The sequence below is a fragment of the Aquarana catesbeiana genome, linkage group LG12 (genome assembly GCF_042186555.1).
Source record: "Aquarana catesbeiana isolate 2022-GZ linkage group LG12, ASM4218655v1, whole genome shotgun sequence".
In the NCBI taxonomy this organism is placed as follows: Eukaryota; Metazoa; Chordata; class Amphibia; order Anura; family Ranidae; genus Aquarana; species Aquarana catesbeiana.
Window position 1 is genome coordinate 39,693,681 of NC_133335.1, and position 72,089 is coordinate 39,765,769.

General features: G+C 44.2%; 1 protein-coding gene across 2 annotated transcripts; it reads right to left on the minus strand.

Annotated features, from left to right (window-relative positions):
• Positions 1–2,644: 2,644 nt before the first annotated feature.
• CDC27 (cell division cycle 27) lies at positions 2,645–56,412 on the minus strand. 2 transcript variants are annotated; one of them, XM_073607632.1, is made up of 19 exons: positions 56,123–56,412; positions 40,510–40,585; positions 37,797–37,944; positions 36,161–36,286; positions 34,939–35,036; positions 31,353–31,510; positions 29,405–29,616; positions 28,487–28,598; positions 28,281–28,393; positions 25,802–25,901; positions 25,176–25,383; positions 20,440–20,609; positions 19,911–20,063; positions 19,357–19,565; positions 18,650–18,767; positions 16,319–16,447; positions 16,154–16,228; positions 10,931–11,111; positions 2,645–9,791 (listed from the first exon to the last, which is right to left on the minus strand). In XM_073607632.1, the coding sequence occupies exons 1-19, from the start codon at positions 56,147–56,149 to the stop codon at positions 9,706–9,708; spliced, it is 2,499 nt and encodes an 832-aa protein (XP_073463733.1). In that variant the 5' UTR covers positions 56,150–56,412; the 3' UTR covers positions 2,645–9,705. The 2 variants fall into 2 exon arrangements, with proteins under 2 accessions (XP_073463733.1, XP_073463732.1); XM_073607631.1 differs by having other exon boundaries at positions 20,440–20,612; positions 56,123–56,411.
• Between the last annotated feature and the right edge of the window lie 15,677 nt (positions 56,413–72,089).

The window sequence follows — 72,089 nt, forward strand, 5'->3', positions numbered from 1 at the left end:
CAGACACGGAGCTGCGGTTTGGCCCCCCCCATTCCCCATTGGCTCACTGACTGACAGCCAGTAGCACCACACTACCATCTCCGTCTCAGCCAATGAGGAGCAACTCCTGGGTAGTGGAGACACTCCTGCAATCTTGCTGGATAGAGATGGGGCTCAGGTAAGTATTAGGGGGCTGAGGGGGGAGCTGCACAGTTTTTTTATCTTAATGCATTAACATAAAAAAAAAAAAAATCTGAATTTACAACCCCTTTAAAAAAAATTTCCAGAGCAAACAACCGCTTTGAAAAGGTATTACAGAATTTGGAGAGTTGCTGTGCGGTCATCAGCTTCAATGATCTGTGCCCAGACCTGCTTCTTCTGTCTCATCCTGATCTCCGCTTAGCAACCTTGATTTATGATCTGACTCAGTTCCCTGCCTGCGAATTCTGTACCTCCTCTGGCCGCCTGATACCGACCTTGGCCTGGCTTCTGAATCCTTCCCCCTCTGCAGTTGTTGCCAACTTTGGTCCATTTGCCAACAGTTCTGACTCCTGCACATGCGCATTTCTGTGCTCCGTGCGACAGCATTCTGCACGAGTTCCAGTCCTGCATCTCAGCAGTACCCAGGCTGTCACCTGGCCAGGACCTACCACAGGCACCCGTGACACTCTTTGCCCTGTCACCAACTCCAGGGGGAGCGGGACAGGAGGTGTAGGGGAAGTCCTCTCATCAGCTCAGCCTCCATCGGGTATGCGATACCACCACCACATCGAAGGACTGGTAAGCTGCAATATAATACATTTTTATTGTTGGGTTTAATTCTACTTTAAGTGCCTATCCACTCTAAACATGAAATCAGATAGTCATAGTCAATGGCCAGTTCCAGTTCCAGGCTGCAGACAAAATCCCGGCTACTAACAATCTTTGCTTGTCTCTGTTGTGGCAGCAATGTTTTCATATAGCTGTAACTTTATATTCCCTTTTCTTTGCTCAGGTGAGGAGACATACAGTAGCACCCAAGAAAAATATAATTTAAAGGAGAGAAACAATATAATTAGTGTTAGCAGCAGGAGGAGGCGGCTGGGGACTGTCCCTATACAAACAATATCAGAACAATGCAGGCATTTTGTGACGGTTTGTTTTCAATATAATAAAACTCTTTCCAAGTTGCTGGTATTAAATGAAAACAGCCTAACCTCTATTAAAAAAAATGTTTTAAGATGTTGTTAGAGGATCAGCTAGCCATATACAGTACAATTGTTACAATTAACAGTACAATCACAAGTCACTCTTTACAGTTACAAACTATGAGCTTGTTGGACATCCCATTCCAAAATCATGGCCAATATATAATATAGAGCTGACCCCTTCTCCTCTTTGCTGCCGTAATGGTTTCGACTCGAAAGGATTCCAGAATGACCATGCCCCTGTGGACAAGGCTGGTTGCGAAAAGACAAGGTTTGAGGAGTTTGATGTTCAGGAACTGGAGCGGTCCGCTTAATTCTACTTAAACACTTTTGGGATGGATTGGAATGCAGATTGTGAGCCAAGATATTATCCAACATCGGTACCCGACCATGCCCTTATGGTGAAATGAGCACAAATTCCCACAGTTCCTTTCCAACGGTTTGTACAAAGCTTTCCCAGCAGAGGAAGGTTAGAATTGCAAATGGGAGGGGGCAACCTCGTATTAAAAAAGAGAAGTTTTGTTGTTTTTTTTCTCTATAAAATCATACTTATTTTAGGTGGATGCAGCATCTGTCCCCCACTGCTTCTAAGACCGAGAGATCAAACACCGCTGATCGCTCAGTTCTCAGTGACTTTCAGTCACCGCTGTCTGCTCTATCCCTTCCCTTGCCTACCGCGCTCACTGGAGCACTGGGCTGTGGTGCAAGCGGCTTGCTCAGGCTCTCAGAGCAGCTAAGTCAGGTGCCGGTCCAGGCTTCTGGGTGGATCCCAATCATATGGTCATGATCTTTCCCCAGCCTGGACTGGCTCGGTGACGTTAGCCAACAGTGGCCTTTAGTCCCTGTCAGCTAAAACCGGGTGACAGGACTGCAGAATGAACTGCACTCCTATGATCCACAGGAGAAATACAGCCAAATAAGCTTTGGCTGTACTTCTCCTTTAATGTCAATGGTTTTGGAATAGGATGTCCAACAAGATAATATAGGTGTGATGACCAGATGTTCACAAACGTTTAGCCATAAGTTGCATCAAAGGCAGTGGATCAGAGACAACCAGGACACTTTTTTTTTTAAAGATCTGAAATGACTTTAGGGTGGCAGATTTCTTAAAACATATCAGTGCAATATTGATCTGTTAATTTGCAAGTCATTTTTTGGCATTGGCCTCCAAAATTCATTGGAGATTTTAGTGCAGGGGACCAATGAAAGCTCCATAAATGTGATGGGGTGCAGAAAAAGGTTAGCACAATCATAGTTTCCCACTAAAGGATGGGAAATGTTGCGTTAATAGTGGTTCAATTCAGCCAACAGCAAATGTGCTTTATTAGTGATAGATCTTTCTGTGATAGAAAAGTCTTCAGCAAAAGCATAATTGGCCGCCCTGTCTTTCCCTCCAAGCAGTTTCATATAATCAATGCACTTACCAGCATGAACTGCTGTCTGCTGAATGTGTGAAGCCAGGAAGTTCCCAAAGGACATTTTTAAAAGAAGTTTTTATTTGGATTTTTTACATCCTTAAATGTTTTCACAAAATATATTAAACAGGAACTTCCCGACCCACATAATGGAACACTGTACATTTCCCAAAATAATAATAAAAAAATAAAACACAACCACACAATAAGAGCGAGTCTCACCCCCCAGCAGAAAGACCAGCACCAACCTAGCACATGTCCATCACAGTGGAGCTGGCCCAGCTGGTACCAAGGGCATGTAATCCATTATGCATCATACCAGAAATGAAGGCAGTTTGTCCTTCTGATTTAAAAGGTCACAAGGGTTAGAGGATACCTAAACATGATTAGAAATTAAGAACAGGTAATGTAACTTAGAGAACCGAGATCAGACCTCAGAGACCTAAAGCAAGTCTGCCAACCTTTTTAAACTTAAAAGTACACCTACTATAAGAAAGATAAGGAAGCTAAAATGGTGAATCCCAGTGGAAGGCTAATTGGTTGGCTGGATCAGAATGACAACCAGGCAGTATTTTCAGACAGGGTTTGGCAATATTTGAATGTGATAACAATTTATGTTTGATGCAATATTATCACGCAAGAAATAATGGGATCTTTGTACTTGCCAGAAAATCAGTTCTTGGAGTTCATTAAAGGAACAGAAGAATTCAGAAAGTATCGGGTTATACTGTCACCTACAGGAGGATCTGGACTCTGGCAAACAAAAGTTTGGGCACACTCTGACCCTTCCTGCTCTCAGCACTTCTCAGTTTTGTGGAGAAGCATAACTATGTAACCAAGAAAGGGCTTGCAGTAAGTACCATTTTCTTTCTTGTTCATTGAGGGACACAGTAATCTGAATGTCCATAAGCAGTTTAACAGAGGGGTGGACAACAGCAACAAAACATTAACAGGCCTAAGGACTGCCTGCAGCTCAAAGAACCATCTGAAGGATCTTACACCATCAGATGAGGCCTAAACATCCAAAATGGTAAAACCTGGAGCACATGTGAACAGATGACCACCTGAAATTTGGGAAACAGTTGCCCGATGCTAAAAAGCCCAAGAAACACATTCACAGATATAGTGGAGTGCACCTTTGCAGAAAAAGATGGAAGCTAATCCATAAGAACATAATTTTGTATGATGGCTTGTCTGAGCCACTGAAAAATGGTGGAACAAGAAGCAGGTTCACCAATACAGGGACAGACAGAATGTCAAAGAGGAAGGCTTTCTGATTGTAGCAGTGGCTGCGAGGTAATCTCAAACATCATACAGGCAATGGAGGGAAGTCTCTTTTTGATGAACTGGAGCTGGAAAAAGAGAAGAAGAATGATGTCCTGATTGATGTGGAAGCTGACACTACCTAAGGCAGGAAGAAAGTTCTAGACCTAAAAACCATCTTGTCCTCTAGGAAGGCCAGAAAGGGTTCTTTACAGGATAAGGGCACCAGCTCAGAGACATGGCTCTTCCTAGGAAACCAACAAAAAATCTGAGGCATGCTAGGAGGGATCATACTGGCCTACAATTTTTTTTTGAATGCCAGTGTTCAAATCCTTCCATATAATCCAACAGTCTCCAGTGTCCCTCAATGAATAAGAAAGAAATGGGGGTTGCTGTGGTGTGCCTAAGTCTGAAAATACCTGACTTGTGCTGACTCTGACCTATTGAATTACTGACCCAGAAGCAGTATGCAGCTTAGAAAGTCAGAAGTCCTTATCTGCATCTTTGTCCCCAATCAGTGACTCAAAGTATTGAAGATAGGTGGTCAGTGCGGCAGCCCATAGCTGGATCAAAAATTACTTGATGCCCCTGAACACCCACTCAACGTGAATGGGGGAATCCTCCCCACTGAGCTATTGTATTCTGACAGCAAGGAGACTTCCCTGCCATCAGAATACACTGATCAAGCAGGGAAAATCCAACAGGGCGGTTCTACTGAACTTGAGCAGTAGATCAACTTCTGTACAACATCCTTACCCACACATGGATTGAAATTCAGCCAGTCTTTGCTGAACCGGCTGAATTTCAGCCCATGTATGACTGACTTAAGACAAACAGCATTTAAGCCCTCGTTCACACTGAACACAGCTTTGAAATGAGGAGAGTTCATCTGAACTTGCACGATTTCAAAGCCGCATTTCAGTCCGACTTCAGGGGGTGACTTGAAAGACATCTGGGTGGGTTCATGCACAGATGTCTATTGAAATCGCCCCCGAAGTCACCAAAAGTAGTGCAGGAACTACTTTTGGAAATCAGTGCGACGCCGCAAAGTGGGCGTTGCACCAATTGGGGCGCTCCTATTGCCGGCAATAGGGTCCGATTTGACCTGTCAAATCACACCAATGTGAACAGGGCTTAAGGAGAGTTTAGCAATGGCAGCCTCTGTTTTTCTCATAAGACAGGCTTCCTCTAAATGTTCTGCCTAAAAGCAGAAGCAATATTCAACAGAGAATGCTCCTGCATGCACCCATCCAAAATGTAGATCCTAAGGGCCTTGATACTAATCCCACTCCAGGGTAATGACACCACCTTAGCGTCCTTAGAGGGTACACTCATTAGACAGGAGGGTGAGAGCTAGGCAGAGCTTAGATGCAAAGTCAGGATAGTCAAGCCCTCAGTAACAAAGTGACACTTGTTTCATATGTACACAGATTTAAAATGGCCACCAGGTTTGCTTTCAAAGTATTGGTTCATAAAACACAGCTGTGGCGAAGGCCTTACAAAGGAAGCCTCCGTTCTCTGACTGCCAGGTGTATGAAAACATATTCAGAAGGCACTAGGCTTGATTTAAAAGATGAGGGAGAAAAGATTTATATAGTTCTGGAGTATAAAGAGCATAGTAAACCTGACCCACCATGTGGAAAGAAGACATTTTCATAAGCAACTTTGGCGACTTTCATTACCCATCTCCTCCACCTGGGCTACATGCATGACCTGGTTGCTACCATCTGTCAGATCCTACACTTGGCCAAAATATACTGCAAAGGAGTCAAGTCATTTTTCTGTTCCCGCTGCAATGGCATGGTTAAAGTGGTGTGGCTTAGCAAGAAATGCAGGACTTTTAGTGTCTTTAGATGTGTTGCCTTCACTGGCAGCCTATGGAGCAATATATTGACCCTGCTAGTTCCTTTTGTAGGATTCTCAGGGACCTTTCGTAGAGGTCCAGAAGAAGCAGCAAATTTAATAAACCACCAGATATAAGGTGGAGGCCTTATAGTTCTTTAGTATGAATATTAAATGAAGGCTCCTAACTCTTATATCCATTGCTGCTTCTAGCATGACAGATGATTAGTTAACATACCTAAAGCCAAAATTTTTTTTTAAGTGGGTAAGGATTAGAGAGCAGCTGTCAGTTATGTTTTTTTTTCTTTTGTATTGCTGTCTGTGTCCCTGGTGCCCACTGCCAATGTGATGGAAATTTAACAATGTTACACTGTCACTATAACAGGAATTAGAGGTAGATTATTCCAATGGGGACACCTGCTCAATTGACAGCTACCCATTGAACAGGTTTCCCTCTAGTAATGGTCAGAAAGTAAAGATAAACCCCTCCTTAAATGAAATAAAAATTCAAAGGTTTTATCTATTAACTAAATTTTTCCAAAAAACAAAAAAAAAAAAAAAAAGTTTTGGCTTTAGAATGCACATTGAAGCCTTTGTATGATCAAATGCCTGTTTGTAATAATAGACTCAAAATCAGTAATCACTTCTTTCTAGCCAGACTGGTTGCTGTGGGTTATTCTAAAATATTCTTCCCACAATGATCTACACAAATAAAACTGTGCCCTATATAAACCACCTTCTCTTTCAAGTTTCCAGTAAATAGAAAAAGAACGGTTTCCGTATGGCAGATGTATGAGTAGCAAAGATAAGGGGTTCTTTATCAAAGTGTGTGAAATAAGAACAGTTTGCATCGTATTATAGCAACCACATTCAAACTTTAATTTCCAGCAAAGGATTGAATGTGTTTGCCAACGTGAATTCAATGTTATTATGTAAGTGGATATGATCATATATTCCAACTAATAAATAGAGCTGTAATATGATAAGACCTCATCCCTTACCAAGGCTCCTGTTAGGAAAGGAATATTATACTAAAAACAAAAAAAAGTTCATCTAAATGCTCTCAACATTCAGAAAACTGAAGCAGAATGACAGATAGGGGTCCATTAGTAGATTATGAACTGTTCTGATCTACAGTGGAGCAACTGTAATTACATCATATCCATCTAACTCTCCCTAAAAAGGAACCTGTTATGACAGAAACAGAGGGGGACAAAGCAGATTTGTCTGAAAATGCTAACTGCCTGGTTGTCATTTTAATCCTTTGGCTTCAAAACTTTGAGCCCCTGACCCAAAACAAGAATGTATGCACCAATCTCAGAACTACCAATAAGCTTACCTAGATCAGTGGCTGAAAAGCTAAAAGCCAGGGTGAAAGCATTTTGAGCTCAGCAACAGGATATTGTTCTGGCAAGAGATTCACATCCATCCGGTGCCGAATATACCAACTCTAGGCTGATGATGAAGATGGCACTTTTCAAAGCTTCATATGACTTTACCAGAAGTGAACTCTTTCCCTGGACAACTGTAGCTGCATCTGTAACAATGTGATCCTCCTGCCCTGTGTCAAACAAACTGATAATAAGTGCATCATTCAGCATCCTGAATATTCTTCACGCTTGTGAGAAATTCACCGCTGTGTACTTCTATGGTAAACGTAGATGGAGGCTGTCCACACATGCAACAACGTAGGTTTTACTTAGCAGCTACTTTGTTATTTTAAACTTTTAAACGGAATTGCTGAATTGCAGAGTAGGCACCAAAACCTGTCTGCTATGGCTTTCTCTGTGAGCCTCTGAAAAAGGTTTCACTTTCTTACCAAATCCATAAAGTGTAATTCCAGTCAAATGCTAACTAAGGCTAATCTACTTCCACCTCCATTCTAAGACTATTGTATCTACCCCTGTAAAAGAAATGATGTGTATACTTACCTATTCTGAAGCCGTCCCGGTCCAGTCATATGACCAGCTGCAGTGTAGAGGAGGGACAACCGACAGATGCCCCATAGTCAGCCTATGGGCAACGTCACCTCCCAGGCTCTGCAGTCGTCGTCACTGCCTCTTCTCTACACTGAAGCTGGTGCTGGGACCAGAGCAGAATAGGCAAGTATTGACATCTTTTCTTTTACAGGGTTATATAGAATAGTTTTAGCCTTAGTTAGAATTTGACCAGAATTCCAGTTTCATTTTAGTGACTTTACCCACCCCAAACTTGACCTGTCAAATGAGGACACCCTTACATGCCATTGAAGTTCTTACTGGCCAGGGAGGTGGTAGGAAGATGGGACTTTGTTCCAAAGTTAGGGAAGCCATGTCTGCCATAGCACAGTAAAACCAATTTCAGAGAGGTGCACTAAAGGGGCTTTGTGGGCGTATGTATGCATGCTCCTTACTTTTAAAACGCTTAAAATGGATGACCTGTTCACATTTGAAGGCAACAGTCATCTACATATACAAAAAAGTAAACCATTTTTTTGCAGCTAAAATAACGTGGCCTAATTTGTGCTCAGTTCCAGTGACTTAAAGTAACCATGTCAGGACAAAAAAAAAAAATATTGCAAAAAGGAAGGTATCTGCAGTAGAAGAAATTATACTCACCTCTCCAGTGTCTTTCTTTCCTTGTTCCAGTGCTGCAGCATCTTCTATTCTTTTTGGCGTTCCATCCCACAGGGCACCGTGGGGGACAAAGCCATGCAATACTCTCAAAAGCATCAAATGCTAAAGGATGCTGGTGGAAGATTCAGCACAAGAACAGAGGGAAGGTAAGCAGCAACACAGGGAGTATAACAGCTCTTCTATTGCATGTACCTTCCTTCAGGAAATGTATTTTATCCTGGCATGGAAAGTTTAACTGCTTGGCCTAAATGCACCAAAGCCATGATACATTCATAAAGCAAACCTGATATCCATACATTTCTGATTCTTAGTGGACTGGCTTAATGTAACTCACAAAATACCCAATGCATCCTAAAATTAGGGACTGTTCCTATTTTCCACACCAGATTCACATTTATTTTTTCTCAATCAAGACTGCAAAATAAGTGGACTGGTGTTCATGGCCAATAGGAATAGTCCCTGATGCAGAATACAAATATCTCCAATAGTGCAAAGGACAGGTGGAATTTGACTAGTTAAGAACGGACCTTGCACAAAGCATACAGATCTGGAGGTCTGGTCTCAGGGGAAGAGGGACATAAAAAAAATAGAATATATATAGTCAAAACAATTAACGTTAAAGGGTATCTGTCACAAAGCAGGGAGGCTTTAGATAGAAAGTCTAATCCTATCACTCCTGATCAGCAAACCACTTCCTGGGCAATGATGTGACTTGCAGGACTCTCAAAATGGTTCAGATTAATGTCTATGGAACTAGTACTTTGTTTTATGACAGATCCCCTTTAAGGTTCCATGTGAGAAGGACTTTGCTGTATGGGGTTGAAGCTGATAAGAGACTCTTGGATAAGCTCAAACTGACTATAATTTGCTTATATTTTGGAACCATTGACTGAATAAATATTATCCAGGCAAAATAATAATAATTCATCTAAAAACAGAGGGTGGATCCAATGGATTTGAAGATGTGGCAATTATGTATCCATCCATAGATAGTGGGAGTTTGGTCAAGTAAAAAGTCTTGTATCCGGTCTTGGTTCAGCTTCTTCTTCAGCCTGACCAGGCCACACTCAGGGTTGAACTCTTGCACTGCACACCCCTTGGCAACCCCAGGCACCTCAAAAGGCCAAGATAAAAAAAAAAAAAAAAAAAGCCAACCGAGTGCGACCCACATATTGCACAGTCTTTAATTTTCTGCAGGACTTTAAAATCAGAAGGAAGAAGGGAGAGGAATGGCTGATAGCGATGTCAGAGGCAACGATGTTGATGATGATGAGGATGATGATGATACAAAGTGCCGGCCTGCGACAGGCATCTGAGAAGGCAAGGGTGAGAGGCTGGGAGTGTGGAGTAAAATAACAGTCAGACACCCCAGCGCCACATGTCCGATGGGGAGCAAGGACAGAGTTAAAATTCGTCACTACTCTCAGCCGCGTGCAATTGTGTGTCATCTGCATCTGTCATGCTGCTTTCTTGCGATTCATCCGTCCCCACTTGACAGAAACAAAACAGAAACGTGTGTTAATCATTCTGTTCAAGCTAACCGCGTCAGATGTGTGAGAAAACTGTCAGCGCGCTCTTACAGAAAGGATATCAGAGCCCTACATGCCTTTCTTCAAATAGCCTGGCCATCAAGATAAAAAAAACACAAATGCCAATTAGCTTTCAGCTTGGCTCCCTCTGCAGGCCGCCGATAACAACTGTTGCAAATAATACAATAATGGACTGCTCTGTGTCATATTTATCCTTTAGCTTGCGACATTCCACATTTACACGGCAGCTTATAAGAGCTGAAATAATTGATCAATCATTCCCAGGAAATTAGGTATTTGATAAACAAATTGGGATTCACTATTTTCTTTGTATATCCGAACAATGAACTGAATAGAAGGGTAAAACATGCAAATCGTGAATCTTGGTTGCAGTGATTCATAGTTTAGGAGATTTGCAGTTCAAATATTCATGAAAGCTGAAGCCCAGGTAAACAGCTAAACACACCAATGAAATAATCATATGGGAGCCGTTTTCTCGGCTATACAATATAACTGGCATTTGTACTAAAGGCCACATTTACACCTGCGAACGGGTCCGATACCAATTACTGGCGAGAACCCCAACAGGGGTTCCCAGATATTAGCTGCAGAAGGCAGTCCCTTTGAAAGCAAGGGGAGGCTGCCGGCTTCCTCAGCCAATTGTGGCCACTCGCATACAATTGCTCATACATTCCAGGGCCAAATCACTTTCACTTGGATACCTTGTTGAATAACTTGCACTTGGATTGGATGCGAGTGGCTGTGTTTAGCTGTGGGAGCCAGCAGCCTCCAATTGCTTTCAAAGGGGCTGCCTCCCACAGCTAATCATCAGGAACCATCGCTGGGGTTTCCACATGTAAAATGGTGTTGGGCTCATTCACATGTGTGTATGTAGCCTAAATGTGTTCTACTATTAAACTTCTGTAATCCTCTGCACAGCAAAAGTCAAAGCGGTAGTGGGTGGAGAAGCGCATGAGCCAAACACAGCACTCACTGTCTACAAACATCGAGGCAGTATACTATCTACACACACACACACACACACTGAGCCCATCTCCAGCAGACTGCAGCTCTTGGTGGTTATCACAGAGGTGTCTCACCTGTTTCATAAGGGTAGCCCTCGCTGATTTGTTCTTCTTGAGTCACAGCTTCCTCGTCATCTGGCAGGTAGCGCTTGTCTATGGCCTCTTTAATCTGGTTATTGGCTCCTTTGGGATCCAGATCCATGGCCCAGGAAAAGTTCATTAGGGCCAGATGTGTCTGACCCAGTTTCTTGTATACCTGATAAGAACAGTGATAAGAGATGAATGATATTAACTGAAGATGCCTGTGTATCAAAGTAGGCTTACATATACCTAGTAGAACCCAAGTGACTAAGACATGGAGAATCTTGAAGAAGGGAGTGCTTTTAGATCATACGGACAGACACCCTATCAACACAGCAAAAGGATTAAAGTGACACTAAACAATATCCTTATTCTCCAAAAATAAATTGATAAACATCCAGTACTTAATGGCCCTGTAATCATTTTGGTGTTTTTTCTGCCTCCTTGTAAGATCCTCCATGGGATGCCCAAACTCTCCTTTTGCCCCCTCCTTTGTTTTGCACAAACAGTGCACATTAGTTGTGGTCACGTGCACTGCTCTAAGCAGTTCCTACGGTTCTGTTGCCCTTAAACATGTAGCCACACCCCTCCCATTTCCTGTTACCATCACCCAGGTGAGAAGTGCTGATTGGAGCCACAGCCATCTTGCCGTCACACCCAGAAGCCGCTGTTGCCTATGTTCCAGCCTGAAGCCTGACAGATTGTATGTCCACCAAAAACTCTGCTTCACCCAGCCGCTTGCCTACCAAGCTCTGCAGCCTCATGGTGATATATGGAGGTCTTTATAGGTTTATGACAAGCCTTGATTCACTTTGAACTTGAGTGCATTTTTATTGTCTTTTATTCTTAATAAAATTTCTACACCTACCTAGAAGGAGGCACCCTCGTGTTTGTTTTGAATACTGCATATCCCATAGTCCCTAGTAGGGTTGTCCCGATACCACTTTTTTAGGACCGAGTACAAGTACCGATACTTTTTTTCAAGTACTCGCCGATACCGATTACCGATACTTTTTTTTAATGTCACGTGACAGTGTTTTTTTTTTGTTTTTTTTTAGGGGGGGGGGGGGTATGGGGCAGGGGGGTGAACGGTTTCTGTGTGTTTTTTTTTTTATTTACATTCATTATTTTTTTACAATCTTTTTTTTTATTCTTTATTGCAATATGTGTGTTTTTTGTTTTTTTTTGATCAGCCCTGTTGGGGGCTTTGGTGAGATATCAGGGGTCTTAACAGACCTCTGATATCTCCCCTTTGAGACAGAGAAAGAGACCGAGGATAAAGATTCCCCAGTCCCTTTCTCTGCAGCCTCAGCTGCACTGAGAATGAATGGAGAGAAGACAGCGGCTCCTCTCCATTCATAAACTGACACATCGTAATCACAGGAGATTACAATGTTTCAGTTATGTGAATAGACAGAGTCAGCTGACTCTGTCCATTCACACAGCGGAGAGGGGGACAGTGGAGGAGGACAGTGTAACGGAGGGGGACAGAACAACGGAGGAGGACAGCGGAGGAGGACAGAACAACGGAGGGTGACAGCGGAACGCCGGAATGGAGGGGGACAGAGAAACAGAGGGGAACAGCATAGGGGGACAGAGGAATGGAGGGGGCATGGAGGAGGATGAGGTGACAGTCAGCGGTGATCGCGTGTGGGGGAGTTACAAGCACCGATCACCGCTGTATGTCACTAAAGCCGCGGGGGGAGAAGCTTGTAACTCCCCCACGCGCTGATCACCGCTGACTGTCATAGTATCGGCGGAAGCATCGGGAGCATTTGCCCGAGTACAAGTACTTGGGCAAATGCTCGGTATCGGGACAACCCTAGTCCCTAGCCCATCTTGGAAACAAGCAAAAGACTGCAGGACCAAAGAGCACATAGTCGCAGTCTAAGCCCCCTTTCACGCGGGGCAGATCCACTCAGCGGAGTCCGCCAGCTCAGCGGGAGATCGCTCAGTTGATCTCCGCTGAGCCGGCGGATGACAGGTCCATCTCTACTCACTGAGCGGGGAGGGACCTGTCAGAGCCCCGCTGATCTCTATGGGGAAATCGGATGAAAATGGACAGCATACGTCTGTCTTGAGTGGATCGGATCGCAGACGGGTGTCAGCTGGCACATTTCCGCTGACATCCGCATGCCCATAGGAGTCAATGGATGGCCCGTTCGGATACGCCTGAAAAACGGACATGCAGATCAGAGCGGGCTAATCGTGTAAAAGGAGCCTTACAGTAAGTCAGATCACAGCAGAAAAAAAAAAACAACAGGGAATATTAAGATTTGGAGAAGGCTGACAGAAGGCACTTTTTAGAGTTAAGAATACATACTTAAAAACATCAATTGGTAATGAAGTGGTCAGAAAAATGTTTGCCGCTTCATATCCTACATGCTGCTATAGTTTAGTACAACCAAGACATTTTCATGCACAAGTAACACTGGACTTAAGAAAATTGTTGTTAGACTTTGCAACCAACATATTTCCAAGTGTTATTATTCTAATGCCCTGTACACACGGTCAGATTTTCCAGCGGAAAAAGAGCGATCGGATTGTGATGTCGGAAATTCCGATCATGTGTGGGCTCCATCTGACTTTTTCCATCGGAATTTCCGACACACAAAGTTTGAGAGCAGGCTATAAAATTTTCCGACAACAAAATCCGTTGGGTTAAATTCTGATGGTGTGTAATCAAATCCGACGCACAAAGTGCCACGCATGCTCAGAATAAATTAAAAGACGAAAGCTATTGGCTACTGCTCCGTTTATAGTCCCGACGTACGTGTTTTACGTCACCGCGTTCAGAACGATCGGATTTTCCGACAACTTTGTGCGACTGTGTGTATGCAAGACAAGTTTGAGCCAACATCCGTCGGAAAAAATCCATGGATTTTGTTGTCGGAATGTCCGATCAAGTGTACAGGGCATTAGATTACACAAAGATTTACACAAACATATCCCAGGTAGATGATGCAAAAAAAGATGGCCTAACACCAACTAATGTTGACATTGAAAGTGCAAGGTCCACATTTCATAAAGTGTTATGACAAGCTCCTGAACTGTATATTACAACTGAATTCCAGAAATTCAGCTCCTTTGTAAAATGTGAAGGCACACTATGATTTAAGTCCAAGGAGCAGCATGACATCTCCTGAGCTTATCCGAATTACTGCACTCCTGGAAGATAGTTACCACTGTATTTCTAAGTGCCTGAAGCTTATGCTTCAGGTCCAAGCATCTTAAAATAGAGTCGGGGGCACCCATACATGGTAACTCCCATGTTCCCTCAAAGTGCCGATTACAAAGTTTTCGCTACTTGGAAGTCTATCAGTTTGCAACATGTGGAGTCCTTGTTTCACACAAGCTCTGGTCAGCTGAAGACTTTCGACAAGCTCTCACTTGAATACAAATATCCTCGTCATCAGATAGTTTTGTGATTACTAACTGGTAGGCCATGGCAAGGTGTGCACAGGACCGTTTGCAACAATGCCCGATAGACAGGGCGGTGAGGCAACGTACCTATACCTCACTTGTGCTCGTAATTTCTTCTGCAGACAACGTCCTCTCACCAAACCAACTCTCAAGGCATGGGCCAAAAACTTCCCTCATGCTGACATACCTGATGTGCTTCTTGAGGGCTACTGTACAATCCATAAGCTAGCAGTTAATGAAAGCTGGCAGGAGATGCAGTTTACACTGCTGCATAGGGCCTATATGCACTCGACTAATCCATTTTCTGCTATGTGCCCCTGGTGTAATATGAGCCGTCTGACTCTTAGGCATCGCCTCTGGAATTGCACTGTGACACATGTCTTTTGGGATCAAGTCCTGGGATATGCTCAAAAAGTCATATCTACGCAATTGCCTGCCGACCCTCTGCTTTGCCTATTCAGTTACGTCCCTCACAGGGACCAGAGTTAATCTTCAGAAATACATATTTTGCCTCAATGGGTCCATCTATGCTTATTAACGGCCCACATGGCTATTCTAAAAGGCATGGAAATCATCTTCACCCCCTTCTCTTTATACTGTGATGTGTGAACTTAGGTCATTTCTTTATCTGGAAAAGTTGGATATTAAGGTTTAGAACTATACCACCAGAAAGCGTTTAACCGCTGGTTAACCTTTAATGGAGAATGATTTCACCACCTTGGAGATAACCCAACTCATGGTTTCATTCCAGTTCACAGAATGGTACGCCGAGGCCAACTTATCAAATTCACTGTGTAAACTAAACCTCTTGCCTATGGAAGACTCCACTGGGTCTTTGGCCCCCTGACAACTCTGCGATCATTGATACTTTGGTAGCTTATTTTTGCTTAGTTTTCTTTTTTAGTTGCTTAATGTTTTTCTACTTCCTTTTATCTTTGTGGTCAAGCTTTACTCTGTAAACCTCTAGCTCAGTTACATCTGCACCGATTCCTCGGACCTGTTCTGGTCGTGTTGTGCAGACATTAAGGGCAGGTACTGTCAACGCATTCCCTGTTTGTTGCACAATCTAATGCTAGAATTGCTTGCCACCGTACCCTCCCATGGGGTATTTGGTCGCGAAGATGCTGAATGATATCTTTATGATCTTGTATTCCTGGAAAGCTTATGTCACAATGTTCGTTCTATTTGATTTTCTTTCCGCTCATTCTCTTTGTACATGTGATATAACTTAAAATGTATTAAAAAAAAAAAAATAGAATCAGTGCAGGTGCTATGCCTGCCCCATCACAGAAGCCTTTGTATTATGTGTGAACTCATTCACAAGATACAAAGGCTTCTCTGAATAGGCAGCAGAGGTGAGGGGCGGGCATAGCTGCTCTGTGTGCCTCCCTCCTTTCTCTCACCACCCTGTGTGTCAGTAAGCGTGGATTAGGTTTAACAAATATATTTTATGCTAATTCAGCTGGCAGAATGGCTAGAGGCACAGTTTTATATTGACTAAATTGTTGGTTTTGCTGTCTTGATTAAAAGTTTAAACTTCCTGACAACTTTAACTTATAAACACAAAGTGCAAGTGACATGTACAAAGTGGGGGAAAAAAACAAAAAAAAAAAACCCACATCTCACTTTACCGGAGCCAGAACAGAAATACATTTTGAATGACTGTTGGGTTATTGTAATTTAAACAACCTTAAAATTACAGAAGCCTGAGATACAGTAGTAATGTCACATATCTGGGGTTGTGCAGGAGCCTATTTCTGCATGTGAAAGTTACAGTACACACGGTTCACTTACCTTTCCTATCAAAAAATACACTAGGGATTCTTTAGGGACAATTTGTTTCAACTCCTCCAACTCCTGCAGTGCAGACTAGAATAAAAAAATATAAAATAAAAAACATTTGCAACAATATAAAGCACCAGACATTACCGATCATAAGATAAGATCACAGATCTGTACCTTATATTTCTCATTGGCAAATAAGATGGAGGCGCGATGGAACTTGCATAGGGGGTTTTTGGGGTCAATGGAAATGGCTTTGTTAAGAGTATCCAAAGCCTTATCTGATTTTTTAAGCGCGTGCTGCACCTATTAAAATTAAAAACACACAGTTAAGCAATTTTCTTGTAATCATTTTGGTGAGGTTATATAAAAATGTATATGTACAAAAAAAAAAAAAAAAAAAAAAAAAAAAAAAAAAAAAAAAGAAATCTGGTCTTATGGACATGTTTTAAAATAAAGCACCAACTTTCACAGACGTTCCTACGGTGAAGGAGTGGTTTTGGAGGCCTAAAGTGATATTAAAGTCTTGTTTTTTTTTTTGTGGTTTAAAAAGAACAAACATGTTATACTTACCTGCTCTGTGCAGTGGTTTTGCACAGAGCAGCCCAGATCCTCTATCTCAGGTCCCTCTCCTCCTCCTGCCCAGTGCCAGTACAGCAAGCAGCTTGCTATGGGGGCACCCGAGCTGAGACACTGCTCTGTGTTACCATTCAGACACGGAGCTGCAGCTAGGCCCCCCTCCTCTCCTTATTGGCTCACTGACTTTGACTGACAGCAACGAGAGCCAATGGCGGAGGAGGGAACGCTGAGGCTCTCGTGCAACATCGCTGGATAGAGATGGGGTCCAGGTAAGTATTAGGGGGGGCTGATGCACAAGGATAAAAAAAAACTTCTGCCTTTGAAACCACTTTCATACCATGGATGAGCTGATACACATTTCACAGGACAGGAGATCCTAGTTTACAGCCATGTGGTTTAGCTGGTTGGAGTTCAAAACCACTGCTGAGTGTAAATCTAAATTTTGAAAGCTAGGCCTAATTGTGGGTACCCCCATGCCTGAATGAGCCCTTGTACTGGCTGGATGAACTGACCATTTACCACTCCCCGTAATCTCTCATCTCCCCCCCCCACCTTTTCTTTTCCCGCTCTCTCCCCTTCTGTTCTTCCCTATTTTGTCTTCCTCTCACTTAAAATTATTATACTTTTTCATTAGGCAGATTTGCCTGAACTGCTCCTTGAGAGCAGCAACTTTTCAATAAAAGATTTATGCAACAAAAAAAATTAAATAAAAAGCACCGATGATAGAGATAGAGATGATAGAGAGATATATTTTTATAACCAGTAATCAAATTAATTTCCTGGGAAATAGTGTCTGTATACGTTTGAATGCATTTAGCACATTATGAGTCGAGAGATCGAGAGATCGAGAGATCGAGAGATCGAGAGAGAGAGAGATCGAGAGATCGAGAGATCGAGAGATCGAGAGATCGAGAGATCGAGAGAGAGAGAGAGAGAGAGAATATATATACACACACAAAAGACGACAAAGGGACACGTTCTCCAAATGCAATAAACTTTACTGTATCTCCAAATCATCAGGTATTGTCAAATCATGTAAATCAGCAACAGCAGCTACCGTATACAGTTGCGAGCATCCCTGCTGTGTGACACTGTGTGACACATTGCCAGACAGCTTGTGGAAGAGCAGGGATGCTCGCAACTGTATACGGTAGCTGCTGTTGCTGATTTACATGATTTGACAATACCTGTATACGGTAGCTGCTGTTGCTGATTTACATGATTTGACAATACCTGATGATTTGAAGATACAGTTAAGTTTATTGCATTTGGAGAACGTGTCCCTTTGTGGTCTTTTAAACGGTTATTGGTGGAAAACATGGAGTCCACCCTGACATTGTTCCAGCCAAAAAAAACAGGATAAAGAAAAGGCAGTAACCCACCCGAAGTTTTGAGAGAGATATCATATATATTTCACCTTAATGCATTCTATGCATTAAGGTGAAAAACCTCTTGTGATGCAGCAGCCCCCCTTTACTTACCTGAACCTGGGTCCCAATTGGGTAGATTGATAGCAGTGCAGCCATTGGCTCCCACTGCTGTCAATCAAATACAATGACGCGGGAGCCAGGGGGCAAGCTGAGTCCTGCTGTCTGTGTCAATAAAAACAGCAACGCACCTGCACGAGTGCCCCGAGGGAGAGTGGCTCTCCAACAGGGCACTCGAGAAGAGGAGCCAGGAGTGCCACTGAGGGACCCCAGAAGGGGAGGATCTGGACCACTCTGTGCAAAACCAACAGAGGAGGTAAGTATGACATGTTTGTTATTTAAAAAAACAAAAAAAACAAAAAAAAAAAATTTGTTGCTAGCTGTCCCTCCTCTCTCCTGAAGCTGACGCTGGGAGGCGATCGTGTGACTGAACCAGAGTGCCCTCAAAACAGGCAAGTATACTTACAGAAACGCTTCAACAATGGAAGGAGACAATACTTACCACTCCTATGTGACATAGCAATACTGAACTTTGAGGGTTGATATCTAGTGCTTTCTGGAAATGCATCTCTGCCAGGCTGAACTTCTCTTGCTTATAATATATCATTCCAAGACCATACCTGCGACAGAACAATAGGGATAAAGATTACAATCTCAAATAGACAAATGTTACAATGCAACTTAACATCTCGTGAAGATCCAGTGATATATGTAGTTAAAGGATAAGTTCACCTTTGGAACATGTTACAAATTCCACAGATTTTTAGGGTGAAACATGCAACATGTTCCAGCATCTGCAGCCTCTCCCCTTGCCCCTCTCCCCAGCAGAGCTGTGTGGGGCTGAGGGGTTGTAGTTTTTAATGAGCAGCAAGGGTACTGGTGAGCGATCTCACAGTCACAGGTGCAATGCTCTGCAGGCTCCTTGGAAAAAAATAAAAAATAAAGAACTGCAAATTTTTTACACCTGCAAAAAAAAAATGTGCATTTATAATTTTTTTGTTAAAGGGTAACTTGTCAGAGGCAAAAAAAAAAAAAAAAAAACACAACACACTACTGTTATCCACGATTTTAAAAATATTGCCATTAGCATTTTACCATTCATAGAAAAATAGAAGACAATTCAGAAAGCACAAAATACATATACATAAGCCAACTACAAGGGTCCAGAAAGTCAAAAGGAAGTGGACTTATTCTAAAGGTGTCACTCACCATGCATTGTAGTGTCTAGGGTTGACGCGGATGGCGTTACGAAAACAAGCAAGAGCTTTATCTAGCTCCTCTGTTAGTACGAATTCGTGGCCGAGGAGAGTGAAGGCATATGCATAACCGGGATCTACCTGGATAGCCCGCTGGAAAAACTTAATGGCAATGTCATGTTCTCTCTGCAGACTGAAGCAGTTCCCAGCAGCACACCAAGCCTGAAATTAAAAAAACTCTAAAATTACTGTCTATGCTGCAATCTTCCCGTCTTATAGCACCGCTCAATAGAGACACTAAATACATTCTCTTCAGCACCTACCCCAGGTAGGTTTATGTAAAAACTCTTGTAACAGATACTAGACAGTCAAACATGTAGAGAGATGAGAGAAACACAACTATGAACTTCTCATATATGCTTCTTTTTCCTCTAATATACCATTGAAGTCCAGAAGAGAGCAGGTAGAATTATCCCTGGGGTCCTCTAAGATTGGCCCATTACAGAACCTGCCTATTGATGATTGACTGCATTCTCACCCCCTTGCAACCCCTTACAAAGTCTGTACCTCTGGGGAGTTTTTGTCCATGTCGGTGAGGTCCTTCGAGAGCACTGACAGGGCTACATCCTTCTGCAAATGCCAGAGTGTGGTTGAGTAGATCTCCATGCCTTCTACTCGATAGCTTTCAATCCTGCGCACCTCTGAGAACACACGTTCTGCCTGCAAAAAAAAAAAGGGGGCAAACTCATTTAGGATGACACAAGAACAATCAAACAGTCTGAGGCAGGCGCACAGAGAAGATCTTAGAGGAGAATGGTTGTAATAAGTATAACCTATGCTGAAAGTGATGGGAGAGGGGGGCAGAAAATTATAAGTGCAAATATAGTGTACTTATCCTTCCAGAAAGCAGTTTATAAAAACTGCAATTTTAATTTTACATATAGTGGACTGCTACTATCAAGCTGGAAAAATGAACACATTGTATACAGTACAATTAGCATAATTTCCATTTATTTCTCACATCCAAAGTTGCCTGCAGTATGTAGATCATCTTATGTGACACTAATACTTGTTACAAAAAGGCCTCGATCCTTACCTGTAAATACTCTGCCATCTCAAAATAAGCTCTGCCGATCTGACACAGAACCCAACCAGTGTTATAGTGATGAGATGGGAGGTGGCTCAGGATATTGATGGCCTCTTTACAATTATATGAACACAAAGCCAAATAACCCTTTCCCATGTCCCTCAATAGGCTCATCAAACCTTCTGGAAAAAAAGAAATAAACATAAGTACTGTATTTAGCACTAATTAAAATATGTTACTCTAATTTCAGCAGAATTATTCACAATTGTCTTCTATGAACCAAGTGTACCAAATAACTAAGTTTCACAACACCTGATCCATAGCTCACGGTGTGCTGTATGGTACACTTACCCGCTGGAATAAAATAAAATCATTTCAGCAGCTAAGCTCCAGGTGCAAGTTCAGCTTAATAGTGCTGATAAAATATGCTGGATTACCACATCAGCAGTCGTGCTCCTAAAATGAGTCAAGAACTTCAAGGTTACACTTGAATATGACCTTTGGTTGCAGCCTCCATAACCACCCAACCATTTTTTTTCCTTCTGTAGGCTCTTCCACTTCAAAAGGTTTCTCCTCTCTCCCCTGTAGATATACCCCAGCCCCCCCCTTCTTCACAGGCCTCTCCCTCCATTATATATACCCCAGCCCCCCCCTTCTTCACAGGCCTCTCCCTCCATTATATATACCCCAGCTCCCACGCTACTTCATGGGGCTTTCCTCCATTCCAAATATACCTCAGGTCCCTCCCTACTTCACAGGCTGCTTCTTTTCTCCTCCAGGCTAGATATACTTCACGTCCTTCTCTACATTAGATGCCACGCTTCCATTTTAGATAGACCCTAGGTACCTCTCTACCTCATGGACCACTCTTCCATTCTAGATATACCCCAGGTCCAGCTTCTCTTCAGAGGCCTCTCTTCTATTCTAGATATACCCTAAATCGTTTGTTACCCCAACAATTCATATTTCCGATATGTGGCTGCTGTACCATGTACTTGTATGAGAAAGTATCCTGTTCTCTTTGTATTGCTTTTTTTTTTATGTGAAATCCCTGGTGTTCCTGCCAGTCACTCGGCTTTCCTATTAAAAACCGACCACACTGGTCAGTTCCCTAGCTATGCTGGGAACTCAGTGTACTCTCCTCCAATGATCAGACATGTCCTGACACGCAGCTGCAGCACAGCCATTTACTGGGAAACTCAGTGTGCTGCTGCTTCTCCTCCCCCTCCAGCTCTTATGCAGCTAAATGTGATCACTTAAAAAAAAACAAAAAAAAAAACCTTTTTTCCCCTCCTTTTTATCTACGCAAAAATGTTTTTCTGTTCATTTCGGTTTTAAACTAGATGGGTTGTTTTATAAGGCAATAGTTTACAAACATTTTAAGTCCCCCTCTACATTACAGGCCTCTCTTCCATTTTAAATATACCCCTGGACACTCCACGTCACAAGCCTCTCCATTTTAGATAGACTCAAGGTCCCTCTCTACTTGATGGACCACTTTTCCATTATAGATATGCCACGGGTGCTGCTCTACATTACAGACTTCTCTTGCATTTTAGATATACCCCAGGCGCCTCAATACTTTACAAGCCTTTCCTGCCATTCTCGCTATTCCAGTTTCTTCTGCTTCGTCGGCCACTTATATTCCAGAGGTCTTTTTTTTTTTTTTTTTTTTTACTTGCAGGCCTCCCTTTTATTCCTCATTATACTCAAGGTCAATTATGGCGAACCTTTGCACCCCAGATGTTTTGAAACTACATATCCTGTGATGCTGAACTACACTGCAGAGTGCATGAGCATCATGGGAAATGTAGTTCCAAAACATCTGGGGTGCCAAGGTTTGCCATCACTTTGTCTAGGTTAATCACCTCTCACAGAAATCTCTTCCATTCTTTTTTTTTTTTTTTAATTGTTTATTTGTAACATTTTTAGAAATCCTACACTGCGGTACATAGAGTAAGGCATTTCAACATATAAAAATAAAGGGCATTACATGTGCAAGTAAGTAAGTGAGACATAACAAGAGCATGGTATAGTCAGATAATAAAGTTTTCCATCTTGGATCAAACAACGCATATTTACTATACCATACAAAATAATAAAGGAAAGCAAAACATCAAAAAAAGTCTTAAAGTGGAGGGCCACCCTAAAATAAAAAATGGCATCAAAAATCGTAAAAAAAATACAAAAATTTAACTTACCTGAAACCCTTGTTGCTAGGCAGTCTTCCTAATCTGCCTCTTCCTACTCCACGGCGATTCCTCCTCTTCGGTGAGTGGCCCTGTTGCCTTCTGGGAACTGTGTGTGTCCCATGAAGCAACGGAGCCATTCACAAAGCGCCGCGCGACTCGCGCATGCGCAGTAGGAAACGGCAGTGAAGCCACAAGACTCCACTGCCTGTTTCCCTTCGTTAAAAAAAAAAAAATATATAGCAGACAGAACCCCGCTTTAAGGACAACATAGCTAATAGTTAGCACCTAGAAGATCAGGAAACGCAAATGTCACCAGAAACATAACAGGTGGTGCAAACAGAGTAAGGTATTCAAGATGCATTGTTTGAGGGAATACTCAGAATCATCCCAAATTTTCCATATCTTAAAAAAAAAAAAAAAAAAAGGAAGAAGAGGGTAATGAGTCATTGATCATTGCAGTCAGATGTTCCATCCTACAGATATCAGCCATTAAAGAAAGAAATTGATGGTATGTGTGTGTGTGTGGATACCTGAAAAGGGGAGGCCTAATAGAAAGTGTATGGGGTTTAGAGGTATGGAGGTGTTTAATAACTTCTGCAAGAGCTCTTGAATCTGAATCCAGAAGAACACTCCCAGATGTGGAAGTGCGTGCCCGTAGTTTCATTACATCTCCAGCATTGTCTAGGGGCCGTAGGGTTGCGGGCATGTAGTATATCTGGGGTTCTATACCAGGAGAGCAAAATCTTAATTGCAGTTTTTCTCTGCACTACACAGCGTGAGATTTTGGACGAGGATTCCCAAATTTTTACCCAATCTATTAAAGATATAGGTCGCTGTAATACAGTATATGGGTCCATTTCTTCATATAGTTATGAGTGGACGCCGCTAAAGGGGGGACTTCACGTTAGATTTTATATATGGATGAGATTAGTTTGGGTTCATATGGTCCATTGGCAAATAAAAGTTCAAAGTTGGTGGGTGATAATGAGGGGTATTTAGAGAGGAAAAAAAAATGTAATTGTATATACGAGTACAAAAGTGATGTAGGGAGCTGATGTTTCGTTTGGAGGTCTGCAAAAAAGACAGGAGTCTACGTGTCACTGGATATACAAGTTGTCACAATTGAAAGATTTCCGCTTGAGTCCATGGGAGCATCTGTACATAGGATAGACCATCAGGGATGTCCGGTTTAAAAAGAACATTCAAGAATGGAGGGCAGGAGGCGAAGAGGGAGAACCGCTCCGAGCATCTCTTCCAAATAGATAGGGTAAAGAGAATTGCAGCCAAGCATAGGGATCTTAGTTGAGGCATGTGTTTGAGGAGGGCCATAGCATGTAACATGGGCAGTAACCCCCATTTCAATCTCAGCCCATATATTTGGGGCCTTCCTAGATGTCCAGGAGGTCAATACTCGGAGATGGGATGCATAATAATATTTAATGATGTCCGGAGAGGCCAAACCTACTGCTACTGAGCTTGCGATCCTATGGGAGGCGTTGTTCCATACAAAGTGGAGACATTTCCTTTGGAGAGCTTTCAGTTGTGACATTGGGACTGAGACTGGAAGCATCTCAAATAAGTATAGCAGTTTGGAAAGAATCGACATCTTAAGAACGTTAATTCTTCCAAGAGATATAGGGAGAGAGGTCCATTAATTTAAAACACAAGTTATTTCTGTGAACATGGGGGGAAAGTTGGCTTGATATAGGGAGGGTGTGATATGGATGCCCAAGTATTTAAGTGTGTGAGTGCACCAACGATATTTGAAGTTGTGTTGGAGATGGGCGAGTTGGTCCTGTGGGATGTTAATGGGTAGAGCCTCAGTTTTTGAAGGATTCATTTTAAACCCCGATAAGGATCCAAAAAGGAGGCCAAGGTGCCATGTAGGAAAGGTAAAGATATATGAGAATGGATGAGAGTCAACAAAATATCATCGGCAAAAAGCGATAGCGTATATTTCCGCCGTCGCAGCGATACCCCCCGAATGTCTGGATAGGAGTTGATGGCCAATGCAAGGGGTTCCAAACTTAGAATAAAGAGCAAGGGCCACAGAGGACAGCCCTGCCTGGTGGCATTGCTTAGGGGGAACGTCTGCGACAAATAAGACAGCTGTACCTGGGATGAAGGATTTGAGTATAGAGCCTGCAAGGCCTGAATGAATGGGCCTGAGAACCCGTATCTAGAAAGGACTGCAAACATAAAATGGCCAACTTAGGTGGTCGAAGGCTTTTTGTGCGTCTAAACTTAAAACAAGTCCATCTCTACTTCACAGGTCTCTCTTAAAATCTAGATACATTCCTACAAGGTCTCTCCTCCCATTCCTCTCTCGATACATCAGGTCCCCCTATACTTTACAGTACTCTTCTTTTCAAAACATCCTATACTCCTCACCATATGCTCATCATCCTGTCCAGTACACCCAGAGCTTAACTGTAGAACACCTCTATTCCACCTGAGTGCATGTGTCCATTGTCCAACCACTCTCTAGATTTCTGTTTTACAAGTATCATCCCCATGACAAAACAGGACAGACTGGAAAGAAAGACCCATTACCTGCTGCTGCTTTTTGTATCGACAGGGCCTGTATTTGAGGCCCCACGTTGGACATCTTTCCCTCTGAGATAATGGATGAATCTAACTTGCTGATTTCCAAACTCTCATTTAGATTGGATTGTGTGACACCACTTTTATTGGTTTTGCTTTTGGTTTTCCGATTTGGGATTTTGGGAGGAAATTTCATTTTCAGCTTTTTACTGTTCTCCTGAAAGAGTAGCAAAGTATACAAGAGTACAGTTTATGTAATGAGTCACAATAATCCATCTTGCAAATCACTGATCTGCAAGGGTCATTCAACATACATGACAATTTAGTGCTGGGCAGACACTAGCGGTTTGAATCAATGATTTTTATATTCCTGGGACATCCCTGCACCATAATCCCCAAGTCTGTTCAATCCAGCATGTCTGCTGTTAAAAAGGTGTCACTTAAGAAGTCCAAAAGAAAAAAGCCCAAATTTTTTTTTTTTTTATACACAAGAAACACAAAAGATGAAATTGAATGATTCACACCACTGGAGTCCATCCATATCTAAAAAAGGTTGAACATAGACTTGAATACCCTAAGGCCCTTTTAATATTTGGCCATCAATTAAGTGGCAAGCAGTATAGTTTGTGCCTTACCTTGGTGGTAGAGCTGTCGCTGGTGAAGAGGCGGGAACTACGCCGAGGTAAAGCATTAGGAGGGGCAGCTATTGTTGGGCTCAGTACCTGCGGCGTGGTACTTAAAAGAAAAAAAACACAAAAAGCTAAACATAAGGTAAACTTGCAGATATATACAATAAAGCTGCATTATATATAATTTTTCAGTCATATTTTTAAAATGTAAAAGGGTAGATATGAAAAACTTATGTTTTTAATACTTGCAAACTGCTTGACTACTTTTGATTACAGCCTTGTAATATACATGGGGTTAATAAAATCCACTCAGATTACGTAAGACAAAATGACACACTAAAACACCTTTATTTCCCATTATGGAAACTTTTAAATTATAGCTAAAGCCAAAACATTTTATTCAGTTATGGATAGCGAAGGGAATGGTTAAAACCCTTTTTTCCATATTTCCACTGGGGAGATTATGCTTCACTTCCAGTCCTGTAGATCCAACAAGAATTGAGAGGGAATCTATCTAAAAAGAGAAGGAAATGTCCCCTTAGACAGCTGCCATCAAAAGCACCCTCATTGAAAGATTTCTCCTCTTTTCTGGTTCTGGTGACAACTCTGTTTTGGATTTTACTTTTAGTCTTTGTAATAATGGTCACCAGGTCAAATAAAGTGAATCTTTCCAGAAATTAAATCCAACAGTGCTTCTAACTCTTTACCACTATCAAAAAAAAAAAAAAAAAAAAAAATTTTGGCTTTGGAAAAACTTTAAAATTGAAGTATGATCTGCTTATATTTTCTTTCCTGGTTCCTTCTCTGGTTGCAAAAAACAGTTTTCACCAGCAGGTCAAATATTTAATAGCTGATCTCTTGAAAAGAAAACCGCAGGTCATGCACCTTTTAGTAAAAGGGAATTATGAGCAAATTATAAAACAACTCTAAAGCGGAAGCTACCTACATGATTTTTTTCCCCCTTTCAAAACATGCATGCTCCCTTTTAAATATTACAGGTAAAATACGCGTTCCTCCTATTATGGAGGTTTCCCCTTACGCCTATCCTGAAAACACATAGGCCCCTTTCACACAGGCGCTGCCATGTAGCGGATTTTGCTTGCTCAGTGGGGGATCGCTCCGCTGAGCAGGCGGATAACAGGTCCATGTCCGCATCGCTGTGCGAGAGTGGACACGGACACAATCCCACTCTCCTCTATGGGGAAATCGGATGGAAACGGACTGACTGTCCACTACCATCCGATCCGATGAACGGATGAAAAAATAGGACCACCATCCGTCCTGTTTTTTTGCAGGCAGGATAAGATGGCGGCAGGTGTCAGCATACATGACTGCCGCTCAATAAGGGACACTGGAGGGTCCGATCAGGTCTGCCTAAAAAAAAAAACTGACAGGCAGACCTGATCGTACAGCCCGTATGCAAGGGCCCTAAAGGAAGTGAGAAAACCTATACAAAATATGGGCAAATCCCCTCTTAGACAGTCATCACTAAACACATGTCCCCATTGGAAGATTCCCCCTCACCTTCTGTTCGGCAACAGCTGTATCTCCCATCAGTTTCAATTCTGAAAACAGACACCAGTACAAACAGAGGGGAAATCTCTCTAGCAAGAACACAGATGGTAATAAAAACCTGGTGGGTGTTTTCACTCATTTTTGGCTTTAAAGGGATTGGAAACCCTCAAGGTTTTTCACCTTAATGCATTAAGATGAAAAACCTTCTGTAGTGCAGCAGCCTCCCCTTTTGCTTACCTGAACCCGATCTTTCCAGCGACAAGAACGAGCACAGCATCTCCAGTCGCTATCTCGAGCCCTCACTGGATAAATTGATAGCAGCAGGAGCCATTGGCCCCCACTGTTGCCAATCAAATCCAGTGACAAGGGAGCCGGGGCCGAGTCCTGCTGTCTGTGTCAATGGATGCAGCAGCAGGACTCGGTAGCGCCCCCGCATGAGTGCCCCCATGGAATGGGGCTCTCCGTGGGGGCACTCGATGTGGGGAGGAACCAGGAGCACCGCTGGGGGACCCCAGAAAAAGAAGGATCTGTGCAAAACCCTTGTACAGAGGAGGCACGTATGACGTGTTCAATATAAAAAAAAACGAACCTTTACAACCTCTTTAAAATACATTTAAAGCCCAACTCCAGACAGGATTTTTCCTTTTTCAAGGGTAACATAGGGGAGCCCAAGATCAGTAGACAAATTTTCAATATATTCATATTGTAGGTTATTGTATTCAATATGGCCAACTTTCAACAACCATAAGCAAAGAACCTATTGCAGTTTCAATTGGTTACAACCATATAAACAAATGCTGATAATTGTACAACTTTACTGGGCTAGACCATGTCTCTTTCTCTTTATGTTCAAGGATCAGAAAAAAAATTTAGAATTCTGAGATGAGGAAAAACGCCACGCCATGATCATACTATTTATGGAGAGGCTTTGCCTTAATAAAACATCCGAGTTAGAGCAATTTCTATATACCTGGTCTGAGGTCCAGAACCCTGAGTCTGTAGCAGCACTGGGGTCACGTCCCGACTGTTGCCACTCTGTGAGAACACTGACTTTGTTCCTGCTTGGCTGATTCTGGCCACAGACTAGACAGAGAACATCGAAGGTTCACAGTGAGTATTGAATCACCCAATTAACATCACATGTAATGCAGAAAAATGTTTGAGGGAATTGCAAACCTTCTTAGCAGGGGTACCAGAGGATGGCACATCGAGGACACAGGAGGAGTTGTATGTCTGTAAATATGACCCATCTCCCGGGCTGGGTGTTTCTAGTGGCAAAATTCCAAAACTGGCAGAAAATATAAAAAGGAACAGAGCAGAACTAGTCAGCCAACAAAACGTATATTTTTCCTACAGCTGGCATAGATTACCAAATTTGCCTTTATAATCAGCCTTCTTTAATCCCCTGAAGAGAAGGAAGACTAGCAGTATCAGACAATCAAGCTCCACTGCTGTGAACCTGAATATAGTAGGGCAGAGTATAAAAATGACCTTATCAGGTTGCTGCTGTTCCTTCACTGTCCAGTCATCATGCTGGGGCAAGAAGGCAACACCACTGTATTCCTTAAAGCCCAACTCCGGGCAAATAAATGATCCCTTGCATAGGGCCGTGCCCACACTGCAAAGGTTAAATTGCTTGTTTATGCCTAGGGGAAAATAAAAGAATTGCTTACCTGATCCTCCGTTCCTTTCCGCAGCATCTGCACCCCCATGCTCCACCAGGTTCATTTTAAAGGTTACTCTACCTAAAACAGATGTTCCAGGTTTTGGGTGATCCTGAAGAAATCAAGGACTCTGGCAGCAAGCTCTCCATACTTAGGTTGCCAAATATGCATGCCTTCAAAGCCCCCATCCTCCTTGATAGATTTTTCACTTATATAATGAACGATGGGAACATCCAAGTGAGAAAGAACTCCGAAAACTCCAAAACAGACAGGAACAGAACAGGAACTATTGCAAAAGATCTCCTCAGTGGAGTGGCCAACAAATCTAAATAGTCAAACGACTGTCCACCAGACTCCATTAATTATTCAGGAAGCAAAGGACAACTACTACTGCTCCAGGCCAAGAGTTACAAAGTTAAGATCATCTTACCTGGGTGTGAGCGGGCTCAGTGCTGCCGGACCTCCCAATAGACTGCGCCCGCTTTTTGGTTTGTTCTGAATCTGTTTGGACAATATAGAGGGGCCGGTTCCCAAGGGCAAAGCATCAGGAGAGATCACTGCTGGGTCTATGTAAGACATGGAGGAGTCCGTGTTGAAGGAGTACTTTAAGTTGGAGGATTCCAGGTTCAATCTATTTAATTCCTGCCAAAATATATAAAAATAAGGGAGGTTGTATTTAAGGTCACTCTGAGGCCCTCAGCGGTCACCAAGGTTGTCATTCTGCCAAAGGCAAAATCCTGGAGATGATGTGCATTGGGGGAAGCAATACATAGCTACCTTCTCCCAGCTCCAAAAGCATATGTGTCCTGCTCTGACTGGCAAGGTGGTGGGCCACTGCACAGGGTGACAACACTACAGCTAATTCACTGTAGATGAAACAGCATTTCTACACTGTAGGGAAAAGTTGGTCAACTCACAGGATCACAATGTATTAAATTCATTAAGGAACTGGCTTTGAAAAAATAATGGCTGGCAATTTACTGTTGATGCTACTTTTACATAGAATTGGTTTATAGTTGTAAAGCTGGTAGAAGGGTCCTTAGCCACGAGTTTGACTTCAATAAGCAGAGGAAAACCCCTAGGGATAAGTTAAAGTGGGCCTCCAAGTAAAACTTTGTTTTTGAAATGGTGGGGAATAGGTAGAACGTTCGTTGGGTTGTTTAGTGATACGCCTCCTTATTTGGGTAGATATCGCCTCAATTCCCATCCCATTGACAGTATTGGGGGGGGATTCAATAAAACTGCTGCGCCTCTTTCCTGACCTTAATCCCTCGTTAAGGTATTGTGCCAAATTCATGAAGCATATGCCTCACTTTTGGCTTTGACAGCAACTTGTGCACCAAATTCCTAAATGCTCCACCTTTTACATTGTGTTGCACTAAAAGTGCCAAAATCAAAACCTTACAGTTCGTATCCTATGAAAATGGAGTTAATTAAAAAGAGAAATATGGGATTTGCTTTTTTTTTGGAATCATACTTACCTAGATGGATGCAACATTGGTCCGATGCTGCATCTGTTCCTCACTGGCTCGAACACTGAAAACTGAGTGATCAAACACCACTAATCGCTCAGTTCTCAGAGCTCTGTGAGCAGAGAGCTGCTTACTGGAGTGCTGGGCTGTGGAGGGGCGGGAGCGGCTGGCTCAGGTACTCAGCGGCCCTCTGAGAGGCTGAGTCGGGTGCCGGTCCAGGCATGTGGGCGGATCCTGACCATATGATCGCGATCCTTCCCGGGCATGGACCGGCTCTGTGACGTCAGCCAACAGCAGGCTTCAGCCGGTAGTCGTCTGAAAACAGGTCACAGGAGTGCAGAACACACTGCACTCCTGTGATCAACAGAAGTACAGCTAAACGAGCTTTGGCTGTACTTCTCCTTTAAGACCAACTCACTTTTGGTATACAGAGATAAACTGGCTCAGACAGATTTGGCCAAAGTGTCTGGTGTGCAGAACTTCTAGACAGGCACAGGAACTTGCAGCTCAAGACACTTTCACAAAATTTCCCTGAACCAGTCTTTTATGCATTTCAGGAATTCTCTCTGGGACAGCAGTTTTCTCCAACAGGCGCAAAAATGCAAAAACTCAGTTACAAAATGAGCCTTTTTATAGCTGTCCGTGTCCCTGAAGATTTTCTCCTCACTTACATTGTATCCCCACTCTACCCAAAACTTTGAAAAGATTTGGCTGCAGTCACACTTTTAAGGACTAAATCTGGACGATGGTGGCACTATACAGACAGGCTCCACCTGCCTGAAACTGATTTAGTAGTAATTTTACCAGGATAACCTCTTAAACAGCAAATTCCCAGTGTTAATAACTGCATTATGTCAGTGATTACAGTATTCCCAACCACAAACTACACACCACTAGCCTACTTACTATAGTGTCTTGGGGAGTCTCCATTAATACTGTGTCAGATTGCCTGTGAGATACGACATTGTGATTGTTCACCATTACTGTGCAAGAGTTATTCAGGCAGCTACTGAAGTTCTGGAGGGAGGTCAGTTTAAAGGTCTGCTCGGGGTCTGGCTTTTCACCTGCACAATACAATAAAAGGAGATAAAGTGAACCCTTCGAAGAGCAATCTTTTAATGATTTTTTTTCAAGTTACACTTGAAAATATAAAAGCCACACACTAGATAGATAGATAGATAGATAGATAGATAGATAGATAGATTTTTTTTTCTCCAAAGCCCAACACATTTTATGTTTTGGTTACAGTGTGGGAGTATTTAAAGGAGAAGTTCACCTTTACAAAAAATAATAAACTCACTTTTTTGAAGGTAAAAAATAAAATAAAAAAAATAATATGCATTTATTTTTTGTGAGGGACCTGTAAAGCATTGCACACACGATCAGTGGGGTGGGAGTTTGGGTAGCTGGGTGTAACATGTTACAAAAGGTGAACTTATCCTTCAAATCCTTCTCTGCTTTTTCCCACTGGGAAGAGTTACTTTATTTATCCCTCCCGCAGGACAAAAGGTGATGAAATCTGATTTACAGTTGTCACTGAAACAGAAATAGTGGGAAATTGTTCAGCAGGGACATATTTCAGTAACATTTATCTGGGGGACAATTTACTTATTTGCGGTGCATTAACTAATGCATGTGCTTTGATATGCGTTATGTTGCGCAATAATGTGCATTGCATTAGGGCAGCCAGTTAAAATTAATGGGCTGCCAACACACCATAATTTGCTAAAAACGCTGTCACTTTTTTCTAACGCAGGTGCATTAAAAATGAATGACAACAGAACACATTAATGCAAGTTGTGTTACCATGATATAGAAGTGTAAATGGGGCCCAAGAAATTTCTCCTCCCTTACTTCCCAACATAATTCCATTTGTAAGGTTGTACTTTTTTGAATATTACATGTATAAAGCGTGTGTGTGCGTGCGTTATGCATAACAGGTCTTTTATAATTTTTTTTTTTTTTTTTTAAATAAAAACACACGCTATTTGAGATCAGACATATCTGTGCCAGTCTGCACAGCTTGGATGGCATAATTCACTCTGCCTACCTGTCAGCAGCCATTTCTATTAACAGATTCCTCTATCCATACAATCAAGGTGGATGGAGGAATGCCCTCCACCAGAACATTGTCTTCTCACAGCGGGACCCAGCACTGTTAGAATTCACTGATCAGCAGCTACAGCCGCTTATTAACACAAGTTTTCCAGCTTTTCCCTTCAATAACAGTCAATTGGATGAAACATACGTCAGGCTAGGCATGGAGCAGCGGTGACGTTGTGGCACCCGCACTGGGTGTTGGACGAACTTTTGTTTCCAATAAGCCCATTTTAACATCTCTGCTGCAAGTAGAACCGTGAAATAAACTCTTGTGTGCTTTTAAATGAATGTTGCGCAATGAGTTTGTTTTCCTCTTCCATATAGTATACTGTCTGATCGAGTTTTGGAGTTCCCTAAAGGATAATTTCTGTGGGGAGTTACATCATTGGAGTCCACCAAGTACAGCTGAGGCAGTAGATACCCAAAGTGAGGGGTGATTGCTCACTGATGCACATATAGACCCTGGAAGGTCTTAGGATCTGGTAAGCAGATATATTTGCCCTATCCACCCTGTGGGGAGCACTGGGTGTTTGCACCGACCTAAATTGGAAGGACACTCTTTTCATTTTCACTTTGAGGATCTGCAATTGGTTTTGGACTTTACATTTTATACATCTATTCTAAAGATGGACTTTTGTTTGCTTGATCGTAGATATGGCACTTTATCACATACACATGACAGCACAACATGTTGATTTTTATAGTTTTTTGGATATGGCGTTTACATATTTGTGAGTGCTGCCGTTTTTTGTCACTATTTAAGTCAACTTTATTAGTTATTTACACTAAGCGCAATTTTCTTTGGCATACAGTAGTCAAATGATTGACTTCTGTTGAGGGAAAATGGTCACACACTGGGGATGATCTACTAAAATGAGAGTGCACAAAATCTGGAGCAGTTGTGCATGGTAGCCAATCAGCATCTAACTTCAGCTTGTTCAATTTAAGCTTTGACAAGACGACAACAAAAAACAAAACTGGAAGCAGATCGGTTTCTATGCAGAGCTGCATCAGATTTTTGGACACTAGTTTTAGTAAACCAACTCCATGTTTGAAATTCGCTCGGTCTCTGGGGAACCAGCCAAATTTCAATCGGTCTATGGCCAGCTATAGACGATTCGAACCATGTGTGGACAGGCCGATCGATCAACATGGGTACAACCAGCCTGCCGGATTTTACATGCGATTATAACAGAGTTCTCCCAGCAGGGACGACAACCCATGGTTGCAGGAAAGAAATTGGAACCATCTATGCCCTGCCTAAAACCTGGTATACAGGTTAAACCGCCAAAAAATGGTCAGCGCCAGTCTGAGCCGCTGTACAATGTGAAGTTAGTACAGTGATCTTCCCTGCAGAGCTGTTGTGTTCTGACAGGGGGACGACTCCCCTCCCCCACCAGAAGACTCTGATCAGCTCCCTCTGCCACTGGCTGAGAGCGCTGATCGGGCGTCGGTCAGCTGCTGGCATTTCAGCATGCTTGTCTGACAGAAGTCGGCCGGGCAGATTTTTTTTGAACCAGCCAATATCTCCCAAATTGGCTCGTATGTACAGGGCTTAAGTCATAAAGCTCTGCTATAAGACAGTAGGAGCTGCATAGCTACTTTTGTTTGCAGCCTGCCCAATGTATGCTGCAAGTGCGCATTATAAAATATTTCAATTATATTTTCTATTTATCAGATTAGGATGTCAATGTTTAACCGAAATTACCAGGCTTAAAATGCCGGGATAGCGTACATAGACAGACGTTCTAGCGAGTGGCGCACTCTGTGATCACCGAGTCCTTGGGTCTCGGCTGATCAAAGATCGGGTAAAGGGCCAATCAAAGCGGGCCCTTTACACCACGTGATCAGCTGTTAGCCGATGACAGCTAATCACGGAAGTAAACAGAAGGCGGTTATCAGCTTTTTTTTCCTTCACGCTGTCAGCCTGAAGAAAACAAGAAAGCCGTTAACCGGCTTCTGTTAGAGGGACATCAGTCCCCTTAGTGCTCACCAGTGCTGCTAATCAGTGCCCTGCAGTGCTGCTAATCAGTACCTCTTATCAGGGATGCCTATCTGGGCCGCCTCATCAGCACCCATCAGTGAAGGAGAAAATTTTCCTGTTTGCAAAATTTTATAACAAAATATGAAAGAATTTTTTTTTTAAATTTTCGGTCTTTTTTTATTTGCTTAGCAGAAGATAAAAAAACCCAGTGGTGATCAAATAACACCAAATGAAAGCTCTATTTGTGTGAAAAAAAAAATGATAAAAATAATCATGTCATTCAAAATGCGACAGCGCTGAAAGCTAAAAATTGGCCTTCTCGGGAAATGGGTACAAGTGCCCTGTAAGCAAGTGTTTAAACATACAATACAATCCTTCTACTTGTTGATATGTGCAAGTAAGACTTACCTATTTCACATAACGATTCAAAAGGGGACCACAGAAAGGGATTTAAACTAAGGCTCTTTTGGTAACATTCTGATGCTTTGGCCAAACGATCTGTTTTGCTGGAGAGGAAGAACAGTAAAAACAAAGTGTATTCATGTATTCAGTATGTGTGCAAGCTTTATTCTTGTGTAAATCATCCAAGGATGGACAGATATCTTCCCCTGTCTGTGGTACTCAGGAAGATCTAGATGTAATGCATGGGTTCATTACAAGGAATAACAAACTCTCCTGTAATAATTAAAGTGGTTCTAAAGTCAGAAATTTTTTTACCTTAATGAATTCTCTGCATTAAGGAAAAAACCTGTGTACAGCTCTCAATCCAGTGTTGTGCCCAAGAGCAGCGTCTCCCTTCTTTCTCCCTCCTCACAGGACAGACATACCAGTGGTAACCATTGGCTCCTGCTGCTATCAATAAAATCCTGTGACAAGCCAGGCCAAGCGCAGCTTAGGATCGAGCCCGCAGCTGTGCCACAATAGGAAGTGGATTCCTATGGTGACAGCATCGAGATAAGGCGGAGCCGAGAAGAGGAGGATCAGGGCTGCTCTTTGCAAAACCATTGTACAAGGCATGTGAGCATAACGTGTTTTTTTTTTTTTTATCATTTACAGTAACTTTAAAAAGAAAGAAAAGACTTATTATCCTGAAGTTGCAACTGACCCACTCACCTTCACAGTACTCTTGCACTGCTCCTTTTGTTGCAGCCACTGCAAAATACGCGGTGTTTCTTGGTATGGGGGAGATGTCACCGGAGAGAGGGGATGACATGAACTCAAAGTAAGCTCCTAACCAGTCAACATGAAGCTTTTAGAAATCATTTTAAAGCTCCACCCAAAAGGGGAAGCTCCGCTTGTTTGCTTCCTCTGCTGCCACATTTTGCAGCTTTTTGGGACGGAGTGAATACTGGTTTTTGACAGGTTCCCGTCCCCACGGCGAAGACCTCTGGAATTTGCCCCCCCCCCCCCCCCGGTGGGCCATTCACAAAGCGCAACATGCATGTGCATTAGGGAGCCAGCTGTGAAGCCGTAAGGCTGACTGTTTCCCTTACAAGGAATGGCAGCGGCAGCACCCGAGAGCCGACTGAAAAATCAGCTGGGGTGCCAACATTGCAGGATCCCTGGACAGGTAAGTGTCCTAATATTAAAAGTCAGTAGTTATAAAATATATAAAATGGTCCTAGCTTACCAATATACATGGCCGAGCAACGACAGTGTAAAGCAGGCTGAGTCTCCAAACTCTGTAACTATCTCCTCCTGGCTCTTTTGTTTATTTAGCACACCGCCTGACAGGATCTGTTCACCCTCTGCCAGCCTGCAAGGGGAGAGGAGACAAAGATGAACAGGCTAACAAGACAAGCGGATCCAAAGGGACATTCCAGTGAATTGGAGAGGATAGAAGGATGGACAGAAAAATACCAAGTAGTGACAGTAATTCAGCAGGTACAGAGGAGGAGGAAGATTGAAAAAAAAAAAAAAAGCCTATATACTGAGCAAAAACAGACAGAAATAAAAATATGAAGTCCGCAAGAAAAACAAGAACAAAATTTGCTTACTTCGTCCTTGGCGTCTGATGCTTCCCCAGAGGTGCGGGTGATGTCACGGCTGCCTCCAGGGAAAGCTGGGAGCTCAAAATCTTAAAATGTGAAGCAAGCAGCTTTCCTGGGAGGCACGCTGACATCAACTGCTCCTCCCGGAAGGATCAGAAGTCAGGGACGACTTTTTTTGGTAAAAGCTTTAGGGCTTGTTCACTCAATATACACTGTACTGTGTTTTTGTGCACATCACTGCACCATGTATGCTGTGAACAGGACATATACAAAATATTTTCCATTGTTCACCCTATACATGTGTACAGAAGAATTCAGTTCATCACATAGATATAGTGTGAACAAGTCCTTACGTTTAACTTTTTAAACACCATTTCGGTTTAGGGTGGGGTACTAACAGTAAAGTAGACCCTTAATTTTGCATGGAAGTTCTGCTTTAGAGCGGTAGTAAACTTTGTTTAAACTTGTACCTAAAAAAGGTAAGTCTTACCTGTAGGTACCATTAATATCTACTAAACTTGTAGAGTTACATAGACATTCATATGGGCGCCAGCCATGACTTCTGTGGCGCATGGGCAGTATGCTCTGCATTCAGGGCACGCCGAGTGTGCCCTGAATGCAGAGAGCAACGTGTTGGCGACTCCTGTGCGCATCACAGATAGTGACGGGACACTAAAGCAAAGCATATATTTCAGACATTTCGGATCATGAGGTCCAAATTCTAACCATACAAATAGCAGTTTTCAAACAACTGTAATCATGCTTAACAATCAAATGCATTAACAGAACCTTTGCTTTGGCCATGCACTTTAATGGTCCCCTGCCCCCAACAACACATCTTCACCTTTCCTCCTTTTCCCAAGGTTGAACAGACTCTCCATGTGACTTCACTGGGCCAATCACTAAGCACCAGCACGTGAAGTGAGTCACATGTTTTCCATATCCAGAAGTACTGCATCATCATTTTCTTTACTCCTAATGGCTGAATGAACTAGCAGGGAGTGACAGAAAGGCAAGTATGTGCTGGAGAGAGGAATCATAGTAAACCTGCTGCTTATTTCTGCATGGATAAAGCACAGGTGTGATTTCGGGCAACTTAGCACCAACAGTTTATTTTTTAAAGCGACACCTACATTGCAAAGGCTGGTAGTGGTTATGTTGGGCCCATTCCATTTTTTGTTCTATGAAACTAAGCTGGCTAAAATATTGCTTTGAGTATAGCCAACAAAATTAAAAGAAAAAAAGGCACTCAGCTGGGCAGAAAATCCTACTTACTTGCTAAGGTCCACGCAGCATTTCGCAAGAAGATATTTGCATTGTGGGGTGGCACAGCTGTGGGTTTTCAGGAGCCGGTAAGCCTTGTAAGCTTTTCCTGAGCGGTAGTAACATGTAGCTAGTAGAAACAGTGCCTCTTCTGAATGTACTGCAAAAAAAATAATTATTCAATCATGGAATAATCAATTTCCACATCAAAACGCTTTACCCTCCATCAGCAGAGGCCTTGCATCAAATGCCATGCCATTAGTCATATGACCGGTGGAAGCCTGATCATGAAGTCACCCTTTTCTTTAATATAGTAACACTCAACATTTTTAGTCCCTTAAAATCCTCCCGCAGACACTAAACAGTCAAGTGTGCAGCCATGTCCCAACAACCCTTAGCAAAAGGAGGAAGAAGAAAGCATTGGAGGCTTGCTTGTTTAGCTCAGCCAAACATACCAGTACGGATTCATCAGGAAAACCATAGAAGTGGTCAATTCTGACTTATTTTTCAAGCAAGCTCAGGGGTTGAGAAAATAATCCAAGTCAGGTCCCTGGCTGGCGCGGTCAGCTCTTCTCCTCCAAGTGCCCCTTTAGCAAGCTGGGTGCTAAGAAGGCACCCATGCCTGCTCCTGATGCAGGCAATGTGCGTCTACTGACACATAATGCCAGTAACCCCCACCCCCTCCTGACAGGCGTTTGACTGACAGGAGGCCTTTGGCTCCTGCTGCCTCAGTATCTCCTATGAAACCAGGAAGAGACAGGAATCGGTGCTGCAGCCGGGACTGCGCTGGATTGGTGAGAGGAGTCATATAAGCGTTTAGGGACAGAAAGCAGAAGGATATGTAGTGGGGAGTTTGTTACCTAAGTGCAGAGAATGCATTAAAATAAATATAGGTTTGTTTTTTCAGAATACTCACCTAGGTGGATGCAGCATGGGTCCGAAGCCGCATCTGTCCCCTGCCGGCTTAAACATCGCTGATCGCTCGGTTCTCAGGGCTCCATGAGCAGAGAGCTAGTAATTGTCAGTCACTGCTGTCTGCTCTGACCCCCCCCCCATTCACTGGAGCGTTGGGCTGTGGAAAGGGCGGGAGCAGCCAGCTCAGACTCTCAGCGGCTCGCTGAGAGGTGAGCCAGGTGCCGGTCCAGGCTTGGGCAGGATCGCAAAAATTAGGTCGAGATCCGCACACATGCCTGGAACGACTTTGCCTCACAGCAAGCTTTGGCTATACTTCTCCTTTAAGGTTAAAAACTGTTTTCATTTTAGAACCACTTTAAAGTGAATCTATCATGGTTCAACAGTGCCAAAACCTTAGTGGGAAGCAGAGGCTCCATCATTTGAAAGTTGAATGAAAGTATATGGGGCTTAATGTAAGCAGAGAGAGAAGTTGAGGCCCCATGTACATTCTGGACCTGGGACCTAGAGGGCATTTAAAGGGATCAATCTGAGGACTAGCATAGGTGATAAGTGAAACCATGAGATTCCTAAACTTCAGCAAAGTGCTGACTTTTTGGCTTAGGTCAGGGTCACTTTACCAATAACTAAAACAATCAAAGTTTGTGAAACCTACCATTTTAAGTCAGCCATACGTAGATGGCTCGAATCTTAGCCGGTTCAACAGGGACCGGCCGAGATGCCAAACATCTATAGGCAGCCCGACTGTACCCAAGTTGATCTATCGGTCAACGACAATAGCCACTAGCAATAATCCACTGTATTCTCCTGGCCGGGATGGCTCCCGGTGCAGCTGCGCTTTGCCGGCGCTACCTATTGATTTCAATGGGCAGAGGCGCTTAGGGAGCGGTGTACAGCGCGCCAAAGATGCTGCTTGCAGGACCTTTTTTCCTGTCCTGCAAGCGCACCGCTCCAGTGTGAAAGCACTCGGACTTTCACACTGGAGAGACAGGAGAGTCTCTTTACAGGCACTATAGCACCTGTAAAGCGCCTCAGTGTGAAAGCAGTCTCAGTTAACAGTAGGACTATGCAACACACCAATGTTGCAAAGTGAAAACAAAAGAAAACTGAAAAGCTATAGTATGTAAATATAACTTCCTGGGTGTTAGTAACAAACTGTAGTTATGCAGCGCGATAGTCCTGGCATAGCTTAGCATTGATATCACATAGGTTAAATGATTTTTAGGATAGCGGTAATGGGGGAGCCCAATAAAGAATTGCAAACTTTCAGCTTGTCATATCAGCAACACATTCATTAAAGTGATTGTAAGGTCTCCTTTTTTGTTTCCAATAAAAATAACAAACACGTTATACTTACCTGCTCGGTTGGATTAGATTTGCACAGAGCAGCCTGGCTCCTTCTTTTCTCGGGTCCCTCTTCTGTGATGCTGACCCCTCTTTCCTGTTCAGTGCCCCCACAGCAAGCAGCTTGCTATGGGGGCACCCGAGCCGAGTTAGTTACAGCTCCCTGTGTCCATTCAGACACAGAGCCCCTCCCCGGCCTGCCCCCTCTACCAATTGGCTAGCTGACTTTGACAGCAGCGGCAGCCAATGCTGCTGTGTCTCAGCCAATCAGGGAGGGAGAATCTCGGAAGGCTGAGACACTCGTAGACATCCCTGGACAGAGGGACCTCGGGTAAGTATTAGGGGGGCCGCTGCACACAGAAGGCTTTTTATCAATGCATTAAGAAAAAAAAAACCTTCTACCTTTATAACCTTTTAACTCTTTCACTTGATTCCATGTATGCAAGTCTACAAGGATGAAATCACATACCTTCTGCATAAAGTCTTTCTGCCAAGAACACGGCATCTCGGTATGCGTAGTGATTCAGTGCTTGCCATATAGCAGCCTGGAGAAACAAAAGAAATTGAAAGTCAGTTTAGTTATTGTGCGGAAATCCAGGTGGTCACAACCATTTCCTTTATTGCATAGCTCCATTCCATGTAAGAATGCATATCTCATAACGGAGGGACTGCTGTGGAAGGGGACAATCACTGTAGTAGTCGGTGCTATTACAGTGATTGCTATGTTCTAGGTCCTGTCCCGAATTGCTTTCCTTCTGTATAGTGACCACAAGCTCTGCTGCCATCCACAAAATTACTTTAATGAATAAGGCTTTCACTGATTGGATCAGGTAGAAGGTGATGATAACATCACAATCTCCACCTCATCCAGAGAACAGCTTGCGCCCATTAAAAAATACAAGGCATTTTTTGAATGGCAGAGATCCAAGTGAGTGCCCCAGTGTTCACTATGCAGAAGGGAAGTTGCTCAGCACAGGACCTGGAAGATTGCAGCGATTACCATAGTAATGCCGACTCCTGCAGTGGTTGTCAGCTTCCACAGCGGTTCCTTGGGTAAAGAATATGTGCACCTACATTGGTCCAAGCTGGACCAATGTAAATATATGTAAGAATACCTTGAGTTCAGCTTTAAAGCCCAACTGCATATTCCAGAAAACATTATAATTCAGGGTTCTAAAATGAATCACATGAAAAAAATCATTTTTATAGTCGCTGAAAATCTCCAGCTGCTTTATGAATTCCTGTTGCCGAAGCACTGAACTGTGTGTAAAGACTCATTGCTGTGGTCCAACGTGGCCCCCACCGCATCCGAGCTAGAGCTGTCTAATTAGCGAAGCTCGGGTTAGGTGTCGATTAAAGATCTCCGAGAGAACTGACTCTGCATCCGCTCAATAAGTGCGATTACATTTAGAACCCTGAATTTAAATGATTTCCATTTCTGAAATACAACTGAGTATTATATTCATTTGGGTTATTTGGGGGTAAAGTGCACCTAGGAGAATCACAGTGAAGAAAGAGGTAGTAATCAAAGTTAGTCTTTGCCACTATACATGGTTGGCACACATAATGATAGTATTCCGTATATGGATTACCTCTTTTCCACAATAGTTGCCTTTATTTTTCCTCACACCTACATGCCAGCCAAGCTGTGCAGCAAAAGTGAAAGGCTTTGAGACGACCTGGAAATGAAAGGGGTTTTCTCTCTCTTTTCAAAAGTGCACTTAACAATTGATCAGAGGCATCACTTTAAGAATAGGAATGACTGCTGACTTCACGATTGAAGCTAACCACAGACTTCAGATTTTGGTCAGATTCAAACATATAATCTGACCAATAAGGGCCCACAGCCACTGCGTCCCAATAGACATGAATGGGACTGCCTGCACGTGGATGCAGGGAACCCCTGTGTACGGGTGTCTGTTCATCTGCACACTTAAACAAGGCCATGTGATCGAGGCCTACACCCTCTCCCACAGCCAAACACACAGGTAAGGTAACCCAAGTATTAGTATTTATTACTGTAATTGGTCTGGTAAACGTGCACACCATGGTTCCAGCACTGAGCACTATGTCACTAGTGTGTCCCAGAGACAACAAGGTACAGGTTTTGGACACACCCATAAGCGCCGGATGCTGATGTTTCTTTGGCTAATGTAACTCTGCAAGACAAGACAATGAATATCACGGTCACTAGTGGCAGTACTATTAGGCCCCTTTCACACAGGATGGACTCTGTTCTGATTAGCGGAGGATCTGCTCACAGATCCCCAGCTGACAAAGCAGAGTTGATGGATGACCGCTCTGTGTCCCCTCAGTTTTATGCAGACAGACCCCGCTCGGCTCAATCGGTGGTAGGTTGTAAACGGACTCCATTGTCCAATTACACCAGACTACCCTCTGGTCCAATTTGCATAAACGGAAGAGAAGAGATCCCCTTCCTTTTTTTCTTTTTTGAGCAGACCGAATCGAACCTGGGAGGTAGGCAGGTGTAAACGGAACGGGCAAATCTATTTGCAACCGCCTGTCCTTAGGAGGTGAATGGACCAGCTAATCGATCCACCTGAAAAACTGATGTGTGAAAGGGGGCCTTTTCTTTTGAGACAGAATAGCTTTACTGGAATGACTTGTATCAGTTTGCACAGAAGCAAGGCAGAAAAAAAAAATTTTTTTTCTCCTTATATAAGCATCTAATCTGCAAGGTCTCATTTCTTCATATCAACCAAGCCAGGCAAAGTACAATGATAGCATGCACAATGCAGTGTCCCATTGACCAATCATATTTCACATTACTAGTGTCATAAAACAGTAAATGCAACGTCCTAATTGCTCCCTACACAATAAACCTGCATTAATAAATGCCCAGATCCTCTAATGTCACCTTTAGGCCCCTTTCACACGATAAGCCTGCTCGGATCCGCCTGTCCGTTTTTCAGGTGGTTCCGAGCGGGCCAGGCACGTGTCAGCGGAGATGTGTCCGCTGACACCCGCTTGCCATCCGATTAAGAGAGACGTATGGCGATACATTCAACCATCCGTCTGGAGAATCGGATGAGATCTGATGAAAACAGACACGCTCTGACAGGTCCCTCCCTGCTCAGTGAGCGAAGACGGACCTGTCATCCGCCAGCTCAGCGGAGGTCAACGGAGCAATCCCCCGCTGAGCTGGCGGACTCCGCTGAGCAGATCTGCCCCGCGTGAAAGGGGCCTTAGCGACTCGTGTAAATATTAAACATAAGGCATAAAACAAATCAACATTTAACAACTACTATACTATGTAACATATCAAATTGATTATGGTTTAGGTTCAGTTCACACTATTGCATGCACTTTTGATGCCATTTTCAGTGTGATTATGTAGTGCGACTTTTGGATGTGATTAGCAAATTCTATGGAACAAAATCACACCAAAGTAGCACCGAAACCTATTCCAAAATCGCACTGCAGAGTTGCACTGATGCAAATGGCACCATTGAAAATAATGCGGTTCCCCTTGTCATGGGATTCTGTGCAACTCAAGCCACATCAGAAAGTGCACCAGTGTGAACCAGCACTTAAATGCAACATTTAGACCTCATACACACAGACTTATTAGCTTAAATCCCCGGCGCAGTGGATTTGCACAGAGCAGCCAGGATCCTCCTCTTCAGCGCTCCTGGCCCCTTCATCCTGTTAAGTCCCCCCACAACAAGCAGCTTGCTATGGGGGCACCAGAGTCGAGCCACAGCTCCCTGTGTTCAGAAACAGAGCCGCTGCCCACCCCCTTTCTCTCCTGATTGGCTGACTGACTTTGTTTGAAAGCAGAGGGAGCCAATGGCGCACTGCTGTCTCAGCCAATAAGAAGGGGAGTCCCGGGCAGCAGAGATACTCCAACATCGCTGGATCTAGATGGACCTCAGGTAGGTATTAGAATGCATTAAGATCAAAAATCTTCTGCCTTTAAAATCGCTTTAAGTCTGCTTATATTCTGCCTTCCTTCGTTCCTCCTTTTCCTCTCAACATGCCAACTGGATTTCATTATTTAACTTCAGATCTAGTGATAACCTTTCCATTTTTATTACATACCTCATTTTAGACCAAATTATATTACCACTGTATGCAATGAAGGCAGATCGTGACGTGTGAGAGGAGTCAGCAGGGGGCACCCTGCCTCAGTACACCTTTCAAGAGTCCTCAGCACTGATGCAAACAGTGGGCTGGCTCTTGGGAATAGTTCTGCAAATATCAAAAAGCCTTGATTGGTGGGTGTCAGTTTGGAGGAATGGGCATTCCTAGGTGGGCTGCATTTGTACACTGACTGTACTAGGCAACCTCCACCCATGATTCTAAGCCTTCACAACTGAAAAAAAAAAAAAAAAAAAAAAAAAAAAAAAAAAAACCAGGGACAGCCAGGGTGGGGAGGAAAGAACTAGGTGAGCCTTTTTCAACCAGGGTGCCGTGAGGTTGCCTTGGCCAAATGCCTAGAAATTGACCAAAAACAGTATACAATCTGGCGGGCAGATGAAGGCTGCCTTTTAGTTGGGTTTTCATTGTGCAACATTACAACCTTCTAGGTGCCGTCCTCCTACCAACCAATGATATCATCAGTTGATAAGAAGGATGTCAGTCGCCTGTAGAGCATCTTTATTTGACCCTCCATTACCTCTCTCCATCAGCATTGGGGTCACATTAGTGTCCTGAGTGATGGGAGAATAATTAAGGAAGAAAGAAACATTATAATACTTGTCAGTACCAGTTTGCAAAAGTGTATTTGCTTTGGAAGAATAAATCACCTCTAACGTTGGGTGTCCTATGTGTGAATATTGCTGCATTATGTAAAACTATTAAAACGGTTTTTACATTTAGGAATGGGGTGCCTCAAGACTGTCCATCATTTTGAAGGGTGCCTTGACTATATAAAGATTGACAAACACTGAACTAGATAATGCTGGCTGTCTGGCAGCCAGGAACCAGTCTCCGACTTGCTGCAGCTTCTAAAGTACACTGTAAGAAGCTCACAGTATGCAGTGAAATCAGAGAAAACAATTTCAGTACAGAGACTGTACAAGACTGAAGGGAAATTCAGCTATATAAAAACATTGCAGAAGTTGCTTGGGAGAAATGATTGTGAATTTCTAGATGTGCCAGGAATATTGGGGGAGGTCATTATTTCCTGAATACATTCAGCTGCTGTCATTATTGGCCCTCCATGGAAGGCACTGTGCAGCTGTCTGCTGACGATTGTCTACAATTATTGCACTGATTTGCAGTGTGACAAGTCTCAGAAATCGCTGTACGTCACCAAATCCTAGTTATATAACCTACCTCATAATGATGCACTTTATAAAATGGCTCAATTAAGAATAATTAGAGAGGTTCATCATTTTTGCTAGGTTCAGTTCCTGAGCCAGTACACCAGCTGAAGAGAATGTGGTACCCTCCTGATACCACCATACACCTTTATATGGGACGTGAGAGCAGCCATATTATTAGACAGGTCAGCCAAGGACACTGTACAGCAGGTGTGTGTATAGTAGGGTTGTACTGATAATACTTTTTTAAGACCGAGTACAAGTATGAACGCCGATACTTATTTCAATGTCACATGACAGTGGCACTAATATGCAGCACTGATGAGGCATGGACTGTCAGTTTTATTTATTTTTTACAATTTAATTACAATTAATTTTTTTACAATATTTAATTTTTTTGTTCATTTTACCATGTTTTCCTTTTTTTGGGGGGGGGGTGTACAGTGTCTTTTTTTTTTTTTACACAATTTTACTTTTAAATATTTATTACAATTTTTCTAAACAGACCCCTGACATCTCCCCTTTGAGACAGGGAAAGGGACTGAGGACACAGATTCCCCAGTCCCTTTGTCAGCAGCCTCAGCTGCACTGAAGATGAATGGATAGGAGACACAGGGCTCCTCTCCATTCATAAATTGAAGCATTGTAAACATAGCTTACGATGCTCAGTTATGTATGGACAGCCATTGATCACTGACTCTGCATTCGAAAAAAGAAAGAAGCCGGTAAATGACAGATTTACCGGCTCCTTCTTCTGCTCTCCATCCTGACAGATCCAGGATGAGGAGGGGGAGAGGAGGATGTGGGGGACCAGAAGAGGACCCGGGGGACATTCAGAGATGACCGATGGGGGCAGTTACAAGCACCGATCTCCCTGACAGCCACGGGAGGGAGAGAAGGAGAAGCGGCTGTCAGAAAATCTATACAGGGAGATCGGTTGTTGTAGCTGCCCCCCCACCGCTGCACCGATCATCTGTAAGGCTGCCCACCCCGCTACACTGAGGATGCCGGGTGTACTGGCCTCCGGACAGGTATTGGGTCAAGCATCGGAGCATTTGCACAAGTACAAGTACTCGTGCAAATGCTCGGTATTGGCGCAACCCTAGTGCATAATCTGCTTTCCCAATAGAACATCCCAGGCCAGCTTACTAGTAATTTTCTAGGTAGGAAGACCTTTGAGAAGCACCCCAACCTAAACTGACCTTTATTCTTCACCCAATTCAGAGCAAGCCCTTGTGTTCATGGTGATACAATAAAAGCTGTACTCTGTGGGGGTTGGAGGTGGGGCTTTTTATAACAAATACTGACATTTTTAGAACATGTATTCACACAGGAATGTCACTATATCAGTCCATTCTGTCTTTTTTGGGCTAACCATTAGACACACTTAAGCAGCCCTCCAGGCATAACACCTCTGACCTGCCATCCCCTAAAGTCCACTCCTGGCACTTTTTTTTAACCCTATACATACCTTTTACTTTTTCCTAAGTGGAACTTCAATCAACATTGATTATTTTGAATCCTTATGCTGCTACCATTAGTAGAGAGATTGGAAGGTATACTGTACTTGTTTTAAACTTTTCTCAGTTCTTCAGTTTCTTGCCTAGACAAATGATGTCATACATCCCGGGAGTCCTTGGGAGTGGAGGAGAGGAGAAGGGGGTTTTCTCCGCTAAGTGCACCCTCCTGCTTGTATGCTTGAGCTAAGGGCAGACGGATCCCAGGATGTAAATGCTACATGAATCATTTGCTCTAACTCAAGATGGGCATAGCCAAAAATGCTAGTGGGGTGTTTTTTCAAAGCGATTTCTCAGCAAAATAAAGCATAGAAACATAATGCTGTAAAAGCAGAGAGCCACCCGTTTTTTAGTTTATTAAAAGTCAGCAGCTACAAAAAGTGTAGCTGCTGACTTTTATTAAACAGACACTTTTCTGTCCCACGGTCCAGCGATGCGGGTGCCCGGAGCCTCGCTCCTCTCCCCCCTCCTCTCCGCTGTCATAGCAACTGTGGGCATCCGTCCGTGACTGCTTACGGCCTCGCGCGCACTGCGCTCTGCTATTGACCAAGCAATCTTCTGGGACCTGCGACGTGTCCCAGAAGATTGCTGGCAGGGAGGGGCGAAAGGAGGAGTCGCCTAGGCGGCCGTGAAGAGGGAGGAGGAAGTGGGACAGGAAGTCCCACTAAAAAGAAGGCACCCACTCTCCCCCTCCCCCCCCAAAAAAAATTACATGGCAAATGTGGCATGTAAGGGGGTGAGGAGTGCTTAAAGAGGAAGTTCCCCTTTTGGGTGGAACTCCACTTTAAATATTAAAAATAAATTAAATCACTTGAAGAGCGCGCTATAGCCGAAAGAAGGCTACAGCGCGGGCTTTATTTTGCCGGGAGGGGGCACATGGGCGTCCTCCTGTGCTTGCGCTGTGGTGATGACAGCTGATCACATGATATAAACAGAAACCGATAATCGGCTTGTTTCCTCACGCTAACAGGAGAAAAACAAGCCGATTACCGGCTCATGTAAAAGGGACATTGGTCCCACACACGAACAGCCACCAGTGCCCATCAGTACCTGCTAAGCAGTGCCCACCAGTGCCACCTATCAGTGCTGCCAATCAGTACCACCTACCAGAGCCCTTCAGTGCCGCCCATCACTGAAGGAGAAAAATTTCCTGTTTGCAAAATTTTATAACAAACTATGAAAAGGTGTTTTTTTGTTTTTTTCTTTTAATTTTCAGTCTATTTTTTTGTTTGCTTAGCAAAAAAAAAAAAAAACCAGTAGTGATTAAATACCAGTAAAAGAAAGCTCTATATGTTTGAAGAAAATAAAAATGTAATATGGGTAAAGTGTTGCATGCCAGGGCAATTGTCATTCAAAATACGACAGGAAGGGGGAATAAGTGCCCAGTAAGCAAATGGTTAAATAAAGTTTTTGGTTTGTGGTGCTCAGATGCAGTGAAAATCCACTTTAAAAAGGGGTTGTAAACCCTTGTGTTTTTTGCATAGGATGCATTAAGGTGAAAAAAAAACACCTGGCAGTGACCGGCCCCCCAGCCCCCCGTTTTACTTACCTGACCCCCGTATTTCCGTCGGCGGAGACGCGCTTTCCCTCTCTCTACGGGGTCCCGACTCTTGATTGGATAGATTGATAGCAGCGCACCCATTGGCTCCCGCTGCTGTTAATCAAATCCAATGACGTGGGTGCCGGGCCGAGTCCGGCATTCGTGTCTATGGACGCAAATGCTGGACTAGGTAAAGACTATTTTTACAGAAGAAAGGGGACGTGAATAAATATTAAAAAAAAAAAGCTGTAGTTCTATTGAGAGCCCTTAAAGCTGGCCATATACCAGCAAATTTTAAAAACTATTGGTACATTCAATGCCTTGAATGTCAGTAGAAAGTTCTTCAACATCTTGCTTCCTTTTAAATACTGTATTCACTTTTGGATTGAATAGACTTTCCCAACAAACACCACATTCACCATTAGAACTTCGTTTGAGAAAAAATTTCCAAACTGCTCCTTCAAAATGTTCTCTTCATGAAATTCTACTGGTGTACGGCCCAGCTCTCTCTATACAGTAACATGGATATTTCAATTGGCCGATGATCTCACTGTAGTATTGGTATTGTAACCTGACCATTTCAGTAAACGATAAAGAATAAAGCCAGCACCATACTTGGCACCTGGATCTCTCAACTTCTTCTCAACATGTCCATGCAAGGACTCTTATTTGTTCTTTTGAAAAAAAACAAAAAAAACAGTATACCATTCACGCATGTCAACTACACAAATGGATATCTCCACATTCATTTTAAAAGATTCCTTTAAGTCCAGCACCCTTATATACTGCTGACCTATCATGGTAAAGTGGCACTTTGCTATCATGGTAATAGTCACCTATATCCAGAAAGCAGATACTGTACTGTACATGGTGGTGAAGGTGTCCAGTTATTTTCAAGGAGTGATGTTCAGGAGTGAAAACCTTTGGAATACATCAGAGGGGTTCAAATTTCTATTTTCCCAGCTGCTCTTGTCCTTGTCTAGTCTTGGTTCAAAAGCCCTTTTTATTCCATTCCCCTTCCTTTAATTATTGCATCTGTAAAAGCTTTTGTCCCTACACTCGTAGGTAACCCAACAACCCCGCCCCAGAACACCTGGCACTGATCAAACCAATTATTTTTATGTCATTTTATATTAATCCATCTATTTACCTCTCATTAACAAAATTGTTGCTTTAGCCTAGGTTCACACTAACAGCGAGATTGAAATTTCATACCCGCATGTCAGTCCGACTTCGGAGGCAATTTCAGAGTCATCTGGGCGGGTTCCTGCACAGAGGTCTATACAAATCGCACCCCGAAGTCGCCAAAAGTAGTACAGGAACTACTTTTGGGAATAGGTGCGGCGCTGTACCAATTTGGGTGGTACCATTGCCGGCAATAGCCGCCGATTTGGCATGCAATTTGACATGTCGAATAGTATGAATGTGAACCAAAGCTTAAAGCGGCAGTAAACCGCTAAAGAAAGAAAAAAAACCCTGCAAGACAATGGCATATGTGCACATTATGAAATACCTTAGAACAAAGCTTCCGCAGCCCACCCCCCCAGTCAGCGCTGAGGGGCTGACATGTTGCCTCGCCATTTCTTTTGGGGTCGTTGGCTCCAGCGCTGAGAGTGGCCGGAGCCGCAATGATGTCACTCCAGCGCATACATGTGGGAGTCCTCTGTTTCGGCACGATACGCCAGACCTGCACGGCGCAAATGCGCCGCTGACGTCAGCTGATGCATGCAGGGTGAATATCTCCTAAACTGTGTAGGTTTAGGAGATAATCATTTTACCTACAGGTAAGCCTTATTATAGGCTTACCTGTAGGTAAAAACGTCCAAGCGGAGTATACAACCGCTTTAATGTTTTGTCCAACTAGTTTCAGTTTTGATCCATAGAGTCCATAGTTTCATCTGTTATCAGTCATGCCATTCACAGCACACTAATAATGCATTGTTCTCTCCAATCTTCCCTGTTGTGTCTTCCTCTGCTCACAACCATGGTTCTCTCATTTCCACTGTCAAACTCCTCTCCCATCAGCGCTCAAATAACGTTTTCCTTCTCGGTCATCCTCCAAAACTCCTTATTAGTTCTCCACCTATCAACCAGCCATCTCAACCTGTGCTGCTAACTATACTAACCAGCATATTTCAATTGTAGAACCTCACCCATCCATCCCTCTACTGTTGCCAAGCTTCTACCGCTGGCCTCCGCCTCCAACGCTGGCCCTCTGGCCAGACGGCCTCGGCCTCCAACGCCGGTCCGCCTCCAACGCTGGCCCTCCGGCCTCCAACTCCAGCCCCCAACACTGGCCCTCCGGCTGGCCTCCGCCTCCAACACTGGCCGGCCTCCGCCTCCAACACCGGCCCTCCGGCCGGCCTCCGCCTCCAACACCGGCCCTCCGGCCGGCCTCCGCCTCCAACACCGGCCCTCCGGCCGGCCTCCGCCTCCAACACCGGCCCTCCGGCCGGCCTCCGCCTCCAACACCGGCCCTCCGGCCGGCCTCCGCCTCCAACACCGGCCCTCCGGCCGGCCTCCGCCTCCAACACCGGCCCTCCGGCCGGCCTCCGCCTCCAACACCGGCCCTCCGGCCGGCCTCCGCCTCCAACCCCCGGCCCTCCGGCCGGCCTCCGCCTCCAACACCGGCCCTCCGGCCGGCCTCCGCCTCCAACACCGGCCATCCGGCCGGCCTCCGCCTCCAACACCGGCCATCCGGCCGGCCTCCGCCTCCAACACCGGCCAGCCTCCGCCTCCAACACCGGCCCTCTGGCCGGCCTCTGCCTCCAACCCCGGCCCCCTGGCTGGCCTCCGCCTCCAACCCCGGCACTCCAGCCGGCCTCCGCCTCCCACATCGGCTTTTATTTGTATCTCAGTGATTCTCATCAGTTACCAAACCTTACATCTAACCTGTCACAGTTGTCAAACTGCCAGATATGCCCACTTCTCTGGTTACAAACCAATCGTACCCCTTTGCTTTTTACTAGTCATCTATCCAATTTCCTTATTGCCCCTACATATACGCTAACTCTTCCATTTCGGTCACCTCATCCATATACTTTTTTTTTTTAAAAGAATAAAAGGTTTTACTAAACCGTTCTCACAGGGCTCAAGTGGCAAACGTTGTTGGACCTCAATAGATTCCAAACTATCCAATATCTCTATCCAAATTTATTGACCAGTCACACTCTTCTCCAAAGAGAATGCAATCTCTTACGCGATTGTTTACCTAGATGGTGATCATTTTCCAGAACGCAATCCTTTACTTAGGTTTATAGTTATCCTTACAAATGTGTTCAGGGCAAGCATTGGAGCCCTACATAGAATTATGTTAGGAGAAAACAAAGAAAAAAAAAAATCTAACCAAGCTGATCAAAAAATATGTCCAGTTACATCTTAAGTGTACTGTACTTATCTGTGCCCTGAAGATGGGCTACAGCCATCCAACCCAGCAGACATTTCAGATATAGATTCACTGGTATCAAAACAGTGGATTTTAAAGAAAAAAAAACATACCAATGTAAAAACAGTGCAACAAATAGAACCAGGACTGTAAGCACAAATGAAGACAACCTCACTGCCTGAAGATTTGCTTCTGTCAAACACGTAGGCTCGCAATACCCAAGCACGAGTCTTTATACCTTTGTAGGTGAGGAGAGCATCTGCAAACCTCAGACAAAAACCAAATAGGAATCAGGCAGCATTATCCAACAAAGCCAATCATTTTCAGTGATCTGTCAGACAAGCTCTTCGAACCACACAATGCCATCTCTAGCCAAAATCTGGAGTGGCCAAAGATCCTTTTGTGTCTATAGTCACCTTAAAGCACAGAAAGTCATAAAAGCATAGACTGGTATTGCTTATGTATTCACATTTATGCCTTTACAGTGTATGAGGGGTGAGCAGAGCAACCGGATACCTCAATAAATAACCACATAACAAAAAGAGGAATTGGCCACAGACATATCAACCATCTCCAGGTTTTACCAAGCCCTTCCAGACTGGCCAATAACCATCTCACATCTATGTCCACCACAAGGCATAAATCAGTTCCTGATACCCATACACTCACATTGCTCCAGCATTCACATCTATACATCTCTGCAGCAAGTGAAGGGAGCTCTGCTATAGTCCTATTTCATAAAAAAATGAAAATAATGCGATAAGACGGAAGTACCCAACAAGATCAACCAGCTGAGCCATGAATGCCACAGACACGACCACCATGATCATCTTCCCCCAAACCTTCCAATGGACAAAAATCACTTCATCTCTGTAATAAGTCTAGGACATGGTTTATTTCTGCCTGCTTTTGAAGAGTGTCCTCTGGTACACAAGGCAAGACGATACCATCTTATAGGTCATGAATATTAATTTAATCCTTGCCAATCACAAGAAGTATTATTGTCACTAATGTGGGCCGACAAGGAGATGAATATTTGGGGAGCCTTTCTAGAAGTTTCCTTCCTCCCAGGCTTTGCCTGAAGAGGATGCCAATGTGAGGGATCCAGCTGTGGCCTCCCAGGCCTGCTGCCTAAGGCGGATGTGAAGAGTTCAGATGTCCTTTACCTCTTAGGCCTGCAACTTGGATGTACCCTGGAGAAGGAACAGCTCCAAGATTTGAGAACGGACCTAGACTTGGAACTAATAGAAAATTTTTTTTTCCTCTTAATTGGGATTTTAAAGGGCAGAGGTCTCCAAAAAGTATAACAAAAAATGTATGAAAAATGTCAAATTTTATTATATCAAAAAATTAAAAGCATAACACATACTGAATAAAGAGTAACAAATAACGAAAAAAATATTGTAGATGCCAGAATGTACAAATGATGGTAATACAACAAGGATATACAAAAGTTGACGGAACTCCACTTAACCCATAGAAGCTGTTTAAGCAAAGGAGCTAGTTAATAGTGCAGGCCCAATGCGTTTTGAGGTATTTTATAGTGATTGCGACCTCTTCTTCAGGGGCTGGAGGTAAGGTGTATATCCATCATAATATTGCAGGTTCAACATCACATGGCATCCGATTCAGGAGAGGGGGAGGGAGAGAGTGGTTAGCCACCGGGGTCCAGAACCGAATCTCGGCGCCACCGCCGCGAGACCGAGATCGTCAGCAGATCAGGACCGGGCACAAAGGGCGTCGCGTCCGTCAGCTATTGCTGTGTGGGGACTAAGGTTATCTCTACTCTGGCTCCAAAAAATGGATGACCATCAGCTGATAACACCCCGGGTAATTGGGATTATGGAGATGTTATAAAATGGAAGTGTTGTCTATAGTGGCTAATGGATCTCAAAAGCCGTAATCCAGGAGGAGATAACAATAGAGCACCTATGGTCAGCAGCTTAAGTGGATAAGGAAGGGGCTAAACTTCTTTGCCTTGAACGGTCACAGCAACTGCACATTCAGTTCGGTATCTTCCCAGCGCTGGGAAGACCCCAGACCATTGTTTTTTTTTTTTTTGTGCCCTTGCAGAACAACTGACGTCCCTGCACCATGGTGTGAATGAGGCCTAAAAAGAAAGATTTGCTTACTTTCTCCTCCATCCTCTGCTAGATCGGTCCTCAAAGAGTCTTCTCCCACATGCTCCAGCAGCCTAAGGTCTTCTGACGCCATCAAGACCAATGCAGAAACCATAGCCCTGCACTGGAAGCGATGACACCAAGGGACAGTCCACAAAAACTTGTACTCTCCCCTACAACTAAATGAGCAGCTAACTCTTGCAGTTCTGGCAACGGCCCCATTGTCAGGAGGAATTTTCAGATTTCCTGCAGTTGGGCTTTAAAGTATAAGCTCACCTTTTCTGAAAAAATAAAAAAGGTGAACACTGTACACCCCCCCCCCCCCCCCCAGTCCCTGTTGTACCTACCTTTGTGGGTGATGAGCGGTCAGTTCCCCATGTAGCCGGGCAGCAGTCCAGGGGTTGAGGGTGTACAGTATTAGTTCACCTTTTTTTTTTTTTCCGAAAAGGTGAACTTACACTTTAAAGCACAACTCCAGGAAATCTGAAAATTCCTCCTGGCAGTGGGGTTGTGCCAGCACCACAAGGGTTAACCACTCATTTAGGTCAAGGAGAGAGTAAAAGCACTCTTACTTACCTGATCCCCCAGCAGATGCTGCCCCCCGACCGATGCCATCAGAGGACCTTGGACCACTGGAGAATGGGGGAGAAAACACATCATGTAGAGGAAGACATACAGGAGTGAACCAGCGGCGTGTCACAGTTGTGATCAGTCGGGCCGAGTTTGTTTTGCGTGGAGAAAACCCTCTCCATCGTTTTGGGGTATCCTGTAATCCCCCCCCCCCCCGACACTGCAAAACTTCCAGCCTGCATGCTGGTCATTGGGTTGGTGAGCTGTAGGCCAGATCACCTATAGCAGTGATGGCAAACCTTGGCAACCCAGATGTTTTGGAAATACATTTCCCATGATGCTCATCCACTCTGCAGTGTAGTTGAGCATCATGGGAAATGTAGTTCCAAAACATCTGGGGTGCCAAGGTTCGCCATCACTGCCCTATAGAAAGGTGATCAGGGGGTGACCACCAACCAGGAAAGGAACGTGGTGTGTGCAGCAGGCTATTGGGGGAGATACTCCCCAGGAATGTCACCCCAATGATGGAAGGAGGATGAAGAACAATGACCTGTGCCGAGTATGAATATGCCGGGAAAGGGGCGATGAACGGCTTCCCCCAATTATATAGTTCATCTACTATCGGCCTCCTCCCATAGGGCCCCTTCATTCCATAAACCTCTTCATCCCACAGGGGCTCTTTCTTCCTATAGGGCCCCCTACAACCCATGAGGGCCCCATTTCATTCCATAGGATCCATCTTCCTATAGGGTCCCTACAACCCCTTCATCCCATAGGGTCCTTCTTATAGGGCCCCCTTCATCCCATAGGGCCCCTTTCTTCTTATAGAACCCCCTCCATTCCATAGGGTCTTCCTTAAAGGGCCCCCTACACCCCGTAGGGCCCTGTTCTTCCTATAGGGCTCCCTTCATCCCATAGGGCCCCTTTCTTACTTAGGACCCTGCATTCCATAGGGCCCTTCTTTATAGGGTCACCTACATCCCATTCATTCCATAGGGCCCTTCTTTATAGGGTCACCTACATCCCATAGGGCCCTTCTTTATAGGGTCACCTACATCCCATAGGGCCCTTCTTTATAGGGTCACCTACAACCCTTCATTCCATAGGGCCCCTTTCTTCCTGTAGAGCCCCCTTCATTCCACAGGGTCTTCCTTAAAGGGCCCCCTACATCCCATAGGGCCCCCTTCATTCCATAGGGTCCTTCATCCTATAGGGCCCCCTACAACCCCTTCATTCCATAGGGTGTTCCTTAAAGGACCCCCTACATTCCATAGGGTCCTTCATCCTATAGGGCCCCCTACAACCCCTTCACTCCATAGGGTCTTCCTTAAAGGGCTCCCTACATCTCATAGGGCCCCCTTCATTCCATAGGGTACTTAATCCTATAGGGCCCTCCTTCATTCCATAGACCCTTCATTCTATAGGGTCCTTCTTCCTATAGGGCCCCCTACAAGCCCCTAGGACCCCTTTCTTCCTATAGGGGCCCCCTTCACTCCACACAACCTCTTCTTTCTAGGGCCCCTTCTTCATTCCCTGGGCCCCCTGCTTGTCTTGTATGTCCCAGCGCCCCCTCTTCTCCTGGTGCCCCCCTCTTACCTGCCCCTAGGACTAGGCCTGAAGCCTGGCTCTGTATTATGCGGCTGTGCCGGGCCGGCCGGTTACCTGGACGGGTTCCTGCAGTACCGTCATCCTCCGGCCTCCCTCGTCCGCTCCGGGGACCTCTCTGCCTGTCGGCTGCTCTCAGGACGTCACACGGGCGGCTCCGGCTCATTTAAACTCACAACGACCGTTACCGGGGAGGCCGCCGGAGATAGCCGAGTTTTGCCGGACGAAGCCGAAGAGCTGTCGGAGAGGAGGGGGGTGGGGGAAGCCGAGCGGTGACGGAAAAGGACGAGCGCGGGCCGGAGGTGGCCGAAGATGTGTGCAGTGTCCGGAAAGAGCCGAGTGGGGGGCGGAAAGGGCCGAAGTGCGCCGCGCTGCGTCCGGAAGTAAAACAGGTTCCATAACCAGGTGCACGAGGAGGCAGGTGCAGCTCCACCTAGCGGTCACACTGGGCAAAGCATTAAAATAGGACTGCAGGGAAAAGCACACACGCTCCACAGGGAAAAAAAATAGCAATAACCTTTATGGAAAAAAAGCATTATTGCAATAAAAACACAAAAACAACAGAAATGTTTTTTTTATGTATGGTATGTGATTATATATATATATATATATATATATATATATATATATATATATATATATATTGTGTGTGTGTGTGTGTGTGTATATATATATATATATATATATATATATATATATATATATGTATGTAGCGCTGGTAGATTTTTATCTACCGCTGATAGGTAAATTTAGTGGGTCGCTTATTATAGGAAGTTAGATTTGCCTCTGTTCCAGCTTGGCTGACGTTGCATGCAGTTCCACATTGTTCTGGTGGGTGTTGTTGTCACCATCGGCAGGTGTTGGAAAAGCAACGTGTTGAAGCGTATGAGTGCTCCTCTTTCCCGGAGATAACTCGGTGGAGGTGGTCCTCCGAGTTGCATTCTGGGGGAGGGTATTTACGGGACAAACGCCATGTTTTAGGGTTTGTTTTTCAGCCACCTGCTGGCCCTCCTGGCCGACAGGTATGCACTAGGAATACCACCTCGTGGTCCTCCGTTCCGGAGGCTCGCGTTGCTGTGGCGTGTGGGTGGGCCCAGAAGCCTGTCTGGGCCTACCACAGCAGCGGAGGAATGGTCCTGAGCTGTCTATCCTGAGTGAAGAGGCTGGACAACCGAGAAGATCCCAGGGGAGGACCCGTCATGGAAGGATCATGCAGAGTGCTGGTCTGGAGAGGGGCCTGGTGACTCGGTTAGAGGACGCATTCCGAAGTAATCTCACAGTATAGTACTGCTGGGTTGGCTTAAAGGTCCAAGTACTGTATCTGACTTTCACCACAAACCAATACATCCTGTGGCAGAGGATCGTACGGGTTTTATTCCAAACAAGTCTGTGGCAGAGACTTTTGTTCGTGCTACGTGCTGGCTGCTAGGCAAGTGAGAGATGTCTATCCAGGCGGGCAAAGATTGAATCTTAAAAAAAGGGGGACTATTTAATTGCATATGTTCAATTTCAAAGAAGGTTCTGAAGAAATACAACAGAAAGGTATGTGAGCTTCCCTGCAGCTTTCCTACTACCTCTTTCCTGCTACTTCCTGTGTTCGGTTTTATTAAAGCATTGGAAAATCTACTCAAGTGTTTGGTGCTTATATCGTCCAGAGGTAAACTCAGCGGAACCCTAGACCCGGTGCCGGTGAAACAGAGGTGTCGAGAGTGAAGGTAACAAGCCCGTTTAAACCAGCAGCTCCACCGAGAGTTATTGCTACATGTATATATATATATACATACATACTTACTTACTTACTTACATACATACATACATACATACATACATACATGACATTGTTGTGCTTTACTGCTTCCTCACACAATGCAAGTCTACGGAGTTGATTTACTAAAATTGGAGTGTGACCAAAAAAAAAAACAGAACCTGGAAGCTGATTGGTTTCTATGCAAATCTGCACCAGATTTTTCACTCTTCAGTTTTAGTAAATCAACCCCAATGAATCACCAGACTTACTGAACTAATATTAAAAAAACATACATTATGTTTTAGAAAACCATGCCCCGCAACTTGCATCCTAGCCATGTGTTCTGTATGGAAGCAGCGGTCTCTCTACAGAGGCCCAACACGCCCTCTGCACAGTCAGAGTGACAGCGCTCCAATCTGCAAAGTTCCTACTGCTCAGTCAGAGCTACAGCTCTCCAATCAGTAAAGCCCATTCTCCCTGCAGATTGGGGAGCTCTAGCTCTGATTCAGTACTGGATATGTCATACTGCTACAGGGAGACCGCTGTTCCCACACAGACAGCAAGAAACTTTTTCTGCTGCATGCTGACGGGGCGACAGACTTTTCTACTACAGCTGTGGCTGCTTTTTAACCACTTCAGCCCCGGAAAGATCTATCCCCTCCCTGACCAGAGCATTTTTTGCGATTCGGCACTGCGTCGCTTTAGCTGACATTTGCGTGGTCGTGCAGTGCTGTACCCAGACAAAATTGATGTCCTTTTTTTCCTACAAATAGAGCTTTCTTTTGGTGGTATTTGATCACCTCTGCGATTTTTATTTTTAGCACTATAAACAAAAAAAGAGCGACAATTTTGAAAAAAACGCATTATTTTTTACATTTTGCTATAATAAATAGCCCCAAAAAATATATATAAAAAAAAATTTTCTTCCACAGTTTAGGCTGATAGGTATTATTCTACATATTATTCGTAAAAAAAATCGTAATAAGCGTATATTGATTGGCTTGCGCAGAAGTTATAGAGTCTACAAAATAGGGGATAGATTTATGGCATTTTTATTTTTTTTTTACTAGTAATGACGGCGATCTGCATTTTTTATCATGACTGCGATATTGCGGGGAACAGATCAGACACTTTTGACACTATTTTGGGACCCTTGACATGTATACAGCGATCAGGTCTAAAAATAGCCACTGATTACTTTATAAATGACACTGGCAGGGAAGGGGTTAAACACTAGGGGGTGATCAAAGGGTTAAGTGTGTTCCCTGGATGTGTTCTAACTGTCGGGAGGGTGGGCTCACTACAACATGACAGAGATCAATGCTCCTGATGACGGAGAGCAGTAGATCCCTATCATGTTGCTAGGCAGAACAGGGAAATGCCCTGTTTACATAGGCACCTCCCCGTTCTGCCTCTCCTCACCATGTGTGCCCGCTAGGCAGGCATTTCAAAGGGACGTACGGGTACGCCCTTTTGCCTGCCCGTGGCGTTCTGCCGACGTAAATCGGCGGTCGCATGTGGTTAAAGAAATTGAACTGTAAAAATGTGAACACCTTGCACCCGGAATGTATTTAGCTGATATAAAGTAAAGATTTGATTGTGTTTTAAATATCACATTTGGTTGGATTGACTTGTAAGGTGAACCTGGAGGTTATTTAGCTAAGAGTTGATGGAGATGTATAGGCCTTAGTTACATGGGGAGCCCCCTGATTGTCCAACTGTAAGTTACCATGGCCAACAGCCATGTTTCAGTTAATACACACCACAGGTACGTACCACAGGTTGCATGGGCAACACAGTGGTTAAGTGGTTAGCACTTCCGCCTGGCAGCACCTGGGTCCTTGGTTCGTAATCCGAACCACTGCACTACCTGCCTGGAGTTTGCATGTTCTTTCTGTGCCTGTGTGGGTTTCCTCCAGGTACTCCAGTTTCCTCCCACACTCCAAAGACATGCTGGCAGGCTAATTGGCTCCTGTCTAAATTGGTCCTAATATGTGTATGTATGAATGTGAGTTAGGAACCTTGGATTATAAGCTCCTTAAAGCGGACCTTCAGTCATTTTTTCAACTTTCCAGCTATTTAATAATCTGCCCTTGTTATTTTAAAGCGGAGTTCCACCCAAAAATGGAACTTCTGCTGATCGGATTCCTCCCCCCCTCCGGTGTCACATTTGGCACCTTTCAGGGGGGAGCAGATACCTGTATAATCCAAGTATTTGCTCCCACTTCCGGGCATAGATTACTGCAGGCGTCGCGGTGATCTACGCCACGTCCGGCCCCTCCTCCGTCCCCCCCGCTGTCTTCTGGGAGACACACAGGTCACAGAAGACAGCAGGGACCAGTGAGGACGCGCAGCGCGACTCGCTCATGCGCAGTAGGGAACCAAGTTGTGAAGCCCCAAGGCTTCACTTCCTGATTCCCTTACTGAAGATGGTGGTGCCTCCACCCGAAAGCCGAGGGACAGATCGGCTTTGGGTGAGGACATCGCGGACTCCCTGGACAGGTGTCCATATATTGAAAGTCAGCAGCTGCAGTATTTGTAGCTGCTGACTTAAAAAAAAAAAATTTGGCGGAACACCGCTAGTATAACCCCGCTAATTTACCATACCTAAAATGCAAACACAGTAAAACATAGTACAATAAAACATTACAGTATATCATAAAATACAATAAAACAGAGGAGAACAATAGTAAGAGAATAATAGAGCGAGAACAATAGAGAGAGAACAATAAAACGACAACTATTTTTGTTTTGTTTTTTGTTTTTTATTTACTTTTTTTATGTTTTTAAAAAAAAATGTACACATTTACTCTAACTTTGAACGTTCCAGGTTAGGGTCTCTCAAAATGCGATGGCCATCTAACATCTTTCGAGACCCTGTGTAAGTGTGCCCTAGGACTGTGCCGTGCTGTACCCTATGCTAATACTTCACTAGTGTGTGGTAGTGATAGAAACAGTCACCGACACAGAGACCAGGCTGGTCAGGACAGTAGGGACAATAAAAGAGGGTGTCACGCCTATATCTGCGTTTTCTGCAGACACATTTTCTTTGCGTTGTTTTTTGGGAAGAGCTACCACGGAGGACTTCTGGAAAGTGCCTCTCATGCAGCTGGCTCACTACATTTGGATTGGGAAGTTGGGGCACAGCACCTGGAAACAGATAGGCTGTGATGATCTCCTCCTGGAATTTTAGGAAGGATCCAGTTCGTCCTGACGCTTTGTATAGCACATAAGCATTCAGCAATGCCAATTGAAATAAGTATACAGACACTTTTTTATACCAGCATCTGGCTCTACGGGCAATTAAGTATGGCACCCTCATCTGGTCATTGAAGTCCACCCCTCCCATGTTAGAAAAAGAGAAAAAGGACACACAAGAAGCGGAAGGAATGCTGCTCACCCCTGATAGTAACAAAGGAAAAAGAGAGAAAAATCCACCAAGGTGGGGTTTTCTGGCAGCAAAAATGATTCGGGTTTACCCTGTTGTTTATTTCTATATTAGGCCCTAGTGGTGACTTCTCTTTCTTCTCTCCTAGTCACACACTGTTCACTTTTTGCACCCCTGTGCCCCACTAGTTTCTCACTATGGTCTTGCACACACTCCATGCACCACCCTTCACTCCTTTTGGGTCACTTTTCCTATATTAAGTACACACAAGTATTTCATCACACACTCTACACTTTTACTGTATCTTTTTCAATTTCTCACAATCTCGGTATTCTAATTGGGCTGACATATATTACCCTGACCCTCCAATCCATTACTCCGTTTAACCATCAAACTTACCTACCCATTTATTCTTCTATACTCATTTATTATTGTTTAGTAAAAATATAGTTGCTAAGTACCTAGAGGCTGCTAGCTGCATATACAGAATGCAGTTTGATTGGTGCCTGGTAGCCGGTCAATTGACCACTTCTTTGGCTAACTATATATATAATTTTTTCAAATAATCCTTCTTTATATATAGGGACATATTGCTTAGTTTGTTCTTTTTGCATCTCCGCTACAGGTGTGGCTCTTTCCCCTTGACCGATCACTTGACCCGATGGGGGGCGACCCCTTAGTGTGACTTCTCGTAAGCCACATCGGTGGACTACTGCCCCCTCTTTCTGGTTGTGATGCCGGTGGAGGTGCCCAGGGACCCTCTGGGGGTGAGAGAGTGAGCAGCTTTTAAAGGGACCTATATGTAGGAAGTCTCCTCTTTCCTTACTGGACATACACTGTTGGGTAATTATATCAGGTGTATACGTTGTATAACATTGTCATCGTATGCAAGTGCCCTGTTACATGTGTACTTATATCATATATCTCTCAACAGACTGACCCTCTGAAGAAGACCCCCAGTATATGGGTTGAAACGCATCAGCTTTATTTCTCATATTGCTGACATTTTTTGTCCAATGCTATTATGGAAATATGTCTGTATAGCGTATGTTGTTTTTAAAGGTTCAAAACACTTCCTACTGGAGCTCATTTCTTAACTTTCATGATATGTGATTTTTTGTATAATAAACTTTTCAATTTTTTACATACTTTGACTTTATATTTTCATTTTTGCTGCCAGAAAACCCCACCTTGGGGGATTTTTCTCTCTTTTTCCTTTGTTAATATCAGGGGTGAGCAGCATTCCTTCCGCTTCTTGTGTGTCCTTTTTCTCTTTTTCTAGTATTTTTTGGGTGGTTAAACACCCCTTCCCCCTTTTTGACACATGAGAGGTGAGACATGAGCTTCAGAATGTAAGGTTATTATTTTTTCATTTATTGTTGATATCTGCATTCTATTAGTACTTATCGGTGTTAACATGAATAATTTCTAGGGAGATGAGTGGGCTAATCTTTTGTCAAGTTATGAAACTGATTTTGAACATGGGGATCGTGTGAAAACCCTAATCCCATCCCTCTTTCAAAAACTAAACAGAGTTTTGGAGAAAAAATCTGCACTCTTCTGGCATGTAAAATCCTTAGACAGATACAGTAAGGAGAAGATTAACCCCCTAGGACTTCGTGTCCAGATTTTTCCCAATTTGGACCACATTAGCGCTGAATGTAAAAAAGAGTGGGAGGCAAACTTAGACGCATGTTCCCAGGAAGTGATAGCCATTCTTGTCCGAGAATACAATAAACAATTGGCACTGTTGGATATAGAAATTGGCCACACAGAAGTGGCCTTGAGACCCTTTACTCAGCACGATCTCTATTTGGAACTACAGGCGAACCTTCGGGACGGCCTGTCGACCTATAATAGGGGCGTCCTACAGAAGAAGGAATCAAAGTTCTGGAGAGATAAAACGGCCTTCTCTGAGGGACGAGCGTATAAATGGAATACTCACACTCCAAGAACTCAAGTACCATGCATCACAACAACAACTTAAAGATACGAATAGTATGTCAAAATCTAAGAAGGGACCTAACCCCAATCAGAATCCCAAAACACCATCCAAGGCACGTGGCAAATTTAAAAGGAGCCGTAACAATAGGGGCTCCCCTGAACAAGATAGAAAAAAGCACACTGTGGAGACCACTGTGGAAGGAATCAGGGTGCTCTGACCTATGAGCACACAATACCCCCCGGTTTCAAGCATGACACATTAAATACGGGTACGAGAGAGACAGACTCCTCATCCTCTAATAGTTCAACAAATATGACCCACAAAAATTAAACAACAGGGCGTTTGAAACCTGGGCTTCAAAGTCCTTTAAACTCGTTACGGGGATTCCCCTCACCCCAAACAAACAGGGGAGCAGGGAACTTGGATGCTTACATCCCGCGGATTCAACAGAATCCCTCAGCGTGATTAACCTGTCGTCCTATCCCCTGTCACCAGTGGAAATTGATGTATTGTCAAGTGGACGGACTTTTTGCCCACAGGAAAACTTTGATTTATTTGAAGTGGTTACCGATTTGCAGCTTTTTGCACGTCGGCTATTACTTAAAAGCCTTCATGCGAAAACAGATACGAATATCGATACAACAGACGGGGCTAGTTTTAGTATGAAGGAATTTAAAGTCTTACGTGATCTGACACTTCTATTCCAGGAAAATAACACCCTAGACTTGATAAATTGATCTGGAAACCTTGCTTGAGAATGCTAATGAACCCACACGGAATCCTGCAACAAGCTTTAAGAAACCTTCGGCTAAATTTCCTCCTCTTGGTTTGAATCCAAGTATAGAGATTTTTGTTAAACAAACACTCAGGGATATCTCTAAAATTCCACGTAAAAAAACATCTCCCCAAAATTTAACTGTTGATGAAGCAAGGGCTGTGGACTCTTTATGCAACAACGCCAAAATTACAATAAAACCATTGGATAAGGGAGGCAACGTGGTCCTGACGGACAATCAGGATTACGTACGCATGTGCCAAGATATTCTGGACAATAGGGAGTGGTACAAAACCATTCCCACGAAATTTATACAAGTCTCCTACACTAAATTCTATGATTTGATCCAATCAGCTTTCAAAAGAGGGGTTATCACTAAAGATCAATATGAGTTTATTGGGATTAAACATCCACGGGTAGCTACATTTTATAATCTGCCCAAAATCCATAAAAGCCAGACAAAACCTTCCAAGCGACCAATCATCTCCTGGAATGGAGGAATATCTGAAAAGTAAGGTTATCGATTCCTTCCTACAACCGTTCGTCTTGAGTATGCCCTCCTTCTTGAAGGACACAATACACCTATTAAAATCAGTTAAGGAGATAAACCTCCCTGCAAACTCACTTTTGGTAGCCGTCGATGTTGAGGCCCTGTACAGCTCGATCCCCCACAACAAGGGCATCGCAGCTGTACGGGCACTCCTACAGCGGAGCCAGAAATACGATGAAGCATTGAATGATTTTATCATTGATGGTCTTGACTATATCCTGCATCACAACTTCTTCTTCAACAACTCCCACTACCTCCAGGTGCAGGGAGTGGCCATGGGCACTTGCTGTTTCCCCCGGCCTATGCCAACTTGTACCTGGGAGAGTGGGAGAAAACCCTCCTAGATGACGGGGACCTCGTCATGTATACGAGCCACATTTTTTTGTGGCTACGATACATTGATGACGTCCTCCTCATCTGGGAGGGCTCTGAGGAGATGCTGCTAAAATTCTTTGACTGTATCTATCGGAATAAACACAATCTTAAGTTTACCATGACCTATGATCACAAACAAACAACGTTTTTGGACGTCCAGCTGAGACGTACCCCTGAAGATAAAATTTCTAGTACTCTGTTTCGAAAAAGCACCGCAGGAAACACAGTACTCCATGCGGACAGTTTTCATCCGACAGTACTAAAAAAGTCTATCCCGTATGGACAATACCTGCGTTTACGCAGGAATTGTTCTGACGATACTTTTTTCAAACAGGAAGCATATAACCTTCAGACTAGATTGTTGGCACGTGGTTATAGCCGTTCCTGTCTACGCAAGGCTTACAATAGAGCAGCCGCACAATCCCGATCTGACCTGCTATCCAAAAAGAGGATGGTGGATGATCATGGTATGGATCCTACCAGGATCATCCTTCGATTCTCTAAGCAGCACCACTCGATTAGGAACATCATTCAAAGACATTGGTCCATACTTAGGGATAATCCCAAGATTAGTGGGTTTATTTCAGCCAACCCTTCTATTACCTTTAGACGGGCCACCTCATTAAAGGATAAAATGGTCCAAAGCGAGTTCAAGGACGAACAAAAAAGATTGAAACATTGTTCAATCTTTGGATCGTTCCCATGTGGGCATTGCTCCTTTTGCCAATACATAAGACGGGAAAAAACATTCCGCCTTCCGAATGGAGTACTGTTTAAGCCCGTGCACTTCACCAACTGCCAGACCAGAGGAGTGGTGTACCTCATGTCTTGCGAATGCGGGGCATACTATGTCGCGAAGACAAAACAAGAATTCCATCGCCGTATCTCAAAACATATCTATCACATGCAAATCGGTAACCACTATGTGCCCCTTGGGCGACATGTGGTGGCAGTGCACAACTACAGGATGCCCAAAGTATCCTTCACCGCACTCGATCGGATTCATATACCAGATCGAGGCGGTGATTGGAATAAAACTTTGTTGCAACATGAACAGAGGTGGATATTCAAATTAGATGCCACCTCTTTTCCAGGATTAAATGAGGCTATCTCATTTGCCCCATTTTTAAAGGGCTTTGTTTCAGGGAAAACCCAATAAATACTCTTAGAGGTCCTTTTCTTTCCAACCAAAAAAGGCCCCCTTTGATTATTTCTTTGGTTGTCGTATTTCCCCTCCCCCCTTTTGGATGATCTGTTTTTTGGTCTGGCTTTTTATTTTTATTTTGTCCTATTTCATCTTATTTTATTTATTTTGTTGTTTCCTTGCAGAGTTATCAATGAATGTGATTATTGTTCCTTACTTGTAATGATGTCTCATGTATACGTATATTATATATGATGTTTGGTTTACATCACCATGCCAGTTGAAATGAGTTTGGGAGAATATACCCACGCATGTCATGTATCATTTGTTTTTACATATTTTTTTCTGTTTGTAAGCAAATGTAAAATGGTTGTGATGTTTCCTGTTTTGGCCCTTTCTCTCTCCCCTTAGGGATCTGACACACTCGCTGCCACTACTTCCGGATCGGGGTTTTTTTTCCTCTGATGTGCCTTCCCGGCAAGAGGGGGGAGGAACCAATTACCATCTAGCGGCTCATCCTCCTTTTTGTCCCCATCAGGCACCCGGGCTGGTACCGGCTGCCGCATTGGGGATCTTTCTTCCTTGCCGGTGTCTTATCGAATTCAGTCCCCTATCATATAGTGTCCTCCCTGTACTGCGCAGGCGCAGTACGGAGGACAAAAGAGACGCCGAAAGTCTCCGAAGTTCAACAGCTGATCGTCAGCTGTACACGGCGCCTGCGCATTTATTCTTACCCTATGTCCAGGATCATTCCCTACTATCCAAGTGGACATAGAGTTAGAATAAATATTTGCCGAGCGCAGCGAGGCCGTGCCCGAAGCGTGGCGAGCGAAGCGAGCCCGCGAGGGGCCCTCTTACACTGCCATCGCTAACAAGTGCCCGAGCGCCGTGTACAGCTGATGGTCAGCTGATCAACTTCGGGCATTTTCGGCATCTCCTGCTCCTCCGTACTGCGCAGGCGCTGCGCCTGCGCAGTACGAGGCGGACACTATCTGATACGAGGACACTATATGGCAGAACACCGGCGGCGTTCCGGACCATTCCCGGACATTCGCGTCACTGCGCATGTGCGGGGCCCCGCGCGTGCGACGTGACGTAGGTGCGTCACATGGTTACGACGGGAATGACGTAATTTCAGGCCCGCACGCCCGTCCCGAACGCCGGGGAAGCCACACAAGGCTGCCTAAATGGCGGCCATGCCGCCCATGACGGTCTATCTGATCAGCCCCCGATGGGGGGTGTTTTGGGGGGGGGGATGCACACCTGCAGTGGATCCATTTTGATTAGGTTACGCCCCTAGTAAGTATATATATTTGTGAATGTTTTTGGATTTGTAGCCTCTCTACTTGGTGGGTCAGAAATCTATGCAGCTCCTGCACTGTAAGTACACACTTGAGCAGTATGTTCTTGCTCCATCTTTTGCCTTTATACTTATACTTTATAACAAAGATATTATGTACCTTTGTGTAGATACTCATGGTACCTTTCGTGATATACATGTATTTCAGACTTGTTGACTCGGTTTGGACACTGATCCACTAAGCCTGACACAACTTGTGGCCAATCCCGGGCCAGGTCACAAACCATAGTCTGTTTATATAGGGCGATTTGGCGCAGCTTCATATCTGCTTTAACACTCATTAAGGTATATTCGGATTTACCCTGTTGTTTATTTCTATATTAGGCCCTAGTGGTGACTTCTCTTTCTTCCCTCCTAGTCACACACTGTTCACTTTTTGCACCCCTGTGCCCCACTAGTTTCTCACCATGGTCTTGCACACACTCCATGCACCACCCTTCACTCCTTTTGGGTCACTTTTCCTATATTAAGTACACACAAGTATTTCATCACACACTCTACACTTTTACTGTATCTTTTTCAATTTCTCACAATCTCGGTATTCTAATTGGGCTGACCTATATTACCCTGACCCTCCAATCCGTTACTCCGTTTAACCATCAAACTTTCCTACCCATTTATTCTTCTATACTCATTTATTATTGTTTAGTAAAAATATAGTTGCTAAGTACCTAGAGGCTGCTAGCTGCATATAGATTGGTGCCTGGTAGCCGGTCAATTGACCACTTCTTTGGCTAACTATATATATCATTTTTTCAAATAATCCTTCTTTGTACATAGGGACACATTGCTTAGTTTGTTCTTTTTGGATCTCTGCTGCAGGTGTGGCTCTTTCCCCTTGACCGGTCACTTGGCCCGATGGGGGGGGGGGGCGACCCCTTAGTGTGACTTCTCGTAAGCCACATTGGTGGACTACTGCCCCCTCTTTCTGGTTGTGGTGTCGGTGGAGGTGACCTGGTTTTTTTGTTTGTTTTTTAAATCAAAACAACGTTTATTGAGCATAAAATATACAGGCATACGGGTAATTGGTGCAACTGGCACCATAGTGTCGCATCAATCCAATTGACATATATGAGAACATATCATAAACAGTAAGGTACTCTATGTGTCATGGTCGGGGAAGTAGTGTGTGAGCAAAGGGCTTGTGCAGGGAGGAGAGAATTGTGGAAGGGGCTCATGCGATTATCCAGAGGGAGTGCAGCTAGTCCTCCGCATCACATGTGGAAGCATCTTCCAACCATCTGTCCCAAATTTTGTGGTATTTATCGGGGCAGCCCCTGAGGGTGTAGAGCAGTTTTTTATAGGGAAGGGTGGTGTTGACTGCTCTGATCCATTGTTGTAGCGTAGGAGGGGGTCCCCTCATCCACATCTGGACGATCTGCAGTCTAGCAAGAAATAGTGTTTCCTGCAAGAGGATATTCAGATATTTCTCACCTTCAGGGAGTGAGAGGAGCCCCAACACGCAGTGGCGGGGGCAGAGGGATAATGGAGAGCCCATGCAGTCATGAAGAAACTGGACCACCTGGGTCCAAAACCCCTGTACGGACGGGCAAGTCCAGAGTAGATGGTAGAAGGATGCGTTGGGGTGACTACAACTGGGGTAGTTAGGGTTGTGGCCTGGTCTGTACTTAGAGATGCGATAGGGCATCAAGTAGGACCTGTGAAGAATATAGAGGTTGGTAAGGTGGTCGGACAATTTGGGGGACACGGTTTTACAATTGGTGAGAGCCTCCTTCCAGTCTTCATCTGACACTGCACCCAAGTCGGATTCCCAACAGGACTTCAACTGGTAGGCGGTGGCCATTGCTGCGGGCGTCATGAGGTATGTATATAAGAGGGATATTAGTTTTTGGGGGTCCTTACCCAGAACAATGTCCACCAGTAGCGGGATCTCAAGATTCGGAGTTGAAGATAACGGAATAGCATATGGTTAGGTAAGGCAAAATTATCTTTGAGGGCCTGAAAAGATTTAACCGACCCACCCGTCACCACCTGCGACAAGTATATGATGCCCTTATCAACCCACACTCCATAATCAGGAATAGAGGTTAGTTCGGGCATATGTGGGTTGTTCCAGAGGGGTGTGTGAGAGTGGGGGGAGGGTGCCTCTCCAATACGCATAGCGAGTTGCCAGATCTTACAATGGTGAAATAGCATTTGTTTCTTGTCATCATATCGAAGTGAGTTGCGAGGGCTGCAAAATAAGATCTGGAAGGGGTGGATCAGTGGGCCAGGAGTTTGGGAACAAACTAGTGTGGAGTATCGTTCTCTGTCAAAGTAATTAAATTGGAAGAAATGAGATATTTGAGATGCTAAATAATAAACGAAAAGATCGGGGAGTGTGGTGCCACCCAGATCGGTCGGGCACTTCAGGACTCGCCATGACAATTTTTGGCGGGAGGGGCCCCAAATGAATGTGTTGATGATGGATTCCATGGATTTAAATTTACATGGGGGGAGGTATAGTGGGGCCTGCCAGAAGACATATAGGAGTTAGGGGAGGAGGATCATTTTAACTAAGTTTATACGACCCATTACACCTAGGGGGAGACGGGACCATGTTTGCGTTTTAGACTTAAGGACAGTGAATAAGGGTTCAACATTAAGGGTGATATAGTCCCGGAGAGATCTGGAAACAAGTACACCGAGTTATTTAATAATATTGGTTCTAACTAAAGGGACTGTGTCTTGATCAGCAGTTGGGGCGCCCAGATCTAGTGGGAGAATTTGGGATTTGGTCCAATTAATCTGAAGCCTGGAGAATACTCCAAAGGCTGTGATAGTTTGGAGGGCTATTTGAAGTGAGGGGCCAGCATCAGCAAGGTAGAGGAGCATGTCATCCGCGTACAGACTGATGACCTCTGTCAACTGGCCGCAACGGAGACCCTTGATGCCAGGGTGGTTTCTAAGGGCTATAGCCAGGGGCTCTACGGCCAAGGCATATAGTAGGGGTGATATGGGGCAACCCTGGCGCGTGCCACGGGAGAGTGGGAATGAGCGGGAGGTTCTACCATTGACTCGAAATTTTGGGCCAAAGCTGAATCTACATAGGCATTCCCAGAGATAGCTCCATTCCACGGAGTCAAACGCCTTAGCGGCATCTAAGCTGACTACTACTCTGGAGCCAATGTCTGTATGTTGGGATTGAAGGTTCATATGAAGCCGCCTAAGGTTAAAGGCCGTATTTTTGTTGGGCATAAACCCAGTCTGGTCGGGGTGTATTAGACTAAGGATTACTTTGTTCAAACGCAGGGCAAGGATTTTGGCCAATATTTTAACTTCTAATTGGAGTAGGGATATAGGTCTATATGATTCGGGAAGCAGTGGGTCCTTACCTGGATTAGGTATGAGAACAATGAGGGCCTCGCCCATGGAAGCCGGGAGTGTGTTCGAGTCAAATATGTGTGTGTACAGCTTGCATAGTTTGGGGAGTAGAGTTTCACTGAATTGATTATAGAATTCGAGGGGGAGACCGTCCGAGCCGGGCGTTTTGGAGGCAGGGAGATGTGCCAGGGCTTCTGCTATGTAGTCAGTGGTGATAGGTGCTTCAAGCTGGGCGACCTGGGAAGGGGTGAGTGTTGGGAAAGCGATGTCTCGTAGGAATGCTGAAAGCTCGTTGTGGGTATGATGTGCGGTGGAGGAGTACAGGTCCGAGTAAAAGGCCCTGAACTCCTCGGCCACCTGGTCTGGGTCTGATACTATGGCCCCCGACGCTGACTGGAGAGACACCACTACTGGGGGTTTGTGGTCTAGGTGTGCCATATAGGCTAAGAGCTTGCCAGCTCATTCGCCAAGCTCATATATGCGCTGTTTGTTAAAGAAGATGCCCTGTTTGGCTTTCTGGAGGTGTAGTTGGTCTGTGAGCCTGATCTGCATGCGTAGGAGAGAGGCGTTGGTGGCTGTTGGGTCATTTTGGAAGGCCTGTTCCAGGGTGTCCAGGCGTTCCTCTGCTTGTCCAAGCAGGAGTTTAGAGGTGGCTTTATGTCTATTGATACTCATGGATAGGATCATACGGGCATGCATTTTAAATGCCTCCCAGACGGATCTGAATGGAGCGGAGCAATCATTAATGCGAAAGAAGTGGTCCAGCTCGAGTTGGACGGAGTCCAGATCCGTTAGGATATTAAGCCAAAATGGGTTTAGTCTCCAGATACGAACTGCAGGGGGGTCTGGCAAGTGCAGTTTGATCCAGTATAGGGAGTGGTCCGATAATACTCTAGCGTCAAAACCGTCGTCTATGAGATGGGGAAGGAGGGAGGGAGTGAGAAAAATATACTCTATCCGGGACATGGCTGAACGAGAGGGGGTGAAGCAGGAGAAACATATTTGTTGTGGGTGTTTGTGTCTCCATGTATCTATAAGGGCAAATTCCATTAAAAATCTCCCGAATCTGGTGGTACTGGGTGCAGGGGCCGATGGGGTAGCCGAGCTCAACCAGTCTAGGCTTGGGGCAATAACCATGTTGAAATCACCAGCCCAAATAGCCGGAATTAATGGGTGTTGGGCCATGAAAGTAACCCCAGTCTGCAGCATAGCGAAAGTGAATTGCTGGGGGATATAAAACGCAAGGAGGAGAACCTCCAGACCGCCAATGGAAGCATGCAGAAACAATGTCCGACCCTGGGGATCCGACTGCAATGTGTGGAGTTGGAAGCGTACCGTTTTAGCAATGAGGATCGCGACACCGCGAGAGTTAGTAGTGTAGGGGGCCTGGTATAGCCATCCTACCCAGGGCTTCTT

What these genes read in the sequence shown, in the direction of transcription:
- CDC27 (XM_073607631.1), bottom strand. Translation starts at nt 56,149, where the DNA reads ATGACGGTACTGCAGGAACCCGTCCAG. An exon ending in CTGGTACCCCTGCTAAGAAG is followed by an intron (nt 28,394 to 28,486) that starts GTTTGCAATTCC and finishes TTCTCTGTCTAG; the next exon opens with TCTGTGGCCAGAATCAGCCA. An exon ending in TGGACAAAAACTCCCCAGAG is followed by an intron (nt 19,566 to 19,910) that starts GTACAGACTTTG and finishes TTTTAATTTCAG; the next exon opens with GCTTGGTGTGCTGCTGGGAA.